The 72,089-nt window shown below is 42.2% G+C and overlaps 1 protein-coding gene across 1 annotated transcript; it reads left to right on the top strand.

Annotated features, from left to right (window-relative positions):
* The first annotated feature begins 12,547 nt into the window (after positions 1 to 12,547).
* Positions 12,548 to 53,728, top strand: Asb4 (ankyrin repeat and SOCS box containing 4). Its single transcript, XM_036182179.1, has 5 exons — positions 12,548 to 12,771; positions 20,614 to 20,913; positions 42,625 to 43,115; positions 50,281 to 50,394; positions 51,588 to 53,728. Exons 1-5 carry the CDS (start codon positions 12,573 to 12,575, stop codon positions 51,774 to 51,776), a joined length of 1,293 nt encoding a protein of 430 aa, XP_036038072.1. The 5' UTR covers positions 12,548 to 12,572; the 3' UTR covers positions 51,777 to 53,728.
* The last annotated feature ends 18,361 nt before the right edge of the window (positions 53,729 to 72,089 follow it).

Genomic DNA, 72,089 nt, shown 5'->3' with positions numbered 1-72,089 from the left:
GTTTGAGATCCTAGCTCAACATCCTTTTGCCTCAGTAGAGAAATATCCTAACCAGAGAATTAAGGAGTTGAAAGGAGTATGTATGAGAAAAAAAATAGTGGAGTAGATTGCACCGGAGGCCATACATGGCAAGGTTAGTAATGGCAGCTGCTCCTGGAGTATTCATGTATACCAGGGACAATTCTGGGTTTTCCAGCATGCCAATATGGTCTGCTTTATGAGACAGGTATTGTTATTATTCACATTTTTACAGACAGGAAACTGAAGCCGTGAAGGCTATACAACACATGATACTCTTGGGTCTGTGCTCTTGAGTACTGTAACATTCTGTCTCTTATCACGGCAGAAAGCATAAGGACCGTAGGATGGGTGCGAATTTTCACAGAAGGCAGGTATGGCGGGGTTAGTCATGAGTTAGGAGCTGCTTAGCCTTCTGTGGGTTGTCCCCAGGGCTGAGGGAATTAGGTACATGAGGTTTATATCTGTGCTTATATTATCTCCCTACAGAATGTGTCAAAGTCAAAGTAGAAAGTATCTTTGTTCTGTGACACTTAGAGAGTCAGGGCAGTTGTACAGTCCTGAGAAGAACTCAACACTTAGATTAATTATGTGCTTTCGACATCTTGAGAGTCTTAATTTTTGAACCAAAGACACCCCATTTTCATTTTTCACTATGTTTTACAAACGATGCAACCAGTGCTGTGTGTGATGCTGGGCAATCCAGAGATGTTCCAAGGGGAACAAAGTTCCATTTCCCTGTGATTCCCTTGGAACTGCAATTGGCTGTGAGTAGATTTGCATTTAACTGCAATGTAATACTTTTCCTTGCAGAAGAAAGCAGTCAGCTCTCACTAATAGGGGTTTTAATAAAGCTCTGCCAGAGTCCATGTGCCAAAAGGCTCAGGAAGAACTTTGAATTCAACAGCAGTATTAACCACAGAGGGAGCCTTTTGCAGAATGATAAAACACGGTTAACCTCAGATGGATGTACCGCTGGCCCCATGCAGCAATCTGCCGAAAAACTCAGGTCTATGGACAAAACTTCAGTTTTGTCCCCGGGAAGTTCACACTTCTAATCCGGTAGTGTTTGCATAATTTAGGCATGCTTCAGTAAAGTCAAGATTTACCAACACTCACAGAGAAAACAAAACGGCCACAGTGTGAGAAGCCAATCTGATAAGCGCCCAGTTTCCTCCAATGATGCTTGAAAAATTTGGCACTGGGATAAATGACGGCTCACCGTGGTGAGTTTCCATGGAGTCGCTTGTTGTTGCAGTTCGGCTTTCTCTGAAGGGAAGGGAATATCCCCATCAGCACAGCTAAGGTACCAGTGAGCAGAAACTCTACTGTGGCGAGGGAAGAGGTCAAGTTCTCAGAGAAGACAGGGAGTTTTGCACCTCTTCCTATATCATTCAGAAGAGTCAGAGCCTTCAGACTCAAGAAGAGCTGCCGGGTTACACTGAATTAATAATGATGGCTAGCATCTTCTAGCATTGACTGCGCCCCAGACACTCTTGTAAGGGCTTTACACATGTCAATTTAGTTAATCCTCACAACAGCTCAATGAGGTACATATTATTATGCTCCGAGTTTTAAAGGTGAAGGGCGGGAAGCTCAGAGAAAGGGTAAGTATTTAAGTCAGGAGAGCAGCTGCCTGGCTGCGGGAGCTACAGGTTTGTCCAGGACAATAACAAGCCCCGATGAGTTCCTGGTGGGGCCTGGCTGCGTGTGCAGCTGCAGGGACGGCGTCCTGTTTGTCCTCACAATAAGCCCCCATTAATGAGGGAAGCACGATTGGGCTTCCTTGCTCCGGCAACCTGAAAGAGCCTATAGAATACAGATACTATTGTGAACGCTTTTGTAAGCTGGAGCTCCCCCTCCCTCTTTTTAAAAAAATAAATAGAATAATCAACTTCTTAATGTATCCATAGGGAATTCAGGAAAGGGATGAAGAAGCCGCTTCTGTTTGTGAGGCATTTGCAATCATTGTTAGCGAGACAGAGCCAACAGATGGGGAACAATGGGGAGAGAGACTCAAGGCCTGGTGTAAGCGAACAGCACTGCCTGTGAATGGTGTGGGAAACAGAGCACGGCAGGCGCTGGGCTCGGAGGGGGATGGGAAGGAGAAAGTGGATGTGCTGAATGCATTGCCTAATCCTCAGACTTTACTTTCCTGTGCTGAAATGAAGCCATAAATTATCGTCAAGACATTCCCCAGCTTTAACATACAACAAGTCCTGATCTTTTATGCAAGTAAGATTTTTGTGTGTGGTATTTATTAAAAGTCAGACACACTGCTAACTGATCTCCCCAGACTACAGCTCACATGGTCAGACTGCTACAGTTTCTCTGTGAGCTCCCAAGTGCATACAAATGCCAGCTTCCCTCTCTCTGTTCACTTGGCAACTATAAGAATGATGCTAGTACCTTCATGTGTATACTATCTTAGTTATTTGTACTTCCGTTTATGTGTCTAAATATGAAATTATAGTATACACGAACTACAGAACTTAATAATTTGACTGATTTAATTTTTCACAGAAATAAGCTTACCAGATGGGATACTCAGACATCTTGCTTGTTATCAGTTATTTTCTTTCTTTTCTTTGTCTTTGTATATGTTTTAAGTATTCATTTATTATTTATTCACTTATTTAGGGTTTTTGTTGTTGTTGTCATTTTGTTTTGTTTTTGAGACAGGGTTTCTCTGTGTAGCTTTGTGCCTTTCCTGGAACTCACTCTGTAGACCAGGCTGGCCTCGAACTCACAGAGATCCAACTGCCTCTGCCTCCCGAGTGCTGGGATTGAAGGTGTGTGCCACCACCACCCAGCTTTTATTTGCTTATTAAGTTTTTAAGGCAAGGTCTCGCTATGTAGCCCAGGCTTATTTTATGTAGTCCAGACTGGACTTGAACTCTATTGGTCAGTCTTTTGCCTGAGCCTCTCCAATGCTAAAACATTCACACAGGACTATACTATCACACACGGTTGTTAATTTAAGCACTTCAACTTACTCTACATACCAGTAACTGATCATGCCTGCTGAGCTGCATGTATAGTTTAAAACTGTTGGATATGAAACACATTAAAATGATTTATGAGTTATTAGGGATGCTATTTATTGTTTTTATTTTTTAGATTTATTATTTCATTTATTTTATGTATATGAGTCCCCTATCTGCAGACAGAGACTGCAGGCCAGAAAAGGACTTAGATCTCATTACAGATGGTTGTGAGCCACCATGTGGTTGCTGGAAATTGAACTCAGGACCTCTGGAAAAGCAGCCAGTGCTCTTAACTGCTGAGCCATTTCTTCAGCCCCAGAATGCTATATTTTCAACAGTAAAGTGTTTTCATGCCAGAGGCATATGCCTGATATTATAAAACAAAACAGGGAGTTTCTGGTCACACACTGAAATACAGAAATAATAAAGGAGGTGGGATTCAGAAAGAACTTATGTGGATGATTCTTTGGTTGGCTTTGTGCAACATGGACTATTCTACAGCATAGCTTTATAATAAGCTCTTTGGAGTGTGGTTTCCAGACCAGCAACATTGACACTTAACAAGTTCTAGGTACAGACTATCAGAGGTGGCCTGGTGGGCTGTTATAACAGTACCTTCATATACTGGTTCTAACACTGTTCTCAACACTGGAGAGCTAATGCTGTAATGCAGGCTGTCAACAGGACAGCATGTAGTCATACATTATAACCAATGACTCATTCCTTCCACAGCCCCTCGCTGTACCTACCTGATCAAGAACTTATGCATAAAGGTACAAGACAGAGTATGTACTATGCACAGCGATTCATCATTGCAAGTTGTTTACAGCAGGATTAAGATTGAACCAGAGTTTTATAAATCCAAATTGCGTCCTCATTGTTATCTTCCATTTCTCCTGTTGATAGTTAATTTTTTTCTGGTGAAGGGGGATTACATGCTTCCCCTCAGTCTTCTCTCCTTGTCTTAAACCATCATGGCATTTTCATGAAGGCTGGAAAGAAAGAGTCTCGAAGAGGACTTGCATCTCTAGAAACAAAGACATCAACTCATCTAGCCTCTTAGCTTCTATTTACCAAACCCTTACCTCAAATACCATTTCAACAGTGGAGTCCTTCTTGAACTCTCAAACTAGTTGCTATAATTTCTCCCTTTTCTAACTCCCCACCTCTTCAACTCTCTTGGTTTGGATTTTTGTAGATCAGATTTGCATTGTGTGAGTCAGTGCTGTGGGTTTTCTTTATCCACAGTGTTGAGATTGAGACTGCATCTTACTGTCTTTTGGCTTCTGCCTTGTCAATCCCAGTAACACACAGTAATAACTTAGTAGCTGTTGAATTCTGGTATGTAGAGGCAGAGCTTCGAGCTGAGCCAGAAATCCATTAGGTAGCGTTCAGCCAAGTTGACTTGCTGTGCAGAAGCATACCCTTGTGTTCATTCCTAAGTATGCCTTTGCAGGTGACTGAGGTACATTCTCCCAATATTTATAGAACACGCATAGTCATGTTTAAGAAGGAAATCCACCCAGGAGGAATGGAGAGATCCAAAGAGGTTCTGGGGAACAAGGCCAGCTCTTTTATACCCCGAAGCTATCTAAGGCCAGCTACAGACATTAGAAAGGGCCAGGCAGGGAAAGGAGGACAGATCTTTGATTTCACAGTCTTGCCTACGGCCTGACTGACTACAGTAGCTGCTGTTTTAACCTCCATCTGCGGCTTCATGCCGTTTTAGAAGGGACTCAGAAAATCTCACTCCGGTGTTATGGAGGAATAATACCAACCTAGGAGGAAAATTCTGAGCATGAGAAGCAGGCTCAACCTGCTTTCCCACAGCCCCAAACGTATGGCGAGTCTGGAAAATATCTGAAGACACAGTAGAAAACACATCTAGTTTATTTCCAGCACACTTCTTCACACAAGCTCAGGAAGAGCAAACAACAACGAACGGACGGCTCCCGCCTCTCCCAGGAGGAGGGTTAATTACTTTTATGTGTTTGCTAGACACACATCTTGAAATGATTCCATAACATAAATCTATGGTCAAGTTTCAGCAGAGAGAAATTCATTGAAGGAAAATTTGATCAGCAAAGATATGGTTTATATGGATTAAAATGAATTTTATCTGCATTTGGGATTTAATCTAGACCATGTTTTTATCTGCATTGGCTTTTTTTTTTTTTTTTTTTTTCCCTTTATGAGATATTGCAGCTGATCCTCCCAGGTTCATTTTTCAAGGAATACTGCCATCATGCGGTCTGGTGTGTCAAGACTGCTCACGTTCTGATTCCCTCCAGAAAGGGGCTTTGCTGCTTGAGGTTGGGTCTGTGGATGTTTTCCAAAAGATGAATTCAAATACTTTCCAGAGGGTGAACTCTGGTCCAGCTTCTGACTCAATTATCTAGTTACTGTACCAATCCTAACACATAGAGAAGGAGTCAACCCCTGACCACCTTACAAACTCCCCAACTCCTCACACATTCATCCATCACTTGAAAGCCAGTAGAATGTTTTTGCCCTGCACATTCGTGGAGCTGTCTGTGAAAATCGGGGAGGTAGAGAGAAAACAACCAGAACTCTCAGAGGGAGGCATTTTGCTGTTGAAAGCTCCTAAATGAGTGAAATTGGACTCTACTTAGTAATTAACATGTTTGACTAAACAAACAAATGATGTGGGTTCTGCATTTTCTTAACAGAGACAGTCTGTCAGGACACTGTTTTTCAGCTCCAATTCAGCAGGAATATCTGTATGTCGAGAGAAAATATGCAACCCTGCTCCCTCCCCTTCCCCCAGCCCTGCAGCTTCACGTGCATGCCACGCTCCCCCATTCCCCATCTCTCTGCAAGAATTCAGATTTTACTTTGTATTCAGCGGAATATGTAAAGCATTATACCAAAATGTAAAGTCAAATCGATGGATCTTTGCAAACAGCTCCTTGGCTTCTATGAACTCTGGGCGTTTTGGAATCTTGAAAAGACAGTTTAGAAACCAGCCGATTTCTTTACCACATGAAAAAGAAGGGCAGTTTTCTTCCCTAACTACAGTTTGGCTTCAAAATTCTGTCAGAAGTAAAGGGAGAATGCAAACGCTGCCCGGTGTACAACTGTGGGGTCAACGTTTTGATTGAGACAGAATTATGGCGAATTATTCCCATGAGCTGATTTTGTGAAGTGAGTGCCGGCTTGAGGGTGGAAAAACAAGCTGGCGCTGGTGTTTAAACAAGGCGGGAAGGGCAGTTGCTAGGAGACCCCGCACACAGCTGATGCCCCCACTGCGGGCTCCGACATGCTTTGTCTCCAGAACCCGGCCTTTTGCAGTCAAAAAGGACATTAAATGTAGTCTGTCAAAATTTAGGTGGAGGAAAAATTCAGGTGGACCAATGCTTGGCTTTTGTTTGTGTCAATCTAGCTATTCTGACGTCCATCACCCATTAAAGATGGGGGTTGAAAGGGAAAATGTAGCATTGTGCCAGGAACCCAGAGCCCCCGGAAACGCTCAAGGGAATTAGTTACAAATGCAGTTTGAATGCTCCTATATGAAAGGCAGATGGTCTGGAAACCAGTTCCGAGAAGCAGGCAGCCTCAGTGTTCCGAAGAGAGGACTGCCAGTCCGCAGAGTTCTAAGAGGAAAGGCACACGAGCGGGACTTTAGATCCTGCCGTTTACAAAACAACCATTTCAGTCATTTGTGGGAACCGTTTAATAGACTTTTATGAGAAACACACAGGCTTCCAGTTTGTAATTTAGACCCTAGAGAGGCGCCGAACTGGAGAGCTGGAGGTGCCTTAGAAGTTCTTCTAGCGCCCCCAACTGGCAGAAGGCGGAACTTGACGCAGCCAGCGGACAAGTGCGGTCTATAAGACTGCTGCCCGCCTTTGTAAAACAATACCAACCTTTGTGGGCGCTCAAAATACTATACCCAGCGAGGAGGGAGTATTTTAAAGTATAGGGAAGAGGAAATTCTTGAATTTTGTGTTTTAAATATTTGAAGTACACTAGCCAGGGACACTCCCATCAACTACCTGTCTTTCTCAGGAGAGTCATGCTGTTCTGTGAGCTTGGGAACAAGGGACAATCGGCAACTCTTTTGTAGTGCCTGTCCGTGTACAAAGCCCCTGCTGTGCATGGAGTCATTTGTTTGTTACAAGTCTGGGATTTATTCTCAGGAGCTGGTGTGCTCAGTCGGAGGAACTGATAAGTATTGTTACAAAGTTTAGCCATAACTCTACCTCTGCCTCCAGATCAGGGAATGTCTGTCTTCCTTCGACACTGGCCTCCCAGAACAGGCAACTGAAATCCCAAAATGGTTTGAAATTTTGGTTTTGTTGGTTTTATTTTCATACCTAATACCTGGGTGTGTGGGTGGGTGGGTGGGGGAACCTCTGTACTTTTATTGCTTTCTACAGAAAAAGAAAAATCCATCACTATTACCAATATTGGAGAAGCTAGTGTGTATTAAGTCTGGGACATGGTCACTTTCAGGATGTCGGTCCAGGCAGCCTAGAGAGAACTGAGCTTGGGTCCAAGAAACAGAAGAAAGAAAATAAAACAGTTGCCTATCAGCTGCACTCTTAAACTTTACTACAAAGAGATCTCTTCGTTGAGATGGAGACCCGTGAATGAGGATGGCCCCTTTGCATCCTCTTGTCCAGAAATTATGGGTTTAGAACCTGTTGCTTTGGCCCAGAAAGCTCTGGCCCCTAAAAAGCCAACAAGACCCACTCTGACATTTCCTTTTTCCTCCATCCTAGGAGAAGCCAACCACCATGTGGGGAGGATATTCAAACAGGCTCCTGGAGAGACTGTGTGGACAGACAGCCCCTCACCAGTGCTAAATTGCTGGTTAACTGACCAAGTCAGTTTGAAAGGTAATCAGCTAACCCTTGGCCTCCAAGTCTTTCATCATCTGAGGTCTCGAACATCACAAAGCCAAGAAAAGCCTTTCCATTGTGCTCTGACCTGTGAGAGATTATAAATGATTACAAGGTTGTGTTAAGCCAACACGTTTTGGGACTATTTGTTAGGTAGAGGGAAAAAAAAAAAAAGACCAACCTGCAATTTCTTTGCCATTTATCCGTGCAGAGTTCCATATAACTGTTGGTTCTTAGTTTTCCTGATTTCTGTGTTACAAATAACGGCAATGATTTCAATTACAGTACTAAACCTCTTGCCTGTTGATACAGAAAGCTTTTGGAACCAATCTCTGCTGAAACCCATGTTACAACTGGAATTTTCCACTGTGCTTGCTGGTGTTACCTATTAATGCATGTTATTAATACAGCTAAAAGCATCTCTGTACAAAGCTTTCACATGAAAAATATATGAAATAATGACAAACAAAACAATACAGTGTGTCCTGAGATTTTACACAGTCCCTTAAGTATGACAGATAAGAAGAACGGGATTATCAGGCAAGCTCAGAATACATGGCAGTGAGCCCACAGCAAGGGTACCCTAATTCATCAGCTGGAAAGTCAGAGAGGCCCAGGGGATTCTGTTATCATAGAAATTCTAGTTTCTGAAAATATGTTTTAGGTGTCTGGCTTCTTATTTCTTCCCTGTGGTTGCATTTAACAATTGTAGCCCAGTAGTGTTAAATCCATCTTTTGAAATGTCATAATAAACCAAGGAGCCATTTGTGTTCTCAAGATGACACACAGTGGATAGCTTGTGTTATACACAGGCATTGAGAAAACAAGCACCCAGGCCTTTGTTCCTGCTGCCCAGGACCCCAGGGAGTGCAAGGGGGTCTTGGGTCTACTTGCTTCTACATCACTAATGTGTCAGAAGTTCTTCCTACCATCAAGACTAGAGGACACTGTACTGTCCAAGGCATGTTGTGAAACACTAATAAAAAACACATTGTTCACAATGGAGTTTTCATTTTAAGAGCCCAAGAGAGGGGTGTTTCTGAAAGGCCAGGCTAGATGGCATGAAACATGACCACTTTACAGTATGGTCTCCTGTGACCCAAGGGATGGCAATTTGAAGATAAGTCTAGATGATGATAGTAGGTCTCAGGTTGGTTTTTCTTTTTTTTTCGTTAGTCACAATATTCCAGATACATTGCAATGACTTTGATTTTTCTCTGAATTTTATTCTTAATATTTTGGATAAATCAGTCAATAATTTGCTTTTAGCAGAATGGTAGAAATAACTTTCTTATTTTTGTCTGTTTCTTCACAGAAACTTTGCTTTCTCAAAGTATTTCACAGAGACCCATTTACTTTTTACAGTTAGGAAACTGGACTTTTGAAAGACAAAAGTCATGTAAATCAGGTAGTAACAAAATGAGGGTTTGGAGGGTGGGGGTTTGGAGTACACTGGCCTAGCATGCGTGAGGCTGCGCATTCAGTCCTCAGCACCCAGACCAAACTGAACCAAATAGACAGTAGCCACAGCAGCAGAAGTAACAATTAAACAACTTTTTTTTACTTATTTAACCAAAGGCACTCGAAACAACAACAACTTCTTCTTCTTCTTCTTCTTCTTCTTCTTCTTCTTCTTCTTCTTCTTCTTCTTCTTCTCCTCCTCCTCCTCCTCCTCCTCCTCCTCCTCCTCCTCCTCCTCCTCCTTCTTCTTCTTCTTTGGAAACCAAGGATGGGGACTGGTGGGTGTGGGGGAGGATGTCAAATGGTAACATTTCTTCCACAAGGCAATGATAATCCCTCTATCTTTGGAGGGAGATCAATGGTCTAGTTAACCCAGAGAGAAAAAGCAGAGGTTACAGAGGAATTAACGATCTAAGACTGGACTTGGCTTGCCAGGAAGGCTGGAGTCTTCCTGGATTATGAGCAGAGATAGCAGTTGATCCAGAGGTTAATGACCCCATTCTCATCCCTGCCCACATTCCTCAGTGTGTTAGTTCTTCATGGTCCCCATGTATGGTTGGGGGTGAGAGGTTGTAGGAGTGATGGTGTTTCTGGAGAAAAGCCACATCACTTCTGAATTGGCCAATAACTGGCTGTACAAAAGTAGCCATGCAGCCAGCATGGACAAGGACCTCCTCACCAGAGGCAAGGGACTGGAACCATGTACTCTATGACCAGCAGAGGCTATAATGTGAATAAAACCAAACAAGAGCCGGTTAATGGGAGACACTCCCTCACCCTGCAGAGAGTTCAGGGATGAGGGTCCAGAAGACAATGGACCCATTCAGGACTTCTTTGTTCTCCAGCCTCCCACGAGTATGGTCATACCAGTAATTTATGGCATAGAGTCTTCTATGCTGGTTGTTAAATATTAGTGTTCTAAATATTGTTTTTTCACTTAACACTTCTTCCTGGATGTCCCTTTACAGGGAAAATCAGAACTCTCAAAAACATAGTTAATTTCTAGTATACTGACTACTTATCTAAAGAGACTGCTATATATTTGGGTCAGATTAAACATATTTGTTTGGAATAAAATTAAATTGCCCTTTACTTTACTGACAAGTAAAATGGGGCATACCAGTGAGAGGGGATCTGATCAATATAATTGTCACAAACCAGAGATGCTGTATGACATTTTAAAAGTTTGCAACTTTGTGGGAAAAAAAAAATCCATTGGACAAGCATTAGAGAATCATAGGGATACACGCAGCACCATCGAAGCCATTAACACACTAAAGTCTACCTTGGTGGAGATGTTTGTCTGCTTTTCTCATTATTCTATTTCCAGTGCCCTTGGTAAGGAATGGTCACACAGTAGGTCCTCAGTAGGCATTTGCTGAAGAAATGGTAAGTTCATGCAGCTCTCCCATAGAGTCTCAATGTAAGTTCAGCAAAAGCGAGAAGTCATGGTGACGGTCCACTTAGGATTAGCCCAAGGCTGAGCAAACACTTCCGGTCTCTCAGCCTCCCTCTTTTCTCTCCGTCCCTTGCTCTCAAATGCACAATTTGCTGCTGTTGTCACTTTAAAACACACAGCAAAAGTTGAAGTCAATAAACTTTTAAAATTCAAATAAAAGTAAAAAATATGTAAAACTAATGGACAGTATTAGAAGGTGTTGATGGAGCTAGTGTTTTGACTAAAGGAGTGTGTGATGGGGTTTCTGGTGGGCTCCGTCTGTTCTGTGGTAGGTCTGGCCGTTGAATATACAAATCATTACTATTCGATAAGCTATGTGCTCAGGACTTGCTGGTTTTGTGTATTTATGTTACACATGAGTGTATCAAGTGAAAAGGTGTGTTGATCTGCAATCATGTTTATAGACTTTATGAACCATTTAAAAATGTAAAAAATCCACATTGCTAATCATTCTGCAGGGATTTTCTGAACCCATCCACAATATGTAAATCATGGCTAATTAGTATTCTAGTTAGCACTTGCTATTAGTTCTCTAATTTTAATGATGAGAAGTAAATCAATTTGAATATTTTCCTCTCCAACTTTTTCTGTTAAAAAACTAACACAGAGGAGCTGAAAAAGCAAAGCAATTAAAACTAATAGGGAACTGCATATCACTCACCATATTTTTCACTTTTTAACTGTGTCTGCATTTGATTCCTGTGTTCTGTCCGTCTCTGCGCCTCTTGTCTCTTGTTCTCTCTCTTATTTATATGTCTGAACTAGTTTAACATAAAAGTTTTAGAGGTATTGAATGTAGTTAGCTCAGTAGTAAAACAGGCTGTGTGAGACCCTGGGTTTGATCTCCAGCAAAACACACACACACACACACACACACACACACACACACACACACACACACACACGAGGATGTGTTAGACAGCGTGCCAATTGATTATGCATCGCATTAGTTGAGGACAAATACTCGTTTTTCACGCCGTCTGAATACCTGACTCACACATTTCCAAATCAACAATCTCACAGTAAAAAAGAGTATCGAGTCTGTATTTGTGTTTCTAATTTGTCTAAACAAACACAGCTTTTCCTAATTGATTTGAGAAATAAAAATTAGAATTCAGTAAAGTTCATTCACTTGTTGCGTTTACTTGTTTCATTTCTTCAAGTTCTTTTTCTTCCCTAAAATGTTGCCCCCCCCCCCCCCACTAGCCCACCCTGCTTTGTCAGAACATTGGAAATTTTCAAGTCTAGGTTACTGGCAAACCTTCTGTTTGTTTTTAGATGTGCATAATTAGGCTCGATTTTACAGGCTCATTTCACAAAATCATTAAAGGTTTTCAGTAGCACGTGTATCAACAACAGAAACAAATTCTCATTTTTGCTTATTATATAGTCAGAGTAAGACACTAGAGCTCCAGCCAGGCACCAGATGTTTCTGTTGAGGAGAAAACATGAAGAGCATTAAGAGCTTTTTAAATCTTACACTTTCACTTTGGTCTTATAAGAAATAATTGTGACATTTCATGCTCGGAAATGTGTCACAGGAGCTTTCCTTCATATCGACACCACGCACTGCGGAAGGGAACTGCTTACGTATCTGCAGTTTAAACGACCTGACAACTCAGTGAGAGCCTGGGAGGATATTTTGAAGTTTGAAATGATCCCTATATAAATAGAACGGATCAGCATAACTTTGGGATAAAATTAGCCGGCAGTTTGTGGACTCTCCAGCCTTGCCTGTGTGCTGGGTGCTGCTCTCCTGATAAATCACTGCTCGGCTTCCACATGGCGCAGAGGATGGACGGCATCATTGCCCCTATCAGCAAAGCTGGAACTGCCAAGTTAGTTAAGAAAAATTTCCTGGATGCTCTAAAGTCAAATGACTTCGAAAAACTGAAGGATATTTTAACCCAGAGGCAAATAGATGTGGACACAGTGTTTGAAGTTGAAGATGAGAACATGGTTTTGGCATCTTACAAACAAGGTAAAAATTGTAGAGGTGTAATTGTGAAATAGTTATAAAATGAATTTTTGGGTCAGTAGGTCAGTTTTTGTCTTCAAAGCAGTTTTCTTATTGTTAGTGTCTGTTTAGAAATTATTTCTAATTTTTATCTTTCCTTCCTTTTAAAATGAGGATGCATTTGGGCTGGTTTATATATTATGCACACCTTTCTGGACGTACATCTCTGTTTACTGCTCTTTCCCGGTCTTGTGCCTGCAATTTGGGACCCTGGGCATTTGCATTTGTCATGCACAGTGTGTTTAGGACTTCTCTTGTGACTGTGGTAGCATAGGATAAAGAAAACGTTCCTGACTCTGGTCAGACTGAGATGTGCTTGTGGCAGGGTGGCTGTTGGGGGTCAGGCTGCTGAGTCTGTGCTTGCAGCTACTTACAGATATATCATCTCTATGTCTGTGTGGATGAAAAAGGGGGCTTTCTCCTCCACTTAGAGAGCTAATGAATGGAGAAAGCTGTGCCATAGGCACCTTCATGATCTGCATCATTTTAATGGGTTTCAGTGCAGGAAGAAAAGCTGAAGTCAAAATACCTCAAAGTTAACTTTTATTTTTCCTTTCTGCTGGGCTATGATAATAGATAAAAAATATTTTGAAAGGTTTAATTCAGAATCTCTGCTTTGTAAAAAAAAAAAATAGGAAAACAGAAGTTAGAACAAAAAAAATTATTAAGTCCCCTTCCCCCAGAACTCCTACTTAATAAATCAGAAATAGATTAGCACACTCATTCTGATTTCTCAAGTCAGCTAGTTAATGGGAAACTTTAAGTAGTAAAAGGCTGTCTGGTGAGTGTACTGTAAAGAAATACTCTGTTCACCCTCATATCTGTCTAAAGAAACCAGGTGGGAAAGGATAGTTGTTTATGCTCATGTATAAACCTATTTTCTATCCATTCAAAATCTTTAGTGTCAGCAATTTCCTGATACAAATGCTAATAGCATCTATTTCTAGCTAATTCTCTGCAATTCTGGAGGAGGCATAAAATCGTTGAGGATAGTGGCTGCAACTTTTATTTGTGCTTTATAATAAATTGTCATTGCTGTTTTGTTTGAGAAATGAAGGCATATATATATAAAGTTGAAGGGATTTTGTTGAAGGAAAAAATTATATGCTGTATAATCAGATGGCTTGCACCTTGTGACTTTATTTAATGATACTATCTAGATGCTAAGTGTATTTTATGACGATTAAAAAACAAAACAAACACAAAAAAACCTTCTATGTGTGCCACATGCAAGAGGACTCAGATTCAAGCCAGAGGGTAAACTACTTGACACTGAGTTGCAAAGACCAACTTTTCTCATTTCCAGAACAGGCAGACCCTTCAGACAGCAGGAGGGTGCAGTCATTCTGAGAAAGAGAACTTGAAGTTGTGTGCTTTTGGTGAACATTTCTCCTGGTGTCAAGCCCCCAAATGAGAAGACACTCTGTTTCAGTCGTCAGAAGGAGCCAATTCCTGTGGTCCTCATGGAGCTAACTTTTTATGTACCCTGATGACTGTTTTTTCTAGCATCCAGGCTTTGGAATGTGGCTTTCAGTGGGGGGGTGGGCAGAAATTTAAACCCTCCTCCCAAAGAAAGGAAAGAGTTCCAGTCTTAGGTTGGTGTCTGTTGGGAAAAACTGGACTTGGGGTTTGTATCTTCAGGGATGTCCAAGAAAGCAGTGCGCGTGTGCACACAGTGTGTACAGAAACAACTTTACTCTGTTTACCATGAGTATGTCAGACTCTGCCTCCAGTCACAGCCTAGGGTAAAATTCTCACTTTCTCAAAAGTTACTCGAAACTTGTTTTATGAGCCTCCAGGCTTACAGCCAGCCCTTTCACTCTGAAGGTGGGCGTGGAAGCCGTAAGTAGAAGCCCAGCTCCTGGCCAAGGAAAATAGATCTAAGTGGTGATATCAATGTCTTACCTCACAAAGGAATTCTCAGAGCAGTGTGGGACTGAGCGGTTGCAACTGGGTAGTTAATTAGTCAGTCAGTTCCTTCTGGGGTTTGTCTAAAGGACTGGGAGCCACCTCTGTGTGGCTTTGAAGGATGTGTGGCTGGGTTACTGTTTCTGATACTTTTTTTTTTTTTTTTCATTAAGTAAAAGCAGACTTTGGGGATGTTGAAAGGCTACATATTACTCTTTGATTTTTTTTTTTTTTTTTAAGTACACGGAAAGGCTGTACTCCTAAAAGTGAACAGGAAAAGTCCACAAGACACCCCTGTGCAGTTTGATTCACTTTTATAAGAAGGGGAGAAGCTCCATCACTCCTACCCACTCTCAGAAAGGGAACATAGTTGTTTACTCTCCAAGAGTGGGTATCTCCTGCTTAGGTATTATTCACATAAATAAATGAAGTAAATTGTAAAATGGGCAACAGATAGGGCCACCTCAAAACTTTCCTACACCAGCTGAAAATGTGATTCTGTATTCAACAGTCTGTTATCCACAGGAGGTTAGCTGGTCTGCAATCAACCTTCAGGTGATCTTGGTTTCCTTTAAAACACACTACATCGTTTTCCACAGAAGTTCAAAAAGTGGTTGAATTTATTACTAATTATATCATGTCTCAACAAACGTCAAGATCAGTGTGTGAGTGCTGGACTCAGAACTCCACTGGCAAAGAAACTGATTTAGAATGTAAATATCCCCCGACTCTAATCTAAAATGCATTAAGTGCACCAGTCATTAAAAGATGAACCCCCATAAAAAACTGCATTTTATGAGGAGTGGAGAGCAGAGGTATTGGGCCCGAGGGCTCTTTTTTGCCTGCTGTTCTGGGTCTTTCTCCTTGACAAACTTTCACCAGTGAAGGCCACACTTGAAGCAACCTCCACAGGAATCCTCAGTCTGTGCCGGGAGTTTATCACACTTAACATTTGTTCTTAAAGTTAGCTATCATGCTCTCCCCACACCCTGCCATTCTTAGCTTTATCATGAAATCTTCCGATAAATTCCCAGTTTGTTCTTTTAAAAAGCCCCCTTCTTTCACTTTGTAAAACTAACAATCAAAATGTGTTGGCTGGCATGAGAGATAATTCCCAGGGAACGACAGGCAGAGATGGGTGGTTTTAAAAGCATAGAAAAATGAGCAAAATATCATCTACTGGACAATCATTTTACTTTTAAGCATTTATTTACTGCATGCAAGCATACCACAACATATTGTGGTAATCAAAAGACATTTTGGGGTTCTCTCTTTCCACCATGTGAGTCACGAGGTTCAAACTCAGATTCTGAAATTTGGCAGCAAGCACCAACTCAGCCATCTCGATGGCCCCAGATAATCTCTTTAAAATACAACGACACAAAGAAATCGTGAGCATCCAAGTGAATTTTTAGCTACTGGATGCGACTAACAGTTGACTAGTTAAGGGGTGTCATGACATAGTTTGTTCTGCGATAAGTAGAAACTATTTAGGGTAAAGAGAGATGAAGGAGAAATCTCTAAGGCTCTCTCTCCATCACTCTGGTTCCCACTGTTAGCCTATGTACTGGAACCATGGGCGGATGTCTTCAAGGCTGTTTTTAAAGCTTTTCCCAGCTACACACTTCGATTCTTCTGCAGTTGCATGTTTGGGCTCCCTAATGAGACAAGCAGAATATCAAACCTCTGTCTCTGGTATGAAACTCCCTAGCCAGCAAGGTTAATAAACACCCTTTATTAATCTGTGTAGCGCACTTTAAGTACTTTGTTTATGGCCCACAGCCTCTTCTGGTCCCTTGCATGGTAGTTGTATTTTTAATTAAAATAACCAGCGAATTTGTTTCCACTTGAAAAGTTTCTGGCAGGTGCTCTATCTACCTTCTTAAGTAGCAGCTGATGTCCAAAGTTATCATGGGAGCTTTTTGTTCTTAATAAATGATCTCTTTCTCACCTATTTTTCTCTTGTTTTTAGGAAGATACTTTCCTCTTTTCCTCTTACCGGCCCAGGGGACTTCCTTCTTTGTAGGTGCTCGAAAAGTTTCTTTTTTTAAAACTTTATATTTCAAGCTTGCTTTCCTCTCCCATTCTCTAGGAAGCCTCTGAGAATTATCCTGAGAATATTAGTTATTAAACTAGTAGCCTAGAACTGCGCTTGTGCCTATAATCTTTCATGGCTGTGTAAATACCTGGACATGGCCAGAGTAAATGTCTGCTAATCCAGCTAAAGCAGTGTGTGCAAGCTTTGGCGGCAGCCAGAGGCTTCTTCAGCGTGGGGCTGGTTTTCCTTGGATACCATTAGCGCTGATAACTGTTGCGGAGCCTTGGCTTAGCTTTAGTTTAACCAGAGATGTGTGTCCCCTCCAAGCGCTGGAGCCAAACCAATGCTCTTTTTGAAAAGTGGGCTGTAAGCCTTCCATCCTCACCAAGTTTCTTGAGTGAGGAGGCTTTCTGCCTAGTCTTGCAGACCTATGACTTCAGTTTCAGGTTTAAATGAAACTTGCAGAAGTGTGCACAAGAGGGTTGATTCTGCAAAGTTTTTGTAAGGGTGAAACTTCTAAGACTTCTTTACAAGTTTTAGCTGTGTCAGGCATAACTGCAGACTGGAGGCAGCTTTGACTTATTTGGGGAGTGGTGGAGATTGGAGCTTTGAGAGTTAAAAAAAGTTTTTTGTTACTTTTAAAGTTGTTTCTTCCTTACAGGTATATATGATATAGTCTCTGTCCCGCCCCATTCTCTCTGCTTTCCCTCCTCCTTTTTCCCCTTCTGATTAATCTCTTTAGTTCCCCTGAACAATTTCATTTAGTCTGTACTAAATATAGTATATATATTTATATGTATCATGACTATATATACTATATGATATCTAGGGAGCACAAAGGAGAGAGAAAAGTATTACCTTTCTGAGACCGCCTTACTACAAAAATTTCCAGGCAGATCTATTTTCTGCAAACAATATAACTTTATTCCCTTTTATGGCTGAAGGAAAGCTCCATGGTGTCTACAAAAAAAAAATCACATTTTCCTTACCTATTCTGCTTTTGGCACAAGTCAGCATATCACAGGGATACTTGCCTTATTTATCACAGCAATGTGCTACACCTGAGTTATGGAGCCAATGTGGGTGTCTAGCAGCAATCTTAGAGAGTGTGGCCTCTGTCACTAGTGGTTATATGGGTGTGTTCCACTATTTTGTTTTTCCCCCACTAAGTATGCTTCACAGAGGCTCTGCCAAGACTTTGAGCCCCCTGAGAGCATATAACATGTGATGCACTGAAGATGAACGGCATAAGCAGATTACATGTCACAGTGTGAGGAAGCAGCTATGGCAGTGGGTGCTACAGATCCCTGTGTGCATGGCTTGCACTCAGGGTCCACAGTGGGGTTTATGTGTAGGGAGGGAATAGCCTTGCTCCTGCCTCAGCCTCTTTTTAGTTGAACCCTTTGCTGAAGCCAAGCTTTCCTGAACAGGTGCCTATGTCTGCAGCTTGCATACATGGGAATATAAGAGGCTTTCCGCAGAAGGAAGCAGCACCTTCTTCACACCCTCCCTCAATGGACTTCGTCCTCCTCTTCCTCTCCAGCCTTCCCCTTGTGCAGTCTGAGCATGCAGTTCAGTGGCTGCTGACCTCTGCGGAAGTGCACAGAGCAGTGCCTTCCAAAGGTAAACATGAAGAGAAAATCACATTCTAGGTTTGGAGGCCTTGGAAAGAGTGTGCTGTAAGAGAAGAGGCTGGTGTACACAGGAAATCCACTTGCTTCTGGCATGCTGTGACTATTGGTACTCATAGGTATGCGCACACACAGGCGCGCACACATGAGCAAATGCTGGTCTTTTGACATAACAACATAAACATTAGCACACCCCATTTTTGGTTTTGGAAGCTCACATGACCTCAGATCTGGTGCTCCATGAGGATAAGTGAACTTATTTCCATTCTTGCTAGAGAACCTGTGCTCCAGCTTGGTTTTAAGGGTGGACTCCTTGCTAAGGCCTGTCTTTGCTTGGCTCAGTGCAGCTTGTTCTCCTGTTTTGCTGCGGGCTGAGTTATTCAGACTCTCCCAACCCCATCTCCAACTCTACCACCAAAGTTCTAAAGTGCAGATTAAAGGCAGACGTCAGCAGAGCCTGAGCCTGCAGTCATCTGTCCCCATGGCCAGCCCTCTTAGGGCAGCACATAAGGTGCTTTCCTGCCCCCCAAATACACAGATGCCATGTAGAAGAAGTGGATTTTTAGAAAGAGTTCCACTTTAGGCTTGGTGAAATTCCAGGATCTGGTGGTCTGTGAGCCTAATTTCACAGTGAACAATTATGATTATAAGAGACATAAATGGGACTGACTGTTCAAAAGCCAAGGATGACTGACTGGTCCATATAATAAATGGGCAAGGAAAATTCTATTGGGGCTGCCAGGAATTTAGGAATAAGGAACACCATAAACAAACAAATGCATTTCCATGCCAGCAATGTGTTTACAGATGCATTCAGGAGAATCTCCCCCCACTTTTTTGATCTGTATCACAGGCTTAGAGTTAAACCTATAGAGTTAAACCATTTCCACAAAGACAAATACAGATGGAAACCCCATGTGGCAGATATACCCAGTCCATGAGATTAAACTGAAGCAGGCGATTTGTGGCGCTAGCAGGCTGAGAAAGTGGCCGTCTTCTGGTCTGGAAAATGAGAAGATTGAGCTGGATGGTCTTCCCATCCTGTGTTTCTTTGATTTTACATCAAAATTGTGTTTTTTAGTCATCTCTCTGCTGTTTCTCCCAGGATCATTTTTTCCCTATCCTATGCGGGAGCAGGCATGAGTTTCCAATCAGTTGCAGCATGGTGGCCTCTCATCTTTGCCACTAGAAAGAGGGAAAGGACACTCTGGTTTTCAGGATCAGAACCGGCTCCTTTCTGAGCAGTTAGAGAGACTGCCATTGCAAGTTGTTTGCTGAGGAATATTGAGTACAAGAAGTTGGGATGATCTGAGTGTGATGGAGCAGGCCTGTGGTCCCACTGCTAGGGAAGCCGAGGTAGGAGTGTTGCTGTGAGTTCAAGACTCACCTGGGCTATACAGTGAGACCCTCTTTCAGAAAGCTGAATCAGAAGAAAGGAGGAAGAAAAATTTTAAGTAGTGAGAATAGTCTAAGCTCTTAGATCTAGGGATAGTTCTCTTGACTAATTTGTGCCTAATTTGGGCACAGTTATGTGTGTGACACATTCAAGTTCCTTGTTTGTTTTTGGCTGCTAGGAAGTTCAAAGACAGTCTTACCATGCTGTTCTAGTGTAAGCACCAAATTTTTATTCTGTGAAGCTCTCTTACTTATCATTCCCCCTTTGCCTTTATTTTGTAGATCTTTAAAGGAATCTTGAATAAAAATGTGTGATTTGCCCCATGTTTTTCTTTAGAAAGAGATACCAGATAAACCAACAGGCAGGTGTGAGAAATAAAAAAATAATATAATCAAACCACACACTGACTGACAACTATACATACAGGGATGAGGAGTAGACATGAATAAAATTTATAAGCTTTGGAATGATTCAAACAAACTTAAAATGACTTGCAATTTAAAAAAGTTCTTAGAATGCATCCATGTAGCATAGCCTGTGAAATAAAATGCAGTCACACACAATGCAGTTGTGAGTTAACATGCTTTTGAGATCTAGGAAGCCTAAGTAAAGGGACAGGGAGCAGCAGAGAGGGCAGGAGCTGGAGAAAGCCTGATCCACAGCAGTCCTCAGAATAAGGCACTGAGCATCTAGTCAGTTGCCGAGGGCAAACTCCTGGTCTATCTTCCTTTCCATTTTATAGATGTGACCCAAATAAAACACCTTGTTAAAATCCCCACAGGACAGGGAGAGACACTGGGCCAAAGGTAAACTTACTTTCCTTTCCTTCTCAGGCTATTGGCTGCCCAGTTATAAGCTGAAGTCTTCCTGGGCAACTGGCCTACACCTCTCAGTCTTGCTTGGTCACGTGGAGTGCCTGATGGTACTGCTGGACCACAATGCCACCATCAACTGCCGGCCCAACGGGAAGACCCCTCTGCACGTGGCTTGTGAGATGGCCAACCTCGAGTGTGTGAAGGTACTCTGTGACCGTGGAGCAAAGCTCAACTGCTACTCCCTGAGTGGACACACTGCTTTGCACTTCTGCACGACACCAAACTCCATCCTCTGCGCCAAGCAACTGGTGTCTCGAGGTGAGACTTACTGGGTGGCTGACATGTATTCACACACACATGGTTTATTATGTGTGTTCATGTGCACATGGTTTGGGGCCTTGGTCATCTCTTTTTGCCTCAGGCAATGTGATGGCAGGTTCAGCCTGATTCAGGTCTGAAATCACCATATACATGACTATTTACATTTTTGTTGGTTTTATAGTATGTGTGTATTGCCCACTGAGATCATTCAGTGATTATCTTAATTTTTAAGTGTAAGAAGTGTGTTGATTTTCAGTTATGTTGATGTGTGGTATTTAGCCCCTATGCATCAAGTATTATGATGACAAAGAAAAAACTTTCTGCTCTCAACTTATATGAATGTATAGATGTATACATGAATATATGTATATGCATACATATTTCGGTAGCAGAGGATATAATAGTAACAAAACACATTTTAATTATAAAATAGGGAAGTGCTATCCAGGGGAAAACACCATCTGTATTAGAAGTGAACTATTATAGAATGTTAAAGACCTCTCTAGGTCAAGCAGTTGTTGCTCGCCCAATAGAATCCCATGTAGACATGCAATGCAGTTTGCACATTCCCCAGTCAAGGGCCTATCAACTTTGGAGAACCATGGATGTAAGTACTTGCATGTAGATCCCTATAGCTGAACATACTTGATTTCCTTGTAATTAATATCTAGGAGTGAGAAGAAAGGATGGATGGTCGATTTATAAGAAGTGATACCCTGTTTCCCAAAGTGGCTGGACCATTTTTTATTTCCACCAGCAATGTGTGCAAACTCCAATTGCTTGCTATTCTTGCCAAAATTGACAAAGTAATATATTAGCAAAGAGTTTAGCTCTCTGATAAATATGTAACACTGTCTCGTTGTGGTTTTAGATTGAATTTCCTTAAGGATGATGTGAGTGTTGTTATGTGTTTACTTGACAGATGAATATTCACTTGGAGAAATATCTGTTTACGTCTTTTGCTCCTTTTTTAATGAATGAGCTGCTTGCGGCTTGGTTATGCTGGATACAAGTCCTTTATCAGATCTGCAGCTTGCACATAATCCCATCATGTGTTTCCCTTTTTTAATTTCCTGCTCTCTGTCTCTGTCTCTCTGTCTCTGTCGCTGTCTCTCTGTCTGTCGTTCTCTTCATGACAAGGGCTCCCAAACTATCTAACTAATTCAGTCCTGGAATTTAAGAGTTCTAGTACTTGGGAGACCGAGACATGAGGATGATACGTTTTTCAGGCCAGTTCAGGCTATAAAATCAATGGGAAATTATCTGAAAAATACAAGAAGCAATAGCATAAATAAAAAAAAAGAAGGTGTCTAGTCCATGATGATAAATGTTAACATTCAAATAGCCAAAGTGTAAGGAGGAGCCATTGAAGGAGAGTGGGATGGACTGACAGAGAAGTTGGAGAGCTGAGTATGCTTACAGGAAATCAGGACTAAGAAAGAAGTGAGTTTGTTGAGAAGCAGGGACTAGCCACCTACAGGGAAAGCTACCAAGGTTAAATGAGATATTCCTTAAAGCAGATTAACACTGATAAAATAAAAGAACAAAACTAAACAAAACAGAAGTGAGTCTGATGAAATGGTGTGGAAGATAGATTAGACTGGGTAGGGTGTAAATGAGTATTTGGGAGTGAGTATGCTCTTGACTGTTGAGGGAAGTTTGCCTGGAGACCCCAGTGCAAGCATAGTCTGCTTGTGATGCCTGGGCTGGGGGAGGCCACCGGAGGGTACCGTCTGCAGCTTGGATAAAGGACTGCAGCGATACCGAAGGAAAACTGCTGAGGATGGGTACTTTGGGGTTACTCTAGCAAGCTTTCAAGGATCCAGTTTTCTAAAGCTGAGATAGGATGAAATCTGGAAATGACGAGACACATCTCCATTTTTAACAAATATGCCATAAAGGATGCTTTCCAACACCAGGGTGGATTTGCTGACGGTAAGATGAGGCCATTCAAATATGATGAGTTCCCCCTCAACAATGCTGTGCAAAGTCATCAGCAAAGATGAGGGAGAGCAGGAAAGGTAGACATTTCCATGAGCATGGGGAGGAATGCAAGAATAATTTACTCAAGAAGAGTAGTAAGATGACTGAGGTCCTAGAAGGTGCTTCTTAAACAATGGGAACGAAGGGGGGCCATCAGTCTGCCTGCTGCTTCCTGAGGAGGGAGGGGAAAGGGAAGAGAAGAGGGAGGAAGAGAAAGAATGAGAGAGGGCAGGCAAGTGAAAGGTTAAGACTGGAGAGAGAGAGAGAGAGAGAGAGAGAGAGAGAGAGAGAGAGAGAGAGAGAGACAGAGAGAGACAGAGAGAGACAGAGAGACAGAGGAAGACAGAAACAGAAAGACAGAGACAGAAAGACAGAAAAGACAGACAAAAAACAGAGAGAGACAGAGCAAGAGAGAGAGACAAAGAGAGAGAAAGACAGAGAGAGACAGTGGCAGAGAAAGAGATAGATAGATAGATAGATAGAGAGAGAGAGAGAGAGGGAGAGAGAGAGAGAGAGAGAGATGAGAGCTGGAGGGCGTGGGGGGGTGTGAGAGGTTGGTGGTCTGGGTTGGTGGATGGATTAGCTTCCCAGCTCCCTCAGATCCTATGCTCTGGCACCTCCACATTTTATATTTACTTCCTCACTCATTTTAGATTTTTAAAATTTGTCCCATTTTCTATATTAGTTTAAACTTTAGATTTTGTATCATAAGAAATTATAGATCTGTTATTCTGTTAGCAAGAGCGGTAGGAACAGGCAAGCTGTGATCTGTCTGTACTCACACACTCATTTCCTATCTTTAAACTTTTAGAATTTCATACACGCATAGGATAAAATATAATGATGCCCACCATCGATTTTCTCCTTCTAAATACCCCCAATTACCCTTTATAAGTTTCCTTTCCCTCTTCATGTCCTTTTTTTCCTTCTTTTTAAAGTAATTCACCGAGTCTAATTAGTGCTTCCATATAAACGTGGTTGTGGGGCCATCTACTGGAGCCTGGGCTGCCTAGCAGCTGCTGCATCTCTACCGGATGATGCTCCCTTCTGAAGCTCTCAGCCTGGGAGAGAGCCTCAGCTAGGGTTGAGGATCATCTCACACACTGGGGGGAGTCTTGACAACCTACATCAGCTTTAACCCTGCTTCTGGGATGAGGTATTCATTTTGGATAGGCAGGCTTGTGACCTAGAGCTCCCGTTTGTTCACAGACTCAAATTCATGCTTTAGTAATCCCCTCCAAACAAGTCTATTCAGAGAGAACAGAAAAGGCAATATGAACCTGAGCTTAGCACTGGGCTTGGTCACATCCTGCAGGCCTTCAGCACACATCCACTTAATACTTTTGTGTTAGCAGTTTCGATGGAGTAAGGAAATAACTTAAAACACATACAATTTGCAACCGGTATGCTGGAACTTCCAAGATATATCTGATTTATTTTCACCACCATAGAATCATGTATATTACTAAATTTTAAAAATACTTGTCTACTTAATAGAATATTTTGTTATACTGTCTGCATCCCAAGCACACATTCAACTGTGTCCAAAGTGTTTCTTTACATGGGCAGGTTTTACTGTTCTATTTACTTATTTATTCATAAAGGCTCTCACACCATAGCTCTGGCTGGCCTGGCACTCATTCTAAGGTGCCTCCAATCTGTAGGACTCTCTTGTCTCAACTTGTTGAGTGCTGGGACTACAGGTGTGGGCCACTGGCTTTGGTTAATGTTTAAAGATTTTTAAATAGCCTTTTATAGGGGAGTATGAACTATATTGATATATTTTTCTAAAAATTGCATGTGACTATGTGTATCAGGAAATAATATCTAAGTTATTCATCAAACATTACCAAAGTTAATATTTAATAGTATCTAACTTTTTGTAATCTTTGTTTACTATGTGTGTGCTTGTGCACATACACACATGTGCCATATTGTTTTTGTGTAGAGGGCAGAGAGCATCCTGTGGGTTCATCATGTACCTATTGAACCATCTCTCTGGCCCCTAAGTCATTTTTTAAGGCACATCTATATGTTAAAGACCCTTGGTTTTGTGAGTTATTTTTTAAAGATAGGGTCTTGTGTAGCTCAGGCTGTCCTCTGACTTAGTATGGAACCCAGATGACCCTGAGCTTCCATTTCCCCTGCTTCTACCATGTGTGGGTGTATGCAGTTCTGGCCCTCATTCAACCATTTTTTCCATCTGAGCTCTAGCTCTCTCTACCTATTTTGAAGTATGACACTTGGCAACTAGGAATCCATAGAAAAACAAAATTGCAAATGAAATAATTGGGGAAGTTTTGGTTTTCGCTTGTTTGCTTGTTTTGTTTTCCATTTCTTTGGATGAAGGAAAAGTAGGTAAGTGCTGTGGGCCAGTCCTCCAGTCTGCAGACTTTAGAAGACCCCAAGGAATGAACTCTTATGTCTCCCTGGGCATCTTTATGTCCTCAGCCCATAGGGCAGCGCTTGTAAAACAATCCCTGGTGGGAGTATGCAGCTCCAGGAGCCCTGAGTACACGGCTGTGCCCTCCACCAGAGAATTAGTGTGAACTGTCACATTGACAGCTAATGAAAGGATGCCTCTGGTCAGTTTCACACCCCTGGTCTCTAGGGAATTTGGTGGATGGTTGAATCCTGTTTCCCTGTGATTTTGCTGCAGGCATTTGGGGGAAGAAGTCACATACATCTCTTCCTGAGTGGACAGAGGGAATGGAGACGGCACATCCATATCAGCTAGGAAAATAAGCCAGGCTATAAGGAAACTCAGGACCAGAGCAGTCCATTAGAGGAAGGACTAGTACCATGGCAACTGAAAACCGATGTAATTTCATTTGCTATTTAATGGGCTCTTTGTGGGAAAGTGCTCTTTGTGGAAAAGGCTAATTGAGTCCAAAAAATTGCATGCAATTTTCTCTTAAAGGATTTTGTCCTGTTTTTTCACTGTTGCGGAGCCGGCTTTGTCCCATGCTGGATTTTGCCTGCTATTTTTCTGTTTGCCTTTCTACTTAATGCCGCCATCTTCTGGCCTTTGTTCCCTTTGGTGTTAGTATAATGGCGTTCATCAGTTGAGAGGGCTTATTTACCTCAGCGAAAAGGTCTGTTCTTTGCTTCCTGCATTTCCCTATGAATAAAGAGAGTCCGGTCAGGTTTGGCTGGCTCCTAAGCAGTACATTATTTCTATCCATCCCCTTTCCTAAGAGGAAAATGAACACTGCTTGCTTTCCACCACATGAAGCTAATCCCAACAGTAGGAGGAAAATTTGTTACCTGAGGAAAGCTATAAAAATTCAAATGGCTTCTAACAGGATATAGTGTATGGCAATGTAAAGAAGACCCTGCCTCTAAAAAGACCACCCTCTGCTCCCGGGTGCCACACAAACACAAGTCACCTACTTAGGAGAGTTCCCCATCAGTGGTACACAGCCTAGAAAGGCTTCATTTTAATGAGGAAACGGGCACACACCGGCTGGACAGACGTCTCTCCCCACCTCACTGCTGTGCTGTGCTGGGCTGCGCACACCCTCCCTTTGCCTGTGCTGTGCACTGTGGCAACACAAATCTGGCCATTGTATTCACTTGCAGGCCACCCCAAAGATGCTTGCCACTTCTGCTATATTGTAAGTATACCTAGGCAATTGGAATTTCATTTTTCTCTTTAAGTTGCCATTATATGTTAAAATTATTTTAAAGGAAATTATAAATCACCATTAAAAATAAAAATTTAAAGAATCACAAAAGGGAAAACAATCTTTCATTGTACAAAGAAAGAAACGGAGACAGTAAATGATAGGCAAGGACATTTGTGACTGCTTCCTGCTCAGAGATCTTCCTCTGTCAGACGCAGAGTATCTCTAAGTTGCTTGCCCTTGAAAGGCTGCCTTCTTCCACCTTGTCTCCTGGACTGCTCGAGAGAACTGAAATAAGTTGGTAGGCCCTGTCTCATACCCAGCAGACAGCAGTTTCTCCAGCCCCACTGTATCCCTTGTAGGCAATCAGCCCACACTGTGTAGAACACAGCCTTCAGCAGAGGGTGGAAAGTCCATGGTCCCTCAGTGGTGCAGCTTTCAAAGTATCTTTTTGGAATGAAGGCTACTCTTTGCACATCGCTTCCACATCTTCAGCTCTGTTCTGGGAGCAGTGGGGGTCTCAGCATAAAGAGAAAGGGAATAAATAATGTATAAGGAACAAAAAGGAGAAAAACTGCCGTATTTCACGCAATTATGTTTGTCTACATTAAAAAAAAACTTGAGAAAATCTACCATCAAATGATTAGAATTAATAATTGAGTTTAGCAGTCATCTTACATTTCCAATCATTCTACTAATGAACCAATCAGATTTCTATATACTAGAAATAAGGAAATGCAGTTGTAGGAGAAGATAATTTATAATATAACACGAAATTAAAGAAATCCAGAAGATGTATGTAATAAAGGAGATGGGAGAATCCAAGCTCTCTGAAAAGAATTAAGATATTAAACTCAAGGTCCATTATGAAAAATGCAGTCCTGATTTTTCCCTAGAGGTAGCTGCTTTTACTTCTCTAGTTTGATTGGTCTGGTGTTTATATATTGCCAAATATCTACCGTTTATTTATGTATGAAAACAAAAAAGATGTAGCCATGTAAGTTTGGTGGCAATCAGAACTATAGTGGCATGATGAGGCTGTATCTTTTTTTCTCTTTTGGAGACACCTGTCTGCATTGGCCCTTTCCTGTTCCCAGGTTACCAAGGTAGTTGCAATAACCACAAAGCTTGCTACTAACTGGGATAAAAATGTCTGTAAAAAAAATTCCTTATTTAGTCTTTTTTTGCTTAGATTTCTATGTACTCACTGATATTTTAAGCCTGTTTTTGCTCTAAGTTTAATTTTTACAAAGATGTTTAACCTCGGTGAGTATTAATCAACTATTAAATCAACAATTGAATCCTGGGGGGAGGGAATTCCCTTTCCAGATCCTCTAGTGTTGTTCCTGTCTGGTCTGGGAGCTGCTGTTGTCTTGGAGACCTTTCCTTCATCTTGACCTCCCTGTTCTCTTCAGGTCAGAGTTCCTCTCCCCAAATCACACTTTTTAAAAATCTTTGTTTGTCGTGTTTTGAGCTGACCATATCCTTAATGAGAGTTCTTAGAAATCACGCTGGAGATGCTAACTAGCACTCAGAGCAATTGCTTATCCTTGATGGACAGAGAAGCCCAGGTTCATAATGATTTCCTTCTAGAAGAATAATAGCATTCCTCCATATTTCAAGAGGTAGCTGAAAAATCTGAAGCCAGTTTATTTTTCAGCCTTCGCTTGTGAGCTTCGATATTCTTCCCTGCAGAGTGTGGGGTTTGGAATTCCACAAGGGTCTGCGTGGATGCGTCTCTTTTCATCTACTTTCCTGGGTCCTTCCAACCCCCACAATACTTCTCTGTCAATTCTAGGAAATGTTCCTGAATGTTTTTTTTTTTTTTTTTTTCTGCATGACTTCTTTCCTGCTTTTATATATCCTCCTCTGCAAATTGCTATCATTTGACTACTAGTCTCCCGCCTTGCTCCTGGGCTGCTTCCCTGACCTGTACATCTGCACCACTATGCTTGCTTTCTGAAAGGCTTGCTCTAGACTGTCTGGGTTGTCTGAGAACCTCTGGCTGTCTCCTTGCATCTAAGATGGAGTGACTGGAATCCAAATGAAGTTTGTTAATTATTAGCTTCACTCACTCTGGGGAATTTGGCTACATTAATCATTTGAGAATTTTTTTTCCTGGATATATTCCCTAAAGAAAAACATCCATCTGGCTTCTTCCTAGAAATTTAGCGTCAAATTGCCAGTATACTAGGTGGTGGGTCTCAGGTAGTGCAAATGTAGTAAACACACCTACACTCTAGGACATTACCCCCTCCTTTTCGCAGAGCTAAAATCTGCTCCTGTGTGAGGCGTGAAAAGAGCCTTCCATTCCGAGTTTTCCAAGAGCGCCGTTAAACCACATGTTATATTCTGTATTCCCAAAGGTCATTGTTCTATTCTCATAGGATATTGTAGTTTTCTTTTATGGTGCTTACATTTGCTTAATTCTTTGATTAATGTCTACTTGTAAGTTTCATGAGAACAGAGCTCTTTTGTATTGGATCTGTGTTAAATCTTCAACCCAGAACAAGGACTAGTGCTTGGGGAAGAGTGTAGTTCAAGGCACCCCATGACCAGTCCTGGATAAGTTGGACACGTCACACCATTCAGTTATTGGACTCTTTCCTATGTGGATTAGCCTGCCAGGGGAGAAAAGTCTGAAATGACATACTATGCTATGCTATGCTATGCTATGCTATGTTATGCTATGCTGTGCTGTGCTGTGCTATGCTATGCTATGCTGTGCTGTGCTGTGCTGTGCTGTGCTGTGCTATGCTGTGCTGTGCTGTGCTGTGCTGTGCTGTGCTGTGCTATGCTATGCTATGCTATGCTGTGCTATGCTATGCTATGCTGTGCTGTGCTGTGCTGTGCTGTGCTATGCTATGCTGTGCTGTGCTATGCTGTGCTGTGCTGTGCTATGCTATGCTATGCTATGCTATGCTATGCTATGCACTTTGAGATCTAGTGCGCTGGGGATTCAAAGATTTCTGTGGATTGGTATCACAGATGGTGTTCAATATTGCAAAAACTGAGAGATAGAAGCCAAACTGAGGACGCTGATAACTAAAGCGGGATTGTCCACGAGAGTGAACACAACTTTTTAAAAAGTATTAAGAGGAGGAGGCAAGAGAGAGGTGTTCCTTTTCTTTTTATGTAACACCTGAATGTAAAAACATGATGCAAATTCTACTCAGCGTTCAAAGTTTGAAGACAGGAAGGATGGAGGGATAATTTACGATGTGAGGTTTCTGAGAAGTTTGGGGAGGGAGGTCCAGAGAGGGTACAAGATTGTCTTTGGAGAGGAAAACCCCACTTGTATCAGGACCTACAGTGGAAAGGGGAAAGATGGGGAGTTGATAGATGAGCTGTCAGGGTTTGAAGAAGTCTCCATTTGCATGGCATTTTCTTAGCAAATCAAGTCATAAGGATACTGGGGAAGGACAAGGATTAAATACTGGGAGAAGACATTTGGGATGCTGATTTTAGAACGTAACCAATATGTTTGGAGACAAATGCTGGGCCACCTAGAGTGGCCAGCTAAACTTTCCTGCTGCCCTTTGTGACGGTACCAGTCTTGTTCTGAGGGAACCACAGCAACAATGTGGTTCTTGCCACATGGCATTCAGCTGCTTGGGAGTAGGCACTGAGACTACACCTCGCCTCCCTTCCGCTTAGTGCCATTCCTAGCATTAGAGGATGCTTTGTGACGTGGGGGAATTGAAAGTTTTGGCAGTAGAGGGGCTGAAATGCGGGGACACGGAACTATCTGGAGGGGATGGGCTGAAAGTAAGGAACTCCTAGTGGACAAGAAGTGGCAGAGAAGAATGAACACATTCCCGGAGCGGTTGTAGCAAATAGTAAGCATGCAAGCTGTAAAGAGATGAGGTGAGCCCAGAGAATTGGACGTGGGAACTGGTGGTTGGGGTAGCATCTGGCTTCAGTAAGGGCAGTCCAGGCTTGACTGTGAGTTGCAGTCAGAGGGGAGAGAAAGTCACCAAAGGGAATGAGACCCAAAGTCTGAGAGACCAGGGCTTCTGGTCAGCTGCATATGTTAGACACCCAAAAGAATGGTAGACATTTACAAACTGAAGGAAAATGTGATGCAGGTGTCTGAATCTACAGAAGCTGATGGGGAGATAAATGTATTATTCAGGCGGAAGGTTACATGGAAGAGCTGAAGAAGCACAGCCCTAAAGAACTAGGGATGTTCTTTTTATTTATTTATTTTCAAGGGAATTAGGGAGTAATTGGAAGCAGCAATGGGGAGTCAGATAGATGAAAAAGAACACCCAACTATATACTGAAGGCTAGAGCTAAGCATCCTATATCCATTGTTTGAGCTCAGAACAGAGCAAAGCTAGTTTGGTCGCCATGGTGACCAACGCCATGTCTCCGGCCTCATTAATCCAGTGTTCCAAACTAAGCACTTTGCAATAGCTTCTGAACAAATGCAACAAGGCTCTGCATACTGAAAAGGGCACATTCATGTTAGGCAGGAGAAAAAGGTTTTCAATTTCATTCATTAAACTTGAGTAAATAATTTAATATCTTTGTGTGCTAGTCCTCCAAGCTAATGAATAAGGATACATGCTTAATGGAAAAAGCTTGCTTAATAAAGTTAACAGCATCGGCTCCACACATAAAAGAAATTGATGCTGCCAGTATATATGCACACAAAGGGGAAAATGGAAAGGGAAATAATATATATTAAACCATGTGCAGCATGGTTATGTCAGGCACTTTAGAATAAAATGTCTCATTAAATCCTTTGACAAGCGTGTTAAGTGCACGTTATTTTCCTCACCTTATAGTTGAGTAATCAGAAACTTGGAGAAGTTAAAGAAGGTTTACCCAGTCTGTCTTACCTGAGCAGGCCCAGTGCTGTTTGCATTGAGTCCATGCTGGTCCTACTGTGTCTTGCTGCAAACTGTATGCTGCTCCCCTTTGGAGACAGTGGACTGATTAAAGAATTTGACAAAAACTTTGTGCTCTCTTGACATGTCTTGTGAAGTCTGACTGTTATATCAGAGTCCCACTAGCTTGAAAAGAGTCAACCATCATGGGGTGTTGAGGTGTTCTGGAAGGCTTTTTTGAGGAGGAAGCTGGGTATAGCATGTGTGCTTAATTAAAGGACATGAAAAACACTTGATGCTTCTATAGCTCCCCCAAAGCAATCATTTGTCCCCACTTTATTATTTCCTAGCACACCAAATAGACAGTTTTATAAGCAGGCTCACCTAAGGGAGAACAATCTTGTCCTTTTGAATAGTATGGTGCCTTCATTTAGGTTTTCTGATTTTCTGTAACAATTCAAGTAAGTGGAGATAAATGATTGAAGAAGTTATATTAAAAATCCACTCATTCATTTTCCTTAAAATTAAACTCTGTAATTAAAAGCACCACTTTGACCAATGTCCACATTTCTGCCTCCAGGAAGAATGAATTGCAAGCTATTAAATAACAGAAACCAGCTGGTGCAAGGCAAAGCTCTGGCCGCCAGCAAGAAGATGCTGCAATACACTAAGCTGCAGAAACAGCCTGTTGCAATGCAGAGCTCCGGCCGCTGAACTCACCTGTTACTCAGATGATTTTTCTGAAGTTTAATTCTTTAAGAATCCAATCACTAATTCTTCTGTCTTTACCTATAAAACTATTCCAGTGTATATTCAAAACACAAATTGGGAGGAGCTGTCCACAGCAGTCTCCAGCATTTTCAAGGTCCAGTGAGCATCCTCCCACAGAGAGTCCCTCCCCCCAAGAGGCCATTTTCCCTTTCCACCTGACTCTCTTGATTTGAAGTCCCCTCAAAAGTCACATGCAGTTCCCTTTCTAAGTTTTCTGCCTGGGTTTGCTATCTTTGTCTTATAGCCAGACGCTTCTAAAACCGGAAATTAAGATGACATTTTCTTGGGCCCTGAACTGCTTTATTTTTTTCCCATCAACACTACTATAATTTTTTCTTGCTTAAAGGATCCTTGATCTCATTATCCTGTGAACATTTTAAACACCATTTAACAGAAAGATTTCAGATTTGAAAACAGCAAGGCAGTGTTTTCTTTGTAATCTTTGCAAGTAATGGCTTACAGAAGATAATCTAAACAATTCTACCAGGGGCTCAAGGGCTCAGATTTGGAGGTAATGGTTGAATCAACAAGATCCCCAGGCTTTCTTCTCAGCTTTCTATTAATCTAAGTGGGAAAACTCACAAGCAGGGAAAATAGCGGAAGCGTCAGTCACGTGCCAGCTCCTAATACATTTCTACTCACTGGAAAGCCTGTGGGAACTGAAGGAGAGCAGACACTCACCTTTTCAGAGACAAAACATTTCCCCAGCAATGAGAGGAGATGCTAGCCAACACCACAGAGAAACACCCTGATTACAGCATCCCTGGTCTTTGTTCACCGTGGCTTGAGGAGTTTGGTAGCCCTCCAAACTTATCTCCAATTAAAGGGCCAGACTCTGCCAAGAAGTGGCATGGGGGAAGTGGAAGGCAAATTTGTTCTCCAGAGGCAAGGTTGAATTAACCTAGGTGAGTCAGGGAGTGCCTTGCAAAGGCCACTGGACTTCATAATAATTGTAAGAAGTTCAGCTTTGTTGGCAAATACCTGCAATGTCAGCACTTGAGGGGACTGAAACACGAGGATGATGAGTTCTAAGCCAGCCTGGGCTCCAGAGCTCAGCTTTGCCTTGAAAAAGTTATCTTATATGGTGTCTTGTTGCACACCTGGAATTTTATCCACGCTCTCCTTAACCTTCACAATCATCTCATGAAGTTAGCTGTGTTGTCTCAGCTTACAGACTTAAACCTAGCGTAACTAGTAAAACCCAATTGTAGTAACTAGATGGACCTCAAGGCAGAGTACCTGTGCTGCCCAGTAGGTGGTGCCGTCTTACCTTTGCTAGTGAGAGAGGCAGGTAAGGTAAATCAGTCTTGGGACAACCTGGACTTTGCCATTGCCCTATTCAGAGACAGTTTGTCTCCACTATAACCTGAACGTCAATCAGCGAACTTGAATTCTCTGGTGCTTTTGACCAGGGAAAAGCACAGTTCTTTAGGATTTCCTTCCTTTGCTAACATTTCTGCTTGGATCAGGTTTGGGGGGACGGCTCACAGGGGTGGGGGCTCGCATGGATATCTTTGTTGTGAAAACCTGAACTCAAAAGTAATTCCTAGGAATATAAGTTCTGCAGTAAGGTTTCTTGAGTTAAAATCTTGACTCTTACTCACTAGATGCATAAAACAGGGCCTTGAATCTTAGCCCTCACCTATTAAATGGAGACACTGTTAGTCGGCCAAGTGACTCTAGAGTATTGGAGGTAATGGTTAAACTAAAGAAGACTCTGAGGCCCCCATACCTGTACGAGATCATGCATCGCACCTGGATTTTCACCTCTGTGCTGTATCTCTGTAGCATCTTTGCTTCTGTCCAGGAATGCATTCTCCAAAGTCCAGTATTTTAAGTATCAATTTTAGTCCTGTTACTAGGTGTGCTGTAGAAGAAGGTGCACTGATTAAATAAGCCTGGGGAAGTTCTTGAAGAATTCAGCTTCCCTCTGCATAAGACCTCCTGGATCTTGTGCATGCTAACACTGAGTATACTTGTAGAAAGCTGCACAGGAAAAGTCGCACACGTTTATTTAATCAGAGTTCTTCTTAATACGCCACACAACACTAATATGTCACAGAGCAGAATTTGGGAAATGCTGGCTTAAAGTACTGATACCAGGCTTATAGCAAGAAGAAAAATTCATATCTAGTCAGCAAAGGCATGAGGCTTTGTGTAAATCAGACCCCCACCCCTGCTTCCCACCTGAGGTAGGCTTGGGGAAGAGCAGCAGGCAGCAGAGTGGAAAGACAATCTGTCTTTCCTCAGAGTGCACTGATTCAAAGGACAATCTTACCCGCAAATCACTTTCACCCAGGGAAACAAGGGAGTAATGGGGGAAGGGAGAAAGAGGAGAGGGTGATGCTTTTTCACATGTGGGAAATATATGTGTGAGTTTCATCTATGTGTAGGAACTGTTAGGGGAGAAGAGGTGGATCAGCTGAGGGAGAGGGAAAGGACATGATCGTGGGGGATATGAACAAGGGATAATGATGTGTAAGTATGTAGGTATATCATATATATGTAAGTATACTTGCATATATGTACTACTTGTGTATAAGTATATATGTAAGTAGACTTATATACATGACTTACATATATGCATATACCTACATACTTATACATCATTATCCCTTGTTCATATCCCCCACCATCATAAACATATATATTTGTGTGTGTCATAATGAAACCCATTATTTTGTACCATAACTAAACAAGTCAACAGCTAAACAAACACCTCCACAGAAATATCCAGAATAGTATCTGATAAAATATTTAGGCATTGTGGCCAAATAAAATAAAATTAACTACCGCTTCTGCTGAAATATGTGTTTAGTCTCAGGCCTATAGAATTATAAGATGATGCATTTGTGCGATTACACGCCACTTCATTTGTGACAGTCTACTACAGAAAATTTTGACAGGAAACTAATAGCTCCCCTCTATCCTTCTATTTTGCCTAAGCATCACCTCCAGTCATTTTTTGGTTATCAGTCTCAGTTTTCCCCATCATAGAGCCCTGGGCCTAACAGATGCAAACTCTCAAATTGTGTTAGCAGAAGGTATTTCTCCAAGATCCTTTTCCTAGCTGAGCCTGGTGTCACATGTCTGCAATCTCAGGTACTTATCAGGCTGGGGCAGGAAGACTGCAAATTCAAGATCACTTGGGTCTGCAATGTGAGTGAGTGTAAGTTCAGTTTGGGAAACACAATGAAACCTTGTCTCAAAATAAAAAGTAAAAAAGACTGTTGTAGAGTGCTTGCTAGCATAATGCCCTAGGTTCAGCTCCAGTAACACACACACACACACACACACACACACACACACACACACACACACACACGCAGGGGGTGGGGGCTGCCGGGAGGAAGAGGGAGAGAGAGAACAAAACTGATCACAAAGTAAGCAGAACTGTGTCCCTGGGTAAAGGAAGAAGTCTGTATTCTTTTGGTCTTGTAGATTCATAGCTGTTTTTCATACTCCCTCAGGATTAGAGACCTGGGCTCCATTTCAGCAGGTTTTCTGTGAGTGTAGAAAGACTCCTGACACTGCTTCTGGATGAACAGACCCCTTGCTCATTGTCAAGGACACTGGCTCCACCAGAGGTAGAACTGTCCATCCAAGATTTGATTTTTATTGCTGCCTCTGAGTAGGGAACCCATGGCTACTCAACTGACTCCTTCCCATGTGATGCTTTTGGCCACCTCAGTGCCCCTTCTTCTTGGCTTCATGCCACACCAGGACCGCATCCTATATCGGTGCAGACATGGCCACTCTACTCTGGAACTGGGCCAGGCCTCCTCTTACTCTGAGGCAAACCGAGCAGAATTGTAAAGAAAGAAGTCTGTACTCTTTTTTTTTTTTTCAAATTCATAGCTATTAAAAACAACAACAACAACAACACTTCCTTTGGATTAGCTTCTTTTTTAGTTGAATGACAATAATAGCATCATTTTCTGCAGAAAAACATCATTTCAACAATTTCAAGTATAGATATGGTCTCACTTCATGTGCCCAACAAGATTACTCTAAGATTGTATAATAATGGTCCCTTTTCCCTGAGTCTGAGCTATTTATTCTTATCCATGGTTACTTTGTTAAATTTTAATAAGTGGTTTTTGGAATTAAAAAGATAAAAGAAAATGAAGTAAACGTGGGACGACTGAGCTCAGGCGATACCTGCATCTTGTTTTCTAGGCGTTCATCTAGAAAGATATCTCTTCTTTCAGGTTCAGTAACTTTAAAATAAACAAAATGATAAATAAACATGGGCTGTTTGAAAAACATCTGCCTCCCAGGGGACGAGAGCAATATTGTGAGGAGCCGGCTGATAAGCCTTGATATGAAAAAGATTTGCTTCAGGAGGCGCAGGGAGCTAGTTTGTTATCTCTGCTTCCTGTTTTCAGCATGGCTGAAAAAAGCAAACAGCGGTCATTCTGCAGTGGGAAGGCTTCTCTGAGAACAGGCAACTGTGACAGAGTCCACTACAAGCCCAGAGCTGAGCTGGTTTGAACTGGTTTGATCTGGTTTGTGACTCTTTTGCTGACCTGTGTTCAGCACTGTGGACTGCATCTCTTTCTCTTCCCTGCAGTGACATGCCAGTGTGTCTGAATCCAAATATGGCTGTGTCCACCCAGTCCCATGGCTTCCATACCAATCCTACTTGAGATTTCTGCCCCTCTTCCCAGGCATCCAGAACCCTCTACCTCACTCTGTCAAATTAATATTTAATAATAATGCCAAACTTCACATACTGAGAAGGAAGCTGTTCCTGCCCATTTCAGTAAATGACAGACCTCCCTCTTCTTACAGTTGCTCCAGGGAAAACTCAGCAGGCATCTTTGTCTCCTTATGTTCACTGTGTGTCTTACATCCCACAATGGCCCCTGTCATTTCCTCCAAAATCTCTCCATCTGGGACCACTTCAGATTACCACCTCCATGGTACCAACCCCAAGCATCAATGTTTGCTCCTGAATACCATACTAGACCTCCAGTAATGTCTTTGTTCTCATGCTTTGTGTTAGTGTCCTAGAGAAGTCCCACAAAAGACCACCATCCATGTATGCAATCAACAGGAATGTTCATTATCCAGCATGCTGGGGCCAACCATTCTACACAAAGGCCAAATGGTGAAGACCCAGAGAGGGACATGTGGGCTCTTTTTAAGCACAGCAATGAGGAGGTCCTAAGGCAGTTTGGTCATTTTGGATATGACTGGCTTAAGCAAGTGGCAATCATATTGGTACGTTCTAATTGACCAGGGCTAGTCAGGGGCTAATCAGGGTTACAGTTTTCCATTGTGGGGGCAGGCCTGAACAAGTCATAGGCTTTGTCCTTATTTGATTATCATCTTGAGCTGCTTATGGTTCATCCCATCAGACCTCCTTGTCCTTGCCATCAGGGGTGTCTTTTGTTTGTGGCTCTTTCTCAGCAAGTTTTTGAGTCTGGAACCAGTGACTCAAAGAGAATCTAACAGTGTGAGCATGCGTAAGCATCTCTCAGAGGATCTACCACAGACAGGTTCACTTGGGTCTTTGTTAATGTCAATGCAATTATCCCCAGAAGAATCTACAATTGTGACTATGATAATGTTGAAAGGACTACCCACAAGGGCTTGCAGAATGGTATCAAGATAGAGAGAAAAGAAAGAAAGAGCCAGAGACCTCTGTCTTCCATGAGAATAGAGGAGGCACTGGAGTTGGTGAGATTACCAATAAGAAAGGACAACAAACAAACAAACAAACCCAAACCCTCATTGTGGTTTCAAAAACAGCCTACAGAGATTGAGGAAGTGATGATTCCTGCCGACACAGAAGCAGTCAGTTCTCAGATTCCCACCACAGAGAGAGAGAAAGTTCTAAAGTAAGGGGACCATAAGGACAATGGTCTTCCATTTGAGATTTCATTTAAGACGAGACTGGGGGAGATACATAGAAATATCTTTACTTTGGGTTGTAGACAGAAAGGACAAAATTGAAAGAAGAACAGAGCAACCTACGGAAAATATGCTTTGATGATAGTTAATAGCAAACTTGACACTATACAAAATTACATCCTTGACAAAGAAGCAGACTTGAGAAACAGTAACAGAACTCATGGAAAATGAAAAGCTCTGAACAGGAGAAAAATGAGGTCTAACCTTTGAATAATAGATGTCTTGAAAATAATACTAGTGTTAATAAGTGAGACACAGCATGTAAAACTCTTGGTGAATGCTCCAGAATAGATTTTATTAACATATTCGTAAAAGGAGCCCTGATCAAACATGCTGTTTTGCCTGCATACATCTCTGCTCCACCCTTCAAACTGAGGCAGGCATAGTTCAAGCCCGTGAGACTAAATGGAAAGGAACCAGTATGAGGCAACCCCCGAAGCAGCCAGCTGAATGAAAATGGAACTTCTCTGTGAAGTTAGTAAACTCAGTCAGTCTCTTCCTAAGATCTTTACTCTCCATCTGTTTTAATATTTCCTTTGCATTCTCACATGTACCACAGATCATTGTTACCCATGAGGTGTGAATGTTTCATCCTAGTGACCTTTTCTAAGAGAAGTGTAGTTTTCCATAATGATGTGAAAAAGGAGTCAGGATAAGTTGTTGTGTTTTCATTTGTATCCTTGAGGACTGTGACTGAAAAAATGGTGAGAAGGGATTTCTTGTCAATGATGGTGTCTTGATAAATGAATAGGTAGCATTTTAGTTAGAGTTCAGATTGCTGTGGTAAAATACCATGACCAAAAGCAACTTGAGGAGGAAAGTGTTTATTTCAGCTTACAAATCTCAGGTCTCATTTGACTACTCAGGGAAGTCAGGACAGGAACTCAAGGCAGAAACCTGGAGGCAGGAGCTGATGCAGAGGCCACAGAGGAGTACAGCTTGCTGGCTTTTAACTCACTCTATCTAATGAAACTAAAGTTAAGTATACTCAATAGTGCAGCTGCTCCATTCATAGACATAGAAGCCAGAGAAACTCCTGTACACGAGCACCACTGGCGTATAAGAATATGCTAGAATATGCTAGAATGCCCAGAACAGTAGTGTTTGGAATAGTCTGAAATGGGAACTGTCTCTAATTAGTAGCAAGGAAAAACTGTTGATAACTTATGCTGGGAGACAGAACCAGCAAAAAGAACAGAGTAGCAAACATCACAACAGAATGTTGAGTGAAGGGAGCAAAACAGAACAATATGTTCATATGGTTCATGTGTTCAAACTTAGAAAGAAACCAAACCATCTGCTTTAGAGTTCTACACACAAGTTGTAAGGCTAAAAGAAGTGCAAAGATTTTCCTATATGAACAGGTTTATGAAGAAGCTATAGTCACCTGTAGCTGGATGAAGTTGTCATCGGGCAGAGAGTGGAGGGCAGGGAGCTCCTTTACATCAAGAACTGTTTTCACACCAGAGCATGGTGGTGCATGCCTTTAATCCCAGCACCCAGGAGGCAGAGGTATATTGGTCTCTGGGAGTTAGAGGAGAGGCCAGCCTGGGCTCTATTAGTGAGCCCTTGTCTGGGGGAGGGGAGGTTATTTGCTTTCTTTAAATGGGGTATGATAACAATAATGTTGAAGCTGTGCAATTAAATTTGTGTATCAAGATGCATCCGTTACATTATAAGCTTGAGTTGCATCCCTCATGTAGAAGCCCCAGTCTCTAACACTTCAGCCTGTGACTGTGCTTGGAATCAGTCCTAAAGATACCCTCGTTGGGATAACAAGCAGTTATGAGTCCATCGCAGTATGTGAGGCATTCTTCTTTATGAAGATACAGACAACGCCACATGGAGATGGAGGTCAAGATTGACATGATACTTCTACAAGCAATGGGCCACCAAGGCTCACCAGCCATCACCAGAAGCTGAGATGGGTTTTCTTTCCGAGCCTCCAGAGAGAACTGGCCCTGCAGACAATTTGATGTCAAACTAGTTTACATTGCTTCAGAGAGATTCACTTCTCTTATTTTAAGTTTTATCATGGAAGCTGTTGACAACTAATATATTGTACCTTCCTGTGAAAAAGCAATTGTAAAAGTTCCCCCAAATGCCACACTTCTGAGCTCTAATTTCTTGGAGAAATCAAAAGAATCCAAAATAATAAAAAAAAAAGCATTATATATTCTTTTGGAAAGTTCTTGCCAGAGACACAATTCAAGTATAAAAATGAAAAGTTCCAGCTCAGAAAAGGTGACCGTGCCATGAATTCAGTTATCTCAAAAGGCCAAAGATTGAGAGTAAACGTCCGAGTCCATTAGAAGACAAAGGCAGCGGTTGCCTCTCAGCTGGCCTGCAAAAATCTCATTCTGAGTCTCTGATTTCTTTTCTTACTGGAAATTCTCCAGCAGTTGAAGTGACCCTGCACATGGCTTCCGGGAAGACACTTGTATTTATTCCATTTCACTCAAAAGCAGGTACTCTTCTGGAAAGAAGACCTTGCCCAGAACTCTTCCAGGTCAGAATACTGGGGACCACAGACAAGATGGCTTTGATTACAGTTCCACCTTCTGCAAGTGAGAAGAACCCAGTGTCTGCCCAGCCATACGCTTGGAGAAACCTCACTGGAGAGATGATTCCTTACCTAGACATTGAACATGCTTGTGGGAGAATTCCCTTCTTAAGTATATTCTGAATAATCAGGGGATGCTGTAAATAAAGCCAAGAAGGAGCTATCCATGTGGGAAAACCATATTTAAATTTATAAAATGCAATCACATTTCTGCTACATTGGGTCTTCATACAGCAAACAATATAAAATTTCCTGCAGAAAAATAATAATGAGGGAGAATAGAATTGTAATAAGGGATTTTATTTCAAGCCAGCCTTTCTGCTTGCAAATTTCTGCTTGCAAGCTCACTAGCTTGGTGTCCTTTGTGCAAAATGTTAACCCAAGGATGACTTTCTCCAACTGTAAAATCAGGGTAGAAAACTGCATCTACCAGAATGCTGCAAAGAGTCCATGAGGCAGTCTGCGAAATGCATTTAGGTTGCAATGTTGTACTTGGTTCAATTCCAAATTAATATTAGATACAGCAATAACATGAACACTCACACCACCACCAATACTCCTCCTCCTCCTCCTCCTCCTACTACTACTACTAATAATAATAATCTCTTCAGACATATTTAAAGTACCTATGAAAATTTCCAGTAGAATTATTAATGATACTGGCCTTTAGGCATTATTTGGTCTACCCCTTCAAATTAGGCAAAGAAGGAAATTTCTAGTTTCTCAGGTTAATCATTCCAAATACTTAATATTTCTTATCAGAAAAACAAAATTCAAACTGGTTTCCTGGTCTGCTAAGTAGGTGGGTTGCATGAAATCATTTCTAAGGCACCATCCAAGCATGAACAATTGTCTATGAAATGTTTTTGTCAACTGATGTCCACGTTTTTTTTTCTTTTGGTGACTACTACGATAATGCTAACTTCAACACTTCTCAGTGCAAACTATGACCTTTAGATTGTTTTGGTGCTAAAGACTCTGTGTGTGTGTGTGTGTGTGTGTGTGTGTGTGTGTATGCACTTGTGTACAAGTGACCATGTGTGTGCATGTTTGTGTTAATTAGATTCCAAAGACATAGCTTCCATGATGCTGTGATCTCAGCCTAACTACGGGGAACCTTTCATGTCACCATAGTATATTTGCGTCCAACTTGAGATCCACCTGCTTTGAAAGACAAGAAAGATGCTGTTTTGTAAAACACTTAAAACAATTTTTAGGGGCTGGAGAGATGATTTGGTGGTTAAGAACATTTGTTGCCTTTGCAGAGGACATGGTTTCAGCACCCAGAATTCACAGCACTCAGAAAATCACATATAACTCCAGTTCAAGGGGCTTCTGCATGCATATGGTGCACATAGAGACAAGTGGAGCGCAATATACATAAAAGTAAAAATTTAAATGAAAAACCCTACACATTTTAAAGTATGTGGCATGAGCTACAGTTTTTTTTAAATAGCCTTCATTTTTATATTTAAAATTTTACTTATTTGTCTCTTATTATTTGTGTGTATGTGAACATGTGCATGGAGCTCACAGAACCATTTGTGGATTTTGGACCCACCATGTGAGTCTCAGATACCCAACTCAAGTAGTTAGACTTTGGTGGCAAGCTTCTTTGCCTGTTGCCAAATTTTAACATTAAAAAATTGAAGATATTGTATTTCAACAGTGCTTGACATTGCAATGATAGAAAATATTTTGTTATAGACATTACTTACTTCCACATCCACCTGGGAATGAAGAGTTGGAGTCCAGCATTACTTGAGGCTTTGGGAAGGATCGTTACCTACTCTTCTGGGGTACATTCGTTGGTAGTCAGGAAGACAGTAGTGTTGCTTAAGAAGCAATTTAAACTAGAGTCAGGAATGGCCCTTTATGGCTGGGTAGGAGTCACACGTGACAGGCAGAGGTTAAAGAGAATCTGTGAAAAAGAGTCTTGCTCATACATATGAAAGAACCATAAATACAGACAAGTGTTTAAATAGTTGTCCGCTTCCATTTCCCTTCACAGGTGCAAACGTGAACATGAAAACCAACAACCAGGATGAGGAGACACCCCTGCACACGGCTGCCCACTTTGGCCTCTCCGAGCTGGTGGCCTTCTACGTGGAGAACGGGGCCATCGTTGACAGCATGAATGCCCACATGGAGACCCCGCTGGCTGTGGCCACCTACTGGGCCCTGCGCTTCAAGGAGCAGGAGTACAGCAGGGAACACCACCTCATCTGCCGCACGCTGCTGGACAACAACGCTGAGGTCAATGCCCGCGATGACGACTTCAAGTCCCCTTTGCACAAGGCTGCCTGGAATTGCGACCACGTGCTCATGCACATGATGCTGGATGCGGGCGCCGAGGCCAACCTCATGGATATCAACGGCTGTGCAGCCATCCAGTACGTGCTGAAGGTCACCTCTGTGCGCCCTGCTGCACAGCCTGAGGTCTGCTACCAGCTGCTGCTGAACTATGGGGCTGCACGGATCTACCCCCCACAGTTCCACAAGGTGAGGCTGCATCCCAGGTCTAGCTCAAATAGAGGTGTGCCCTCCAGTCTCTAGGTGATTCCAACTTGTTCAAGACTTGAGTCTTGAACAACCATGTCTGACCTCTATAAGACCTCCTCATCCTTCTCTACAACTGTTTGAAATTTGGGCAGGAGTTAGAAAGTCAGCTCATGAGGGACAGACAATTACTCCTACTCAATGTTTGGTCTAAAGACTGCATAACTTGCTTTGGAATGAGTTAGCTTACAGCCAGGAAAGAACTACACAGTCAGTTTGACAAAAGCTGACAATAATGTCAGCTAACACATAGGGACCAATGATGACTTATAACAAGTCCAGTATATTGTTATAAACATTTGGTATTTGTTGATTTGATTCCTTCAATAATTCTATAAGGGGTAAATTGTCCCTGTTCTTCAGCAGAGGAGACTGAGGCATCCAGTCACATCACTTCTGAGCTCCCACAGTGGTGGGAGTAGGATCTGACCTTAGATAATTTGATTCAAGGATTTATTCTCATCACACCATACAGCATGACCTCTGTGCTGAACAATACTAATTAATAATCTCTAATGGGCTGGCAGGGACCAGATGCTAATGATGTTGATATGACCAAGACAAGGTACCTACGCAAGTAGCTTAGAGTCTATTGGGAAAGAAAAACACACGGAGAGGTCATTTTAATATGCACAGTTCATGATAAAGTAGAGGAATGCAGGAGATGCTAACATCAGGTTAATGATGATCATTAATTTGGTAGTCAAAATGGATTTAACATTTAAAACAAACCAGATGACACTGCAGTTCCAGAACTTTAAAGAGGCTGAGAAACTCGAGGAGTAGTCCATCTGACTGGGGTGGGGCTAGCCCCTTCCATACATATATAATGTTAGTGCATCCTGCCTGAGTATTCTGTCTCACTCTGGTAAAAGGTCAAGGACTCACCTGTGCTCCTTCGATGTGAAGACAAGTTAGAGGAAAAGTACTAAAGAAGGGAGCAGTCAGAAGTGGTGGTGCACATACTCCTGTTGGTCCTGCACTGGAGAGGTAGAGGCAGGAGGCCAACCTGGGTCATATAGTAAGGCCTTGTCTCATAAAATTGAAAGGAAAACAACTAAACAACTGAACAAACAAACAAACAAAGAACAAAAATCATTTAAGAGTGGTGAATTCAACAAGGAAAAACTCCAGACAATCCAAAGAGACTCAGTGATTGAGTTAAGAAGTAGTAGGATCAGTGCTACCGAACTCAACCGGGAATTTCCACCTTTGGTTGCCAAAATTAACTATGGGTTAATTTTCTTCCCTTAAACTTAGGTATAAAGCAGAGGACACTCCCAGACTTGCTAACAGTTTTATGGTTAATTCCAAATGGTTCTTTGGTGGTCATATGTTACATTCCCACTGAAGTCTGACTCAGGATCCCAGTGCTCAGAGAATACCACCTATGGCGTTTTACGTTCTGAGTTGCTTTCTTTGACTCCCTGGATTTCAGGTGCAATAAAAGTCTGATCCTAACTGTCGACTTCAATGATGTATGAGCACACGGCCATCTTTCACCTGGGTATCTGTCTCTAAAACACTTTCTCTATCATTTATACAATTACCCAGGAGAGCCACCTACTGCTGATGTATGACCCACAATAGTTCATGTGCAACCTATACCAGGGAGGGGTTTCTCTGTCCTTCTGAACCAAGTTTTATATTTATCCCAGATTTTAACTAGTAATGATACTTGTCTCAGGATATCTGTTAAATATTTCTAAAAATGTCAAGCATCTGTAGGTATTTAACTTCTACACATTTTCTGTAATTTCTTCTTTCTTGTTTTTCTTTTTTTCTTATCTCCATTTGGTCTTCTATAGCTCACTCATTTTAGAATAAAAATAATAAAAGGAATTTTCATCAGATTTTGGTCCTGCTACTCCCATAAGCAAGTGATTGAATAAATTACTAACATCCTAAGCCTCAGTTTCCCCATCTGGGAAATAGGTATTCTTGGCTTAAATTCTTTGGCAACAGCATGTGGACACCGTCTTTTATCAGAAGGAAATTTACACCTGTTCATAGTGCACCACACACACACACACACACACACACACACACACACACACTTAGAGGATGGGACCAGACACTTCTTATTCTTTTTCTTGAGGTGCTTTCAGTTCTTGCAGACTTCTTACCCTCACCACCTCTCTGTATCTATAAACATCTCGCCTGTTGCCCATTTTCCTCTCCTTGTGTCCCATTCACACCAGGCTATTCTTATTACTTATAGTGGAATGTCCAAAGTCAAGCAAACTGTCTCCTCACCACAACTGACTTTAGAAAGTATAATTGGGTGGGCTGGGGAGCAATTAAGAGCACTTGCTGCTCTTGCAGAGGACCCAGGTTCAGTTCACATCACCCATGCCAGGTGGCTCCCAACAGCCCATAACTCTAGCTCCTGGGTTCACACACACACATATGCACGTTAAAATGAATAAGTAAGTAAAATAAAGAAAATAAAGCTTATTTCCTATATTTATGCCCTCGTACCGTTTCCTTCTAGAGAGAAGGCTGGAGGGGATGCAGGTGACAAAGGTACCAGGGAAGTGTGTTGTCCCACTCTGTCAGTCAGTCTGACAGTCAATAATGTCTTCACCTGTTTTTTTTTTTTTTTTTTTGTTTGTTTGTTTTTAATTGCATGAGATACTATTTCAAAAATGTTTAACATGGTTCCTGGTGCATGTTAGCCTTTAGCAGATAATGCTATGGGTCTTGGGATAGTATCAAACATTTTTGAGCACTAAATCATTGCTGTGGGCTCTGATAGACTCACTGGACATTCCCAGCTCAGGGAAGGGTCCTGTTGGGACAGTGCCTGCAGGCCAAAGTGCTGAACTCAGTCCTGAAGCTCACTGCTGAGTGAGCCTGTGTATCATGTCTCTCAAACTCCTTCTCATTCTCTTTTGAATGCTTAATTAGTGGGAATAGACTTTCAAAGTGCTTCTGTTTGGGGGTAAGAAGTCTTGGGAGTTTGTGGAGGTCCGAAGTCTTTCCCACACAGATGGTTGGTTCTCTGCTATTAGGAACAGAGGTCTAGTGATGCTGAACACAGTGTCTACCTGGCTGTGTACTTGCTGTACTAATTTTGAACACCTTTCTCCAAGTTTCCTCTTTGAATCATGCAGGTAGTAGAATGAATTATTCAGCAATGTTTAAGAAGAGAGTGGATGTGGTGTGCCCACTAGTCTGGTGAGGATGTTCAGCCCATTTCCCTATCCTCCTCTTCCTTGTCCTGTGTGCCTTTGTGACAAGATAAGAGCTTCTGGTACTGCCCCTGCTTGGTGGCTCCTCCAGCCTTGACAATAAGCATACAGTCTTATGTCCCAAGGAAGGCTGGCTGCACCATCGTCAATGTTTTCCTACTTGGTTTTGTTTGCTCCTCTAGCTTCCTGTGGTCTGGCTGATTGCTAAGGAGATTTAACACAGACTTGGCTACTGGTGCCAGCAATTGTCAACAGTTTCATTACTACCCCCTCAGATGTGTGAGAATGGGAAAGCAGAAGAAAAACTATTCAATTTACTATGCAGATGCCTGAAAGTGATTTAGAACACTACTCCGCAGCCCAACTCTCCTAAGAGAAAGTCATCTTTAGGACAGGCAAAACGACTGCCTCATTTATCCAGAAGATAAAGTGATTTGTTCTCTCTTGGATGGGGAATTCAGTTTCCTTATTTACAAGGAGCAAGGTCACAGCTGCAGATGCTGTCTTCCCTATGTAAAGCGGATGGAGCAGGGGTGCATTTCACTGAGAGCCACTGTATAAATCACATAAGCGAGATGGTGGAGGGTGGGGAGAAAGATAGGGTCTGCAATTGCTTTTCAGGGTACAAAAGGACATTTGGTTTTTTTCTCTCCTAGCATAATTCAAAAGGAAGCGACACCCCAGGGAGCCAAAATTGAGATTTCTTGTAGGGCAAGAAAGACATTTTTTTCTTTTCTAGGGAAGGAAAAGATAATGTGAAGATTGGGGGGGAGGGTAAGGGTAATTTCCGCCATTGAACAATGTTGTGTGGGAAGCTTGTTGTTCAAGGTTCCCCTGATAGAAAGTGGGTTGTTTGTTTGTTTTTGTTTTTTTCTTTTCTTTTCTTTTCTTTTCTTTTCTTTTCTTTTCTTTTTGTGTGCATGTACAAAAATATAGCACTATATAAGGTTCAAGGCAGCTTTAGGATAGTTTTGTACTAAAGTATCTTACAAGTGGTATTTGAAAAAGTTTGGGGAGCATCTTTCTCTTTCTCTCTCTTTCCTTCTGTGTGCACATGTGTGTGTGTATGTGCAGTTGTGTGTCAGGGTGTGCATGTACATGTGCATGTGTATTTGGAGGTGGAGGCCAACTTAAGGTCGTGTTCCCACTGTTTTGGGATCTTGGAGTTGACTAGTTAGTTAAACTGACTGGCCAGCAAGCTCCTGGGATGGGACTCCCTTTCCTCTGCTTCCCTAACACTGGGAATAAGATGCCAATCTTTTCAGGGAGTCTTAGGGATGGACCCCCAGTTCTGTGATTGCCTAAACTACTTAAAAAAGTACAGGTGACCATTGAGTCACCTGCCCTGCCCCTTGAATTTGTGTTATATTTATTTGTGCTTCTAGGGGACAGATGACCAGGGGTGGCATCCAAACTGCTCTTCAGTCATCCCTGTTTTAGAAAGAGATTTCATCTCTATCTAGTTCTTGTTCTGTGGTGGAGGAAAGAGTCACTAAAGAGTGACACAATGTCACTCTGCTCCTCCGATCAGCCAAGGTTAAGCAGAGGCTGTGACTTCTGCCTTGGGGCCCACAGCAGTCCACTGTCATGTGATAGGCTAGGTTTCTGGCAGTCAGTGGAGAGTGATGTTTTTGAGTTTTCTACCTATTTATTTATTCATTTTGGCCTGAGCGAAATAGTTACTGAGGCCTGAGAAGATGAGCCCAGTTTTATTAGCTCCAGAAGCCTGAAGAGCCTGAAGTGACAAGAGGCTGTCAGGCTAGTAAGGATCCTTTCAGGATTGGAGAACAAACCTTCCGGAAGATTTAGTAGAGCATCAGAAAAACTGATGCCAGCAGTGGAGGTTTGGGGCCTGTGGCATCTGAAAAACATAGGAGGTCAGGATTTAGAACCAGCAATTTTTTCACTCTAATGGAAACTGAAAAGTTATTCATTCTCTTATACATGGGAGGATGTCAAGTGTAAATGGAAGCAGAAGATGTGTGAAGTTTGGCTTCTGACCTGTGCATATTTACAATTATGTTTGCATAACTTTGTTTGAACCTTTTCTGGGTACAAGCCAGAAATAGGATTACCAGACAGAATACTAGGTGTTAAGTTAAATGTGAATTTCAGATAAAGAATTAGTGAATTTTAGCATGAACCCCTTTCAAGCAGTATTTGGGGACATACATGAAAACTTGTCTATGAGAAATTCGTCCTTAATCATGATGCCATATTGTAAAGACTGCCAGCTCTGGCAGGATGGCAGTGTGATGTAAGAGAAAAACATCTCACAGCAAAATATCATCTGCCTGCATTTCCACAAGGAGGTGGGTAAGAAAGGTCCAGACGCAGACAACCTAAGTTGCTCTATGGACACTTCCCATGTTGGTATCACCAGCTCACCTCCCATGAAGAAGGTCTAGTTTGGGTTTAGTGTAGATGCATTTGCTCAGTGTTGGGACATAACTCCCCACCCTAGAAGCCACAAACCTAGCTGGAAGTTAATTTTTCAAGGTCCAGATTCTCTGACTTTTCAGAGGCCCCAGAAGCACTAGGTGACTGGCTCCAGCCACTTGCTTACCTTGCCATGGGCTTGTGATCCAAGGTTGCTCTTTGCCTTTATAGAGCTAGCTGAAAAACTTGATGACAGTGGCTAGAATATTTCTCTCACTAAATACATATTTAAGTAATGCTTATTGCCAGCCAGTCAATGGACAGACTACCTCTGATCCTTTCTTGATTTGAAGCTTCAATATATTTATTTAATACGTGGTAGCTTGCAATTTTGCTTCTTTAAATAAGGATAACTGAAAGCACTGTGTTGCTGTGCTGTGTTGGCTCATAGTAGCCCACAAGACCTGACTGAAATCATCTACAATGTTGAGAGCTAATTAAATACAGTTATCATTAAATATTAAATCCCATAAGCTTACAATAGATAAAGTAACCGGAGCCAGAGCACACATTTTAAAATATAGTGTTTATTAATAATTCTTTTCTTGACATGTCCTCATTACTTCACTTTATGTACCTGTGCATTTGTTAACTGTATTTCGTGTGTGTGTATGTGTGTGTGTGTATGTGTGTGTGTGTATGTGTGTGTGTGCATGTGTGTATGTGTGTGTGTATGTGTGTGTGTATGTGTGTGTGTGTATGTGTGTGTGTGTGTGTGTGTGTGTGTGTGTGTGTGTGTGTGTTGGGTAGGGAGTCAACATGGAGAGGAGTCTTAGCAAGAGAGATGGGCGTTCCAAATTGTGGCATCTGTAAAACTCACACAAACCTTCCTGCTTCCTACGTGCAGCAGAGACCACTGTAGAAGGCTCCACGTGAGGTTACTCCAATACAGTAGAAGGCTCCACGTGAGGTTATTCCAACACAGTAGAAGGCTCCACGTGAGGTTACTCCAACACAGTAGAAGGCTCCATGTGAGGTTACTCCAACACTAACCAAGAGCTTCCCTTCCTTTCATTCTACCTCAGCCAACCGGCAGAGAGGTGATGCATTACTGCACACACATACATGTGCACACACATGCACATGCATACACACAGATGTGGAACACACACATGCCACAGACCTTTCTACTGTCCAAGACCTCTGTTCCTCTGTGAGATCTGAATTGACAAGCTCCAGTCCACATAGCTCTCTGGCTTGTAATTGAAGCAGTTCTTCTATTTAACTTTTTTCAATTCTATCTTTATTTTTGGTTGTGAGCCTAGCCTTTAACAGCTGAGCCATCTCTCCAGCCCTCAATTCTATCTTTAATTTTTCATCTTTGGTGTGTTTGGGGAACAGGATACACTGTGTATCCCAGGTTGACCTTGCACCCCAATCCTCCTTAGAACTGTGATTGTCAGCATGTGTTGGTTGGTGAGAGGTGTCAATCACAGGCACACACTAAGTGACAACATTCTCTGTGTTCTCTGCAGGTGATCCAGGCTTGCCACTCTTGCCCCAAAGCGATTGAAGTTGTGGTCAATGCATATGAGCACATCAGGTGGAACATGAAGTGGAGAAGAGCCATTCCTGATGATGACCTGGAGGTAAGTGATTCATTTGCGTGGTTCTCACTGCTGAGGACTGCCAGCCTCCATATGAAGATGCAGCTTCCTAATGTAAAATGCTGGTTTGAGAGTGCTTTCAAAGCTCTCTCAAATACAATGACACAACGGATTATAAAATGCAAATACAAGAGTGGAAATCTCTATCTATATGTGCCTGTCAAATATGTGATATTAAGGAGTCTCGCAGGGAAATTTCTCTGAGAGAAGTTTGAGTAAATATATGAAGGTTTTATTTTTCATCACTTTAAATGAGTTAAGTGATAACATCAGGGATTGCTCACTCAGATTTTTTTTCCAAAAAAGCATAGTGTTTTTTGGAGATATTTCACTCACCTTTAACTATGACTAAGCAGGAAACACTAGTTCGAAGTCTGCAGTGAGCCATCTGCACAGCCTGTAGTAGAACCACGCTCTCACTTGTGGTCTTAGGGACTTTGCGCTCTCTCTCTCTCTCTCTCTCTCTCTCTCTCTCTCTCTCTCTCCTCTCTCTTTCTTGGTTTTTTGAGACAGGGTTTCTCTGTGTAGCTTTGTGTCTTTCCTGGAACTCACTTGGTAGCCCAGGCTGGCTTCAAACTCACAGAGATCCACCTGCTTCTGCCTACTGAGTGCTGGGATTAATGGCCTGTGCCACTACCGCCTGGCTTTGCTCCATCTCTTAACTAGCCCTTCACACAGAGCATCCTGTTTGTGATTTTTAGGACTTCAAAATTGTGTCCAATGCATGAGGGATACCAGGCACAAAGTTCCTTGGGCTTAGAGGCTAATGGCTTACTTGTATAATCTTATTCTGCTAATTATTAGCTCTTTTACCTTCTAAAGTTACCTCCTAACCACTGCTAGTAGATGTTACTAGGTGCATAACGAGCATGCTATAATATTGAGTTAAATCACAATGGTCATTTTGGTATGAAATGGTCCAGGCAGTTCAAGCATGATAGTTCATATCATTATTCCTGGATTGTGAATGTGTTTCCTTCTTCTCTTCCCAGCATTATCATGCCCTCACTTCCTGACCTTCCCATTTTAATTTTGTGTTCAGTTTTGTTCACTCTCAGAAACTTGAGAAAGCTATTCTTGTGTGTAAAGTAGAGACACATGCCTCAGTGTGGATTTTTATCTTTGTAAGTTGTGTAGCCACCCTCCAATTAACATGTCTTGTCTTGCTTTTCCAGAGACACTGGGATTTTTACCACTCCCTCTTCAAGGTGTGCTGCAACACTCCCAGGACCCTCATGCATTTGTCGAGATGTGCCATTCGAAAGGCGTTGCATGACAGATGCCACAGAGCCATTCCTCAGCTGTCCCTCCCATTGCCATTGAAGAAGTACTTGCTTTTGGAGCCAGAGGGGATCATTTATTAGGTCTTAGGAGACAACAGTTCCCAATCCTAGATGTTTAAGTGGACTCGCTGGATAGACACAGTTTGCATGCATAAAATGGTACTTGGGTCGATTATAACACTTTAGGGATTTCAAGACACTTTACAAAGGCCACATCATTAATCCTAGAGTAGCATGCTGAGGGAAAATAAACAAGTAAAGTTAAGGAATTTTCAAAGACATGAATGCATTTAGAAGTCAGGCACTGACAAACAGTAATAGCTCAGAAAGGGACAGTTTTTATTAGGTACCCGACATATTTTGTAACACTTCCACTTATGATCTCGTCTGCAAAGGGACCCACATTTTCTTACAACCCAAGCTCATTCTCTACATTGTCAGTAACAGGTTTACATGACCGCTTAGTTTGTAATGTAGTAGGTTTTGTGAGCGGCCTCTTAAGCTTGCTGTCTCCTGCCAATGACCATTGAGCAGACAACACTGTTATTAGTTTTAGAAATGCCTCTTTCCCAAACCAAGGTAATCCATTAGTTTTGGTGATAAATGCACAAGAATGCAATGGAAACAAGATCTTTGAGTCAAGATAGAAATGGGAAGGAGAGAGCAGTTCACTTAATAGTCCAGGAATAGACATTTCAGCACACTCACTGAGCCGGACCCTGGGGACCACAGATAAGTCAATCAGGACCCCTGTTCTCCAGGGTCATATCTTTAACAGAGGATCCAGACATACAAGCAGGTGACTGCAGTATGAAGACATGGGGCAAGAGTACAGGTGCAGACTCATATTTAGTGCTTACCTTTCTGAAGTGTGCTTTTGACTTGAAGTGTGTAATTTTTTTCCTTTTGAACCATGAAGACAAAGCATGGAGTTATGTAGAGGGACCTGCTACTATTCTAGTCAATGTCTTTGAGTTTCTCCAAATAGTCTAGACACATTTTGTTTTGTATGGTTTCCTATTTAGTACCTTCACAGACTCTGAGAAAAATAGTCTACACTCTTGCTCCCACAGAGATGAGAAAGAAGTTTAGGGAAGTGGTCAAAGCAGTTGTGAAGGAGAGAACCTAGTTGACTTTCTTGTCTTTTCATGGAATAGATTGATATTTTAGCTGATAGATAAGAAACCTGCATTTTAACAGTGACTCCCTTCAGACTATATGTAGAAAGACTTTGAAATAGTGAACACTTAAGACACATAGAAATAAGTATATTGTAAGACTTAGGTAGTGTTTTCTAGTAGAATCACGCTGGTAGCCTCCTGGGGAACGTTGCTTCGCTGATTTGGTTCTCTTGGATTGCATTGGATTAGTTTATTGCCCTGATTTTGTAGTTGTTCAAGTAGTAGTGATATACAGACTGTGCACCTGCTGTAGTGGGCAGACTTTTTATTTGTGTGTGGCTTTGCTTCTTGTTCGCTGTTGGATCTGTTGTGTTGACTAGAGATGATGCTAAATACTCCAGTAGTTCTCCACTTAACTGTGTTTGTAAATTGAGACCTGCTTACTCCCAGTGTTGTGTAGAAAAACCCATAGGTGGACATGATCGTGTTTTTGAAGTTGCAATTTAGCTCAGCTAATTTCAGAAAAAAAATATTCTGTATTAAAACAAGATCTCAATCACAGGACAGAGTCTGGAATTTGTAGATTACACATTAAAAAGTAGTTTGCTGGACTGAGTACTATTTAGAACATATTTCAGAATATTCAAAGGGTTGGATGTTTCTCTCCAACAGCAGGAACATTCTCGCAGAAAAGTCTGTGATAGACTGATCTATAACAGGTCTAGAGGGGCTGAGGACATGTAGAATGGGTGATCCTCATCTAGGGAGATAGAAGTCTTTGTCACTGTGTTGCTGTGTTGGAATGTTTGCCTTAGTTGAGTATAGAATACATAGCTACTTCTTTTGAATTGCTTGTATGTGGATTTAATGTGACTTTCTCTGTACTTTGACCTTTAATTTAGAGATCTTAAATAAAGCTGTGGTGTTCTATCTCATCATTGTTGTGAGTTATTTATCAATAAGACTCGTCATCCTTGCACAATACTGGATCTTCAACAGGGACACAGGAAAAAAAAATTGTATGTTTCACTGCTTTCTTCAACATTAAGAAAGAGTGGCGGAAGGAAGATTTGTGCCTGCCAACAAATAATGTTTTCAAAAGAAAGTAAAGGGGAAAATGTGGCCGGAACAAAGTAAAATGGAGGCTATTGACATTTTAGTAAGTGTACTTTAATAATAAGAAGAAAATTGAACTGAATGCTTCGGGTCCACTTCTCACTATCTCTGGCATCCTGGGTTTTTCATTTCCCTCCATTCTCACTGTTTACTTAACCCTGGACAAAGCAAGGGAGGAAATTACACCCTCATGACGCCTTTGTACTTTCTGGAAGAGCTTTCCGTAAATAGATGTCTAATGTCCCAAAGAAAAACAACCCTCTTCAGAGTGTTCCATGAGAGGCGGCAGCTTTGATATGAGGAAGAGCCTCCTCTCTGGCAGTAACACATCCCATCTTGGTTATTCACCTGATTAACTATGGCAAAATCACAAACTTCTGAGTTCATATACTTTTTGAAACTTTTAAAAAAGAGTTAACTACTGACTAACTTTCTTTGAAATGCAAGTATCACAGCCAGTACTCAAAAAGATTCCAGGGCACTTGCTATAGAATGGTAGGCAGACACGTTAAAATTTGGGCTGTGGCAACTGTTCTCCTCATATCCTGATTTTCACCCTCATCAGACCCCAAATCTATGGAAAATGGAGTATCTCCTCTCTACCTTAGTTTTCTCATCTGTAACATGGGTCTAAGAGTGGTACTTACCTCACAAAACTTTTATAGGATTATTGGGAGGAGTAAATCAACACAGAACATGCCACGCAATGGGTATTTTATTATTATCACCATCCTTGATACTATTATCTCTGTGATTTCCACCAATGGAGTAATGTAACCTTTGACTAACACCATCACTGTAGCAGATGAATGGGAATTTCCTGTTCACTTCGGGTAACAAGGTAGATGAACTCCCACTGTGTGGCTCTTCAGGGATGAGGGGGCAGTGAGGACAAGGTAGATAAAATCTGGAACCTCCCTGGGCCTTTCAGAGGTGAAGGATGGGGAGGATAAATATTGCTGTGGAGGATTAGCAAACAGACAAGCAGATGACTTTTCAAAACATTGCTCTTTTATAAGTAAGTTTACATGGGAGGCAATGGCTCCTTTACTATCTGGTTGGTTGTAGGGACACACCAACAGAAAATTGTCCATGTGGACAAAGAAGGTTCTCCCTCTGCTTCTGTCTTCAGTGAGAAAGGAACAGGAGGACCCAAGGAGTGAGGCTCAGCAGAAGATTGATCCCAGACGAGGAGCTGGCAAGGCTGGAGAAATCCATTCATTTATTCTTTTTCTTGGAAGAATACACTTAGCACTCCTACACATGCAGTGGGTTAAAAGTGGATCCTGCCTGGACTGAATCTACCAGGTTGAGCTGAATCCCCAGGGGAGTCTTTGCCCTGGAGGAGATGTGAATGTGGGGTGGGCTGGGGGGATGTTGGGGGGGAGGACAGGGGAATCCATGGCTGATATGTAAAATTAAATTAAATTATAAAATAAAAAAAGTGGATGAAAGAAAGTGTGGTTCACCAGTCAATGTAAGTTTCACTTTCAGAACCATGCATTGGTGGCACACACCTTTAAACCCAGCACTCAAGAGGCAGAGACACACAGATGTTTGAGGTTGAGACCAGCCTGGTCTATAGAGTGAGTTTTAGGACTACATAGAGAAACCCTGTCTCAACGTTAGATCCCCTCCCCCCCCCAAAAAAAACAAAAAGATGACAAAAAAAACCCAAATAAACAAAAAAATCCCCTCCCACCCCAACAAAGATTCACTTTCAGCTTATTATTATTAACTAAAAAATCAAGAATGCAAGGATACAGTGTCTGTTTTAATTAGACGTTATCTAATGGAGCTGGTTTTGTTTTGTTTGTTTGTTTGTTCATAAAATGATTGATTGGGTTGAGTTTTGGAAGCCATATATCAGTGCTACATTGCCTTACTCAAGTGTGTGGTCACACCTGCTACAGATGAGATGCAACCCACAACACGGGCTGGTTTCCTTTTTCCCCTCCTGTCTTTTTAAGCAACACGAAGTGGATTAGCTATGTTTAAAATTGTTCTTTACTAATTGGTTTTCCCAGATAGAGATATGCCTCAATAATGTTGGGTAACAATTATGGAAATATATGCTAATTCAGCCCAGGAAATAAAATAGGGATGCACTTTGTATTTCCAGAATTAAATATGGCCCTAGATTGGTCAAATTTGTGTGCTTACAAAGTAGGGAGGAACTAATAAAACAGAGCTCTTACTGTGAGATATTGTGGGGAGGTAGAACACGGGGAGTCAACCCAGGAGCCCAGATACTGTGTGCTCAGAGACATAAAGGAAGACCTACCCTTCCTACCCTTTCTGTTTGGGGAAAGCTGAAGTTGGTGCCTAATGGGCAGTTAAGTTCTAATGGAAATTTAAGCCATTTGATGGAGGAAGGGATCTGTACTACTTGAGCTACCCTTCTGAACCCATTCCCTCTTTCTCCTGCTCAGGGTCCTGGTAGGGTGACTTCCATGCATATCTGTAGTTGGAGAGCTTCTCTCCAGGTGCCACCAAGCCCCCGCGGTCCCATAACCCACATATAAATAATCATATGGACACTTATATTATTTAAACTCTTTGGCCATTAGCTCAGGCCTGCCATTGTCTAGCTCTTACTCTTATATTTAGCCCATTTGTATTAATCTATACTTTGCCACGTGGCTTGTGGCTTACCAGTACCTTACATCTTGTCATGGCCGCTGCTGGCAGTCTATCCCCCCAGCCTTCCTGTTCCCAGCCTTCTCCTCTTCCTTGTCCCACCTACCTTATCCTTCCTGCCTGGCTACTGGCCAATCAGTACTTTATTTATTTTAACCAATCAGAGCAACATATTTGACATACAGAATATCCCACAGCACTTCCCCTTTTCTTTTTTTTTTAAAGCAAGGTTTTAACTTTTATATAGTAAAATTTCAGAAAATAAAACAATTATCAAGCAAGAATTTCAGTTATAATATTGAAGAAGATATCCTATCTATCTTATATTTGTGAGTCTAAGGTTTTATATCTAACTTATCTTTTATCATAACTGAGGAAATTATAACTATCTAGTCTTCAATCACAATTGGCACCTATGCTTGTCATCTCTATAATTATGTTAGTTAGGTTATCCAGATTTATAAATACATAGGTCAGATGGATAGGTAGTTTTCAAACACTTCATGGACCTAGAGAATATGGCATTTAAATAACTTAGAATTCTGTTGACATGAGACACAATTGCTCCTGGTAGCACCAATTTGATCCTGAGAGAATGTTGGGCTTCTAAGACATTTCCATTTGGAAGTTTGTCTTCGGGGCACAAAATGGTCTACTGGGCAAAGAACTAACCTTGCCTCAACTGCTGACAGTACAAATGCTGTCCTTTCTGGACAAACGGGACACAAGGAAAGCGACCACTATACTTTGCTAAGACAGGGTAAGATGGTCTTTCAGAATTCCTGCTTCTGAAAATGGTCTGTCAAATACTCTAGGCCTGTAGCCAATTTGAATGCACCAACGATGCTGAGAAACATTAGGTGACTGTCCAGGCTGCCAGCTGTCTCTGTCTACTCTTGCAAGACTCCCGAAAGTTGCTTGCATCCTTCTCCCATTTCTCAGGTATTATTATATTCCTTCTCGGTCTTTGATGAGGTTGAAGACTAGCAGTTATAGTTACAACTTAGTATATATACATATATAATATCTTAGATAGAATATATTAAGTATTAGACTCAGGTTCTTTAGGATAGGACACCTTTTGGAATGATCTTTGTAACATGCTACCTACCCACACTCTAGACTTCCTTGGATTTTAGTATGTGTTTTTTGCTTGATATTGTTTGCATTTATTGTAATTCCAACTTATCTAGGTCATTATCCCTCATTACTCCTGGACAATATTTGGTAACCATTTCTTTGTATATAGTCTTGTATTAGGTTAGAACCTTCTTATATAGACAAAAGGGGGAGATGTAGTGGGTAGCCATCCCAGCATTGGCCTGGAAGTTCCAACCCCCATTGAGGCTTCAGTAACGGTCACGCCCACAAGGCAGGGCTGAGGGAGGAAGCTGAAGACCCAGGATCGAGAGGAGAGTTCTCTCTTGGTTCTGGGACCCTGGACGCTGGAGGTAGACCGAGCAGAGTTCTCCAGAGAACACCACTGGACTGTGCCATACCTTTGCCAGACCCTACAACCTATCCCTTTATTTGTAAGTTATCCTACAAAATAAACCTCCCTTTTAACTACGTGGAGTGACCTTAATAATTACACCAATACATATCTCAACTGGAATCCTTGCTCCTCGGGTCCACAATGGGAAGAGCAGCAGGAGATGTCTTAGCTCCCTTTTGCTGAGCTGCTTACTAGGGCCTGGGTCCCTTGACATGACCACCCCATTTGTGAGAGGCCTCTCTCCTATGTCTTTGCTCTCCCTGGGTTATAGGAGCTGCTCGCTCCTTTTGTCCTTCAGACCTCCATGAAGTCAAGGCTTCCACAGAACAACCTTTGCCCCTGCTCAAGGCACTTCAGTATGCTTTGCTGTTTCCTCCGTGAAGATGTTTTGATTAAATTCTCTCCAGTTTTCTTTTCAGGTCCCCTAGGGATCCTGAGGTGCAGAAACACATAGCATGGCTGGGCAATGAGAGCATTGGGGTAGCCTTGGTATAAGTGGTACTGGGGCAGTCACTGTGGCCAGGGAGGGAAGTTAGCAGACAGACAGGTGGGGTTGATCTATAGTGCAAGAGAGGGTGGGGTTGGGTAAGAAGTGGTGAAGAGCCATTAAGGTTAGAGAAATAGTTGGCATTGGGACAGGTAGTCAGAATCACCAACACCTACCACAGAGATGGAGGGAGAGAGGACCATTTTCTATAAGAGGGCAGAAGGAAGACAGAAATTGCTAGGACCACAGGATAAAATGTCTTGGATCACAGAGAAGAGTCCTGGAGTACCATATTATCACTATCATCTCCATTGCCCTTAATTCATCAAACTAACAAATAAATGATAAATACACAGGCTGAAAAAGTATGTATCCATGATACTAATTAATGCTTTTTCTTTGCCTATAAAACACTCCAGTCTTGCAGAATGATTTATTCTTGAGTAGGGAAGGGATTATAGCTTGAAATATCCTTTCATTTTAAAATATCCAAGCATAAGTACTTTTTTAAAAAAAAATATCTATTAAGGAAGATACTCTTTCCCAGGACGCCAGGGACTGGCAGACTGGCAGCAGGTTTTGGAGCTTTGGGGCCTTTCCAGTTTCCAGCAATGCAGGACTCAGCAATGAATTGTTGATGGAGGCAGAGGCATCATTGCAACCCTTCAGGGACATCCCAGGACTGACATCAGATGGACATGAGAGGCTCCGAGGATAATCCAACAAGGAAGGTTTACCTGTCAGCAAATTGTGTCTTAAGTAATCACTGTTAAATCTGTAGTGACAGAGAAATGACATGTTCACCTCTAAGCACTGTAGTGAGTCCAGAGACAAGCACCTTGATAGTGCCATTTATGAACGTTGCTAAAATTCCTTCCCACAGGAGATATGAACAACATCTACCCCTTCTCTTGAGGGCTCAGTGGTAAACTGAGGCAGGATTCCATCAGTATTAATTAACTGGGGAGTCAATTAATTTATCGAGCTTCCTTACAGAGCATAGGCTAGAGGTTACTTACAGAGCTGTGGATGCTCCCACCCTGCAGCAAGCTGCATCAGGAAGGTCTTTGCCTAGCAAGGATGCCCTGTGACAGACAGCACTCCTCTCCCCTGGTCTTCACCTGGTCTATACACTCTAGCTCCTCCCCAGACCTTTTACAGTGCAGGTAGGGTTGCATACAACAGGTAGAGGGGAGCAGCTAGATACTCAGGTGAGTGTATCGTGACCTTCTCAGCCCTCCACGAGGATAATATGCACACCATCCACAGGCCCAGCTGGGATGATCCCTTTGGAAGGAGGTTCTGTTTAATCTCCCACTCACAGCAGTCATCTACATGATTTCAGTCAGCTTCTGACTGGAGTGCCGATTTTTTTTCTTTATTTTCTTTTGTTGCCATGTTGGGGCTTGAACCTGAGTCTTTGTAAGGGCTACAAAAGCACTGTCCCATGGAGCCACAAATGCAGCCCTCATTTTTTTTTATTTAGATAATCATGATTAAATATCTTTCACACAAGACCCTTTGGGGAATGAAACAAAATGACAAAATGTTGTGCATCTAAAACTCACGGATGTCAATCTCCAATCAGTGGTTGGAAGATGCCCCACTGTCTGGAGATGCTTCCACTGTAGTTCCGTAGTGTTGGAAGGCATGCCAGAGCTTGTGAGGCTGAGACACAACTTCTCTCTAGTTTAGTACCTTTCATTGTGACAATTTCCCAAACTCATCCTCCAAAGAATAGTGGTCAAAGCCAACCTCCTGGCTTTTGGCAGTGCGATCTGAAGGGGGCGCTGGGGTAGAGCTTCTGCCACACTTTGGAGCTAGGCGGAAGGAGGCAACCTTATCTCTAAAATGAAGCCTCAACTGTGGTTAGGTTTTCTGTGTATAGTCCAGAAATACACAATCCATTCAAAGTTCGGTTCATTCAGTTTACCCCGTTCCCCTCCCTCCCTCCTCCTTTCCTTCCCCTTTTCTGTTTTTGATCTGTTCCCCTGGCTGTGCTTTTTGCCTCTCCAGGGACAAGATTTCAGTGTGGGCATCTAGAAGGCAGGCTGGGATCTTATTAACTACTGACTATGTAGTCTGTGAATTACAGGATGCATTTAGCTTATGTTTTAAGCTATGCATAAACTGGGAGAGTCTATGCCCCCTCCCCCCAATTCTTTGTTCCTTTGATTCCAGTTTGAAAGCCCCAAGTAAGGAAACATTGTTTTCTTTCCAGCAATAGATTGTGGGCGAGGGGTTAAAGGGCAAACTAGAACCAAAAGCTACCAGAGTGGTGACAAGCAAAGCTTCCTAAGTGAGGCCTTCAGGTTTCTGCCTCCTGCTTCCCTATGATGTCAGAGAAGAGGACCAAGTGTCTGAAGGGGTTATAGTACCTCACACGCTGGTACTCGAAGTCAGAAGTCCATCACAGGATCATCAAGGTGCGGTGTGTTCTTTGGGGAAAGCACAAAAGAGTTACTTCCCAAGTGACAGCAAAACATAACCACGAACCAGCTCAGAGGCACTTTCTACCTTTGGCCACTAGGGACAGTAGGAGTAGTTGTGTTTTGTTGTAGTTGATGGGACAGTGGAAAAAACCAACCAACCAACCACCCAACCAACCAACCAACCAACCAAACAAACAAAAAAGAGTTCCTTTCTCTTCCTCCCCTGTCCCTCATCCTCATCCTTCTCTTTATCCTTTTTTTCCTCTTCCTTCTCCCACTCCAGGGCCTCAAGCATGCCAGGAAAAATAATCTACCACAAATACTGAGTTACACCACCAGCCCAACTTTTGACTAATTACAATTATTATTTATACTTGATTTTTTTCCTGAGGATTTTCTAGAAGCAAATGATTTATAGCCCACCAACAAGTCATCAAAAGCTAGACACACATAGGTAGTAATCATAAGTGAGTGGAATGTATCTCTGAAGTTACTCCACAGTTGGCAAGAAGAAATCTGCCCAGTAGCAGATGGGAGACATAGATAGCATGGTTTCATCATGAAACCATGACAGGGGCCTTCTATCAACATGTTGATAACTGAACCAGTTTTAAACCAGTCTTCCTATTTTTCCCTGCATTGAAACAGAGATATCTAATTCACTCAACATGCACTTCTCATAGCTCACCTTCCTTATTTGAGTATTATGTGGTGCTTAAATCCAAGCTGTTCTGGGGTAGCAAAGGCATAGCACACATTGTGCATACCTCTGGCAGGCAGTGTTGACCATTGAAAGTGCTGTTTCCTACTGAGTGCAGAGCCATCTGCAGACGCCTCCTCAGTACTGTATCAAGACCTCTTCTAGTCACCTGGAAATGATAGGCAAGATGAAATAGATTCCTCATTTCTGGGTTCTAGTCTCAATGTTCTCAGAGGCTCATGGTCAATATTACAAATCTGGAAGGACCCAGAAGGTGGTGAGAACTTCTGGGTTTGGGTCTCTGGGTCAGAAGAAACATATAAGAATTTGTTAGAAGTATTGTCCTAAAGCCAACTCAAAATTAATCTAATTTTTAAAATGAAACTCAGCAACTGAAACAAAGAATTCTTAACATCAAACATTCTAAAACATACAACTCAAATTATATACGTGCTCAGGAAGACATCAAAACTTTCCTCCCTGTATTTAAATTAATGTGTATCTGTAAGTAAAGAAAGCTCTGTACAATAAAAACACATGAATTCCTAACACATAATAGTCAGCTTTTGTGGGTATTACATGGAGGGAGGGCATGCACAGTGCAAGGTGTCCATTTTGTGTGTTCAGAACCAAGGAGGTAGTAAGTCATGATATAACAGGTGAGAGCTACTTAAATCACTCGAGATTCATTATACGCTTCACTTTGAGTTACTTCTTTGTTGCTTCTTGTTCAGAATACTTGTACTGTTGTAAAATTGTCACCACCCCATGTTCAGCAACATGTTCCCATGGAGTTATGACCCACAGGTTAAGAAGCAGGAGACTTGTGCTTTGAATGAGAAACATCCCCCATAGATTTATGCGTTTGAATACTTTGCTGGTGGTGATGTTTGGGGAAATTTTGGAACCTTTAGGAGTGGGAACCTTGCTGGAGGAAGTACATCATTGGAAGGTTTTAAGGGTTTATAGACTTACATCACTTCCTGCCACCAATTCCCACCCCCCAGCTTCCTATGGATGAATAAAGATATAGTTGAATCAGCCAGCTTCCCATTCCTGTTACCATGCCAAGCCTTTCTGCATGATAGACTGTATTCCTCTAAAACACACCCTTTCTTCCTTAAGTTGATTTCGGTTATAGTATTTTATCATAGCAGGAGAAAAATAACTAATACAAGGCAGTGACACGTAGGTTTATGTAAGTGAATGCTATAATGGTCACACAGTGATGCTAGTCACTAGAATCTATCTCCTTCATTAAGCAACACCGCTGTATGTACAGCCTATTGGTTATTTCTCTACAGAACCTTGACTTAATACAGTGGACAAATCTACTTTAAATATTCTTCTTAAGTAATTTTGTGGACATGTTTACATTTCCATTGGGTAAAGAGAGTTGAGTGAGCTGGCTTCACGTTGTTTGTATGTACATGGCTTCAGGGATGGCCCCTTGGTATTGGAGACTGAATTAGGGAGCTCATCTTTGAGGAAGACCACCCTCTCTCTGGAGTCATTAACTGCTTTAGCTCTTCATCTCAGCTTGGGGCTCTACAAGATTTCCCTTATCCAAGCTGGCATGTTAACTGGTGCTGTCATTGATTAAATATTGTTTAGGTAGCTATGTTGTTGAAACTTCATGGGTGTGGCTCCTGTCTTCTTGAAGACACAAGCTCCCAAAGCTGGTCCTCCGACTCTTCCAGTCCTGTGCCCTCTCTTTGCTGCTGTGTCCTAAACCTTTTGGATAGGGGTTGTGCTGTAGATCTACCAGTTGGAATTGGGTACCCCTGGCCATTTGTGGTTTAGGAAAGTAGCAGTAATAAGTTCTCATCCAAGACCCATGGCCTCACTACCCATGGATAGTTGGCTGGCTGAGTTTATAGTACCAGGAATGTTTTCCTTCTGTGAAGTGTGTCTTTTGTCCCATTAGATAGCTGTTGGTCTCCTCCAAGATGTAAGTGCCATTATTGCACCTTTTGGGCTATCTTGATCTGTTGGTTATTTTTTTTTTTTATGGTTGATAAGTGTTTTAACTGGGGAGACAACCAGTTGCTCTCCTCCATTGACAATTTGCCTGGCACCTTCTACTGCTATGGAAGCTAGTCCTTAGGTAGGATGTGACTGGGTCAGTTCCAGCTTGATTCCTCAGACTTCGGGATCCATAATGCCTGGTGTCTTCAGCAAAGGGGACTTACTTTCAAACTTCTCTAAGAAAATATTTAAAATGTCTGAAGTGTCACCCATTTTTACTTTCCACACTATATGAGAGCTTTCATTGCTGAGCATTCTTGTCCATGGTTGGTGACATCAGTCTTCCCAGTTTTAATCATGCTGAGTGCATAGTGGTTGTCTCTGGAGTTTGAATTTAGGTTTTACTGAGAGCTAATGATGTTAAATAGCTTTGACTTGCTATGATGGTTTATTAGGTTGTCGGCCTCCCTAGATTGAGAGACACCTGGGAAATTGGTAAGACAAACTTCTGTGTGTGTTTGCAAAGTTCTGCCCAGAGATGACTGCTGTGTAGGGCCCTGGAAAGTGAGAAGGCCCTCTCTGCATGTGAGTGGAACTGCTAAGGAGGCTGGGGGCCTTGTTGGAATAAAAATCAGAAAAGAGAAGTTCATTCTCACACAGCCACTAGCCCTTCTTAGCCAGTATGATATTTGTTGCCACCATTGCCTAGGGACAGGAGACACAAGACACCAATTGTTGTGATGAGGGAATGTTGAATCATGTCTCATCCATGGTTATTCCAAAATGATTACTACACTCTCACAAAGGCCTCAGTTGAAGGCTGCCAACAGATTCACAATACAACAGTTGACACCTTCCTTTTTCACTTGAGGAAATGAGAACTGGAAACTTCTATGACTCTATTAAGACTCAATAGTCATAATATTAACGATGCTTATTACATCTGGAATTCTCAAATCCCGTGTTTTATACTTTCTGTTTGTATTTATTAGTAGCTTGGTGAATTAAATACTGGGGTCACCGTTAAGTCTGTTATTTCACTCTTTTCAATTATACAACAGACATGATGCTGAACATACAGTTTGGTTGACTTATTCTCACCCCAACCTTGCAGAAAATATTATGATTTTCATCGTCTAGACTATTAAGTTACAGCACAGAGAAGTCATGCAATTGTCTGATGTCACACAGCTAATCAGAGGTGTGAACAGAATACAAACTCAGTTACTACCAAATAACGGAGGTTTGTGCTTTGTGTTGTTGTTAAACATCCACATTCTATTCTGTCATGCCAAAAGTAACTGTGGTTCTGTATGGATCAGGATGGAAAACAGACCCAGCAGAGCTATGACAGGAGAAAATGGCATGTTGGGAGAGAGGTAGAAAGACTAGACAGTCAGTCACCACAGAGCAAGACCCTGAGAGAAAGATCCACAAGGAGTTATTGAATTAGGTGCTACCTATACTGGGAGGTGGAGAAACGCAACCAGCTTTGAGGACAGTTCTGTTGGTGACCCCATTTCTTATGGCCCACTTTGTTCGTGAGAACTGGTATGTGGTGAGGGAATCTGGTCTCGCCCTAAGATACTCTACCACACTTTGGCTGCTGTTTGTTGTTAGAATCCAAGAACATGAGCCTAGGTTATTTACCCAGAGGGCCTGGGTAAACAGTAATCCCAATGACCCCTTTTCTATTTACTGGAAGGCCTATAAGGCCCAGCAGGGACCCCTCAGGCTGGCTGATTAATCCCTCCCCTACTGGGATTTCACCCTCCAGATAAGGGAGAGTGAGAAGCTGAGTCAGTGCCTACATGCTGGCATTGGCAGGCTGGTGTTAATCTGTGTTATCTTAGCTCCCACAGGGTGAGTAATCATGCCCAGCCAGAGGAGCTCACTGGAGAAACAGGTGCAAGTTTCTAAAGGCTGCCTCTGTGACGGTAACAGAGGTTAGCTGGGACCACATCTATATTTACTCTTTGTAAGGGAGTATTTTTGAACCATGATTTACAGGAACATTCGAGCTCCCTAAAAAATTATTTCTGCCTTAATTATAAGAGTGTCACAACCATACTACCAGTAATATGCCTTGGAAGACGTAATTGTTGGGACTTGCTGGGCAGGTCTGAAGCTAGAACCCTCTTCCTGACACCTCAGAGAGGCCGATAGGACAAGCAGCAACTTTGTTTGGTGGCTGAACAAGCAAACATGTTTTTAAGTCCTTTAGCTTCTCAGCATGGAACATGTCGTTCTGTCTGGGAAGTAGCCAGAAACTTATGAGAGACTTTGGTCAATGCCAAGAACAAACATCCAGGCTGCTTTCTACTCAGACAGGGACATTGTGTGGTGCTGGGATGCCATGCCCCTGTTTCTCCTCTGCCCCTCCCCTCCACACCAACTGTGAGCACTGTTCTTCCACACTTCTTGGCTCATTTTAAAATTATTACTGGAGGCTGCCATACCTCTGGACAATTGCAATCTTGCTATCTAGGGCCACATGTCAGAAGGTTATTGCTATTTTCATTTAGTTTGTGTCTGAGGAACTCAAACTGTGGAGCTTCGGGGTGGAGCCAGGAGGGACCAGCCATTAATCTCCTGTCCCTCCATCCTACCCCTGCCACAGATTGGAAATGAGAGTCTTTGCAGCCACAGTCCTCCTTACCTGTTCATTGTAGCTGGGGCAAAGAAGAAAAGCACACTTGGGATTCAGCTAGTACCAGCAAAGTGGAGAGAAAACTTGGCCTTTGTCTTTAGGCCCTGCACACATCTCCACCCCTTTCCTGAGTCTTCTGGCTTCTTAGGGTACCACCTTGACCCAGCCACAAACCCAAACCTACCCATGTTGATTGCTTTTTAATAACAGTGCAAGCAAGCACCAGCACTGTTTTTCTTTTACTTCCAAAAGAAATATTTGCAAAGAGAGTTTTTCAGACATTCCTTATGCTTATACAAGGCCTGGCTTCTTGTTTCAAAGTCATTAAACTGAGCTTCCAAGACTTGGTCACTTTTTTTAGTTTTGAAACTACCATTAACCAAGATCCACCTACATGGTGTCAACCACTTGAAATTAAAAATTCATTTCATTCACATCTGTCCTTCTATCCATCCATCCATCCATCCATCCATCCATCCATCCACCCATAGTATCAGGCATATTCTATGTGTTTAGTGCCTAAATGAGACGAACTACTTTTTATATGGTGGAGGAATCATGTAAAAATCTACGACAATTATAAAATGTCATATTTGTTGCTTCTCAAATAACTAAAAATGGAAGAGTTTAGAAGAGAATGATCTTGGTGAACGTAAAGGATTATGCCACAGAAAAACGCCAACTACAAAATGTCAAGTCCAGGCAGGATGCACTCACACCGGGCTGGGGACCTGCTAATTGCTATAACGTGTGAGGATGGAGCCATCTCATGGTTAGATTCCAATATGGAAAATCTGTAAGATGCTGCACTGACTGGATGATGTAATCATCAGCATTGATGTGAGGACTTCACTGACCATTCAAAGGCAGTGGATTTAAATCCCAGTCCACCACTCCTAAGCATGACCTTGAGCTATTCATTTCCATGGCTGGTTTATCTACTAGACATTTGTTGAGCTCTGTCACATACCAAACATGACGTGAAGTTATGGAATTCTCCTGCCCTCTGCACTCACTCCTGTAGCATATACAGACTTGGCTGTGGCTTTGGCAGTTTGCTGACCCTCTGTGTGCTTTATTTCATGTCCTCTGTTAAGTGAGATGATAACATGTAGGTATGTTGGAGGAGTAAATGAGAAAATATCCACAAAACATCTGAGTGCCATTGTCTTTGAGGCCACATGTGAGTGCAAGGATAGTGGCAGCTGCCTTTCTGTGACTGGTTTATTTCATTTAGTAAATGTCCTATGCATGTCATCACAAATACCTAAATTTCTCTAAAAATTATATGGATGTATGCATGTATGTATATGTATGTGTGGGTGCCCATGTGGCATAGCATGTGTGTGTGTGTGTGTGTGTGTGTGTGTGTGTGTGTGTGTGTGTAGGTCAGTGGACAACTTGTGGGAGTTGGTTCTGTCTGTCTACTATGTGGATCCTAGGGACTGAACCCAGCTTGTCAAGGTCTCTCAACCTTTACCTGCTGAGCCATTGTGCCTGTCTCCAGTTTCCCCTCTTAAGGCCGAATAGTCCATTGTGTATGGAGATCTTTTCTATTGCAACACAGAGATTGGAACAACCAGGGTTTATTAAGAGGCAAGTCCATTCTGCTGTTGCACTTATCACTCCCTGGCCTCTAATCCTCGAGGGACTGTTGAGCATAAGTCACAGCTGCAGAAAGAGTTGTGTGTCTTTTTCTTTGGCTCCTTTGAGCACCAAGGCAATGACAAGAGGAAGATGGGTAGAGATTAGATTTGTGTGTAAGAAGTCAAGCCTGGAATCTCATTTTTCAGTTGGGTGGCTATTTGTGCAATGGGCCTGCCAAACTGTTCTCTCTCTCTCTCTCTCTCTCTCTCTCTCTCTCTCTCTCTCTCTCTTTGCCTATTTGAGAAGTGGAAAAGAAATTTAAAAAAACTTGGGGTGTAGAAAATGAACAGCCGAAGCAGGCAGTTCATTCCCCCTGCCTGGCAGAAAAAGGGCACAAGAGTCATCTGTAGGGCCAGGGAATGGCATGGACGGCACTAAACTTGAACTCTAAGTGTGGAAGCACACTCTCACTGGGAGTCACCAAGAGGAGAGACCCAGCAGCAAAAATCTGCAGGCTGGAATATATCTGAGTGAGATCTGAGGGAGAGTGGGAGAGGCCCACAGGGACTGACTTCTGTTCTGGGTGGCCACGCAGTGAAGAGCCAGAGAATGATCAGATGTCTCCCAAGGGATTCAGCACTTTGGAAGCCCACCTGGCCAAGGGCAGAAATCATGATGGCCACTGGTAAGCAAAACACCACATTCTCTTTCCTATGTCTTCTGTCCCTGACCGCTACATAGAAGAGGAAGGGATGTTGGGGGGGGGGGTGAGAGGAGCTTCTCGTTCCCGTCACTGGGCCCAGTGTAGGTGGTGGACATTTGTACTGGTTCAGAAACTAATGCTCATGGCTCTCGAGTGTATCTTTACAACCGCAAGGGAGCCGGGTTCTGCTGGAAGTGCCAGAGTCTTGGGAAGGAGAGATTCTGTGGAGTTTGTTAAAGCTGGGCTTGGGGCCAAAGGAAAACCCACCAGGTCTGAACCCCACAGAGGGCACAGGGTTCAATAAACGCAAAAGCCTGGAAAGAGTTCAATAAACACTCAAGGCTCCATGGTGGCTGATGCTATTCCTATATACCTAAAGGGAATAAATGATTAGACCATATACACTTATTTTTTATTGAAGGTAAACAAAGATATTCTATTTGTAGTTTGGGTTTGGGGGAAAGCGTAGTATGGTCACCCTGTCTCCAAGTTTCCATTTCCCCTCACAAAGGGGCATGTTTTCTCCAGTGTCACTGCATTCCTCTACTGCTCTAGATATTTGCTTTCTGTGACCTTTTTTTGTGGACCTCCCTGTTCTTGAGGGACAGAGGGGACCACAAAGGTCCTGTGATGTTGCTTCCTGCCGGGCTAAGAAAAAGAACTATTTCATTATGAGAAAAGAAACAAACGAGTTATTAAAAACAGCATGTCTTGTGCAAGAGTGCAAGCAGATCCATTTCTGCGGACTTACACCCCCACTAGGAGACCAGAGTGGGCAGGTAGTGAAAGAGAAACAAAGAGACAGCGGGCGCATGCCTGGAGACCAGAGTGTCCCCCTCAGTGTACAGATTTAAAACACTTCATTTGTTTGTGAGGGGCACCTCCCGGCATGCTTTGGTGAGGCTGAGTGTGTGAAGTAGGCACTTGCCATGGCATGCATGCATACCTCAGACGACAACCTCCTGTATGTCCAAAACTTTCGACTGATTTGAGATTAGGACCTCTCTTTTGCTGTCTGTCACTGTGGATATCAGGATAGTTGGAATGTTTCTTTTTGGGGGATCTCCTGCCTCTGCCCTTCTCACTGGTAGTTGTACTGGGATTACAGACTTGTCAGATGGTGTCCAGACTTTAGGCAGGTTCTATGGCTCAAACCTATGTCCTCACACTGGCTCTGATAGCACATCAGCCATAGAGGGGTCTCCCCAGCCTCCATGTGTAAAGTTCCATGTGCTATTTTTTTAAGCATTCGCTTTCTCAGATGTAAAATGGGGACTTTGACCAAGACAGCTCTGAGTCTATGACAGTGGGATGAGGGACTGTGTCAAGTGCACAGCATGGTGCCAGGCACAACGCTGATGCTCCAGAAATGGCTGCCATGCCTTTGCAAAGCTGTCTGGTGGCACACATCTGGGAGGAGGAGCTAAGGTGCTTCTGGGAAGGAAGGCACTGGGCAGAGGTGGGGACCTGAGAGAGTCGACATTCATTTGCACATTCAATATAGTCTGCTGGCCAGCTGTGTGGCATTTTTGTGAAGATCCACGGGTGTTCATGATTACATTATTTTAGTGAAAGGTCAATTACATAACATGTTTATATGTCAGTGTTAACACTCATAGTTTGGTTAAAAGTGGTGTTCATAATGAAAAAAACTTTAAAAATCACTATAATTTAATATTCAATATATTTCATACATATGGTGTTGGAACATCTAGCATTGAATACCAATTTTCAAAACTGTGTTAATCACATTCTGATTTTAATTACCATGAGAACAAGCAATAAGAATAAACATACAAAGTAAATCTTATATAAAGAGAAGAAAAATCAACTCTATGTCCCAGAAATGAACTAAATGCAGAAATGATGCTGCCTTTTAATCACCAGCTGAGAGTTTGGGGGATAAATCCTTTAAGCATCAGAAAAATCTTCATATTTTACACACAAGAACAGGAAAAGCCTAAATTCTAATATTGATATCTGAACTTTGTGTTTACAGCAAGGTCTTTTTTTGGAAAGTGTAGAAATGGCCTTGGAGAATCTTGTGTCTTTGTTACAGGCTGTAGTGATTTTATTGGCAGCTAGAACTGTTGTTACTTAAGGCTCAGCATTCAGCTGGCTAGATGCTGGGCACCCAGCCTGGGCTATGAAACAACCCTTTGTTCAAATAAACAAAATGGATCAATCAGGCAGATAAGGGGTTTCTATATCAAAATGAGGCTGACTTCACTGTCAACCTGACCGAGTTGGGAAGGAGCCTTGTCCCGAGGCTGTGTCTTCTTTCTCTGTACCTCTCTTTCAGGAAAGATGTATTTACATATTCAGGGAACATAGAACCGGGTGTGGGTGGGTCTGTGCTGTGGGATATGGGTTAGTGGCTCAGTGTTCTCCATTTCCCAGCTCTGAGCCTGTGAGGGATCCCAGGGCCTCATTTTCATGTTGGGTTTAGCTCTCTGGTCCTTCTCAAAATGTGACCAGTTAGCAAGACTTCTGTAAGGAACTCAGACCACAGATTCTTAAAATACTGAAATAATGGTCCTAGACTGAGGAAAATACAAAAAACACAGTGGCTTTTGGGTGGTTAACAATCAGGGGCATGAATACTGGAGTCCCAATCTGCTGGAAATCAAGGGTGCAATCACTAAACTCATTGAGCAGGAAATTTTCCTCCATTATCTATTATGGTTGTTAAATTGATTTTAAGGGTAAAGTCAACTTTAGTTTAAGGCAAATATTTATAGAATATCTTTGAATAGTAGATACACCCCACCATTCTCCATTAGTCATTATTAATATGGATCCTGGGAAGGAGGTGAATTGCTTGGCCAGGAAGCCTCAGGAAGGCAGGATGGCCTTGGGAGAAATGCTGGTTGAGCCAAGACTGGGGCCAGAGGATGAACTTAGGCTTGACCTCTGAAACTGCATCCACACTGAGCAATCTTATTTTCGAGCCCCAAATGAAGAGCAACTAAGAGAATGTTTTTTAAAATAAAAATAAAACAAAACAACACAACAAAACACTCAGAGGACTGTGCAAACTCAAAGACTCAAATCTGATTCCTGGAATTCATATAAAAAGCCCATTGTGGTGGAGTGCCACTCCAGTCTCAGGATTTGTAGGGCAAGGTGGAAGCAGAGACAAGAGAATCACCTAGAAGGTTGAAGGCCGGGTCTCCTGGAGTACCCAGCAAATCAGCAAAAACAAGAGTAACTTCGCTTAACAGGGTGGAAGGTGAGAGCTGACCCCTGACCCCTGACCCCTGGCTGTTCTTTGACCTCCAGATGGCTCCTCTGTTTGCACACACACACACACACACACACACACACACACACACACACACACACACACGTGGGGAGATTACATTAAAAGTATTGACAACAAACCTAGTTTTGCCGCCTTGAGGGAGGGGAGAGTTCACTTTTGTGCAAACTAATTTAAGGAAACTGTAAGTGACTAGAGTTACGAACTGATCCAGGAACTGAAGCGTGAATGTT

This window comes from Onychomys torridus, chromosome 3 (genome assembly GCF_903995425.1).
Source record: "Onychomys torridus chromosome 3, mOncTor1.1, whole genome shotgun sequence".
NCBI classification, from domain to species: Eukaryota; Metazoa; Chordata; class Mammalia; order Rodentia; family Cricetidae; genus Onychomys; species Onychomys torridus.
The sequence above is the reverse complement of the archived record's forward strand: the minus strand, read 5'-3'. Positions and strand labels throughout refer to the sequence as shown.

Excerpts from the sequence above, each read along its gene's own strand:
- Asb4 (XM_036182179.1), top strand. The coding sequence starts at position 12,573 with ATGGCGCAGAGGATGGACGGCATCATTGCCCCTATCAGCAAAGCTGGA. Across the intron at positions 43,116-50,280 it reads ACCCCCCACAGTTCCACAAG|GTGATCCAGGCTTGCCACTC; the intron begins GTGAGGCTGCAT and ends TGTTCTCTGCAG. Across the intron at positions 50,395-51,587 it reads TTCCTGATGATGACCTGGAG|AGACACTGGGATTTTTACCA; the intron begins GTAAGTGATTCA and ends TTGCTTTTCCAG.